This window comes from Crocodylus siamensis, chromosome 1 (assembly GCF_052110815.1).
Source record: "Crocodylus siamensis isolate JL-2025a chromosome 1, ASM5211081v1, whole genome shotgun sequence".
NCBI classification, from domain to species: domain Eukaryota; kingdom Metazoa; phylum Chordata; order Crocodylia; family Crocodylidae; genus Crocodylus; species Crocodylus siamensis.
This window is the reverse complement of record NC_143395.1, coordinates 224,897,095-224,968,598: the sequence shown is the minus strand read 5'-3', so window position 1 is coordinate 224,968,598 and position 71,504 is coordinate 224,897,095. Positions and strand designations below refer to the sequence as shown.

The window sequence follows — 71,504 nt, the reverse complement described above, 5'->3', positions numbered from 1 at the left end:
GAGGCCTCCTGAAGATGTGTGCACTGGCCCCCTAATCTCAGTACTGCCCTGGCCCCTGTTGCTTACCTGGGTATTTGTTCTGCTCGTTGTCAGTCTAGGCTGGGCTGTACTTGTGGGTGCTGTTTGGTTTAGTGGTCCAAGGCTTCCTCTGCCCTCATCTTCCTCTTCCCCTGACAAGCCTAGTTTAAAGCCCGCTGGAGGAGATCTGCCAACCTAGAAAAGAACACACTCTTACCTTTGGGGAAAAGGTGAAGCCCATCCCACCCAAGCATGTCTCTTGTCTTGTGTAGGTTGTTGTCTAGGAAGCTGAAGCCTGCCTCAAGACACCATTCCCGAAGCCGCCAGTTGGTCTCTCTGATGCAGGTCTCGTGTCGTCTTCCACGTCCACTCACTGGTAGGACAGAAGAGAATACCACCTGTGCCCCTATCTCCTTCAGCACGCCCCCCAGAGTGTGGTAGTTCATCATCAGGTGATCAGGGCTTCTCCTGGCCGCATCACTAGTACCCACATGAATTAGGACCATGGGGTAGTAATCAGTGGGCTGGATCATGGTTTGGATCATCCCTGCCACGTCCTGAATCTTTGCTCAGGGCAGGCAGTAGACCTCAAGTGTTGAGCCGGACTGGAGGAACTGGTACTCTTTGCTGCAAGCAGCCCTGGTTGTGGAGGTGACCATCTGCCACTCTGCAGTGAAGGGCATCTCCTGGGGTTCTTCTTCCTAGGGTGCATGGCCCTGCAGGGAAAGGAAATAACCATCAATTTCATCCTCCGCCTCCCTGATTCCCCTCAGCCTGCTAACCTCCTCCTAGAGCTCCCTTACCTGCTCCTCCAGGGCCTTAAGACAGGTGCCTGCAGGACAGGTGTGGGGGCCCCCAATCCCTGCCCACCCCGGCCTTGCTGGGCATCCCCCGCAGGCCGGGGGCCAGAGGGATACTAGCTCCTCCATGGGCTCTGTCTGGGTGGAGGCCTCAGACAAGCCCCAGGTAGGCAGTGCCCCCTGGGCAGGGGCCCTAGCAGCACTCCGCATCGACACCATCATATGAGTTGCTGTTTATTTATAGTTTTGTGATGTGCCTTTGTCCTACCCTTGCAGGAGTCTGCCTCCTGGCCCTTCCTGCCCGCTCACCGGCACAGACGCTGGCACAAACGCTGGTGCGCTCTGTTCGCGTGGCGCAGCTGGGGAGCATAGCTCCCTACTGCCTCAGCTAAAAGGGATCTGGGGGGCTTTTCTTTTCTTAAAACTGTATGTATTGTTTGAGAAGCAAGCTGGGCATACAGCCCAGCCGTCTTCTCTTTACCAACAAGAGAAAATGCAATTTGTGTCTCAGGAGAGAAAAAAGAAAAGAGGCCCTGCCCTGGAAGGAGCTGCTTTAAGAAAAATTGTTGCCCTTTCACCCTTTAGGGTAAATGGAAGCCAAACAATGACAATGTTATACCAGCTTGTAGACATTACACACAGAGTCTTGCTTGTATTTTTGCAGCAGCTTAAGCTACTCTTCACTGGTTCTTTGTGGCTGCAGCAGATATGTAATATCTCTGTACATAACAACTGGAACAGCTCCAGCTATTCAAAGAACAGAAGTGAAAGAACGATGAACAAATGAAGACTATGTGAAAACCAGCATTATGACAGTATCTTTTTAGCTCTCTGTCCCCAGCTTTCTTCCCGTTCACCCCCCTTGCCTCCTTGTAGTACACTCTTCATGGGTGTGTCTAACCATGTTTCCAAACATCCGTCCTTATGTAACCTTCTGCTTCACCTCACTTCTGTCTCATTTCCTTACCTTCTTTGATCCCTCTTTGTCTCTTCTAGAGGCCAAAGTCCTTTCTCAAATACAGAGATTATGGGAATAGCATCTATTTATGTTAGCTCTAAATTTAGCCCTTGCTCATCACAAGTCACTCTACTTTCTTTCCCATCTTTCTTGAAACGAGCTGTTTTCCTGCTCTCATGGAGAGCACGTGACCTCATTCTCCTCATGGTCTCTGATCTACTACTACTCTTCCTCAAAGCAGGCCTTCCAGTCCCAGGGGTGGGGCTTCAGCCTTTTTTCTGATTCATCCTCCACTGGTTTTCATCCTCTCCATGCCATTGGAACAGCCTCACCAGAGACACCAGTGACTTTTCTTTGGTGGAGGTAAGGGTGTCATCTTAATACTGAGTCTCCCTTATATCTCTGTCCACTTTTGCACAGTGTGTTGCCACTTCTTTTCTTTTTTGGGCTCCTTCCAATGATCTTTTCCAGACTTTAATGTCCCAAGTGATCCTCTAAGCAACATTGGTGGATGCAATTTTAACTGCATTCACACATTCTGCCTGTGGTCCCTACCACCCTGTCCTTTCTTCACCCTGCACAGTCAGATAACTCCAGCTGATCCTGTGGTCTCTGTTATCATATCTGGGCCCTCTTACATTGTCTCAAGATGAGCTAAGCAAGCAAAAATAAGTCTCTTCTTCCCCCCTGCCCAAACTTATCCCTCTTGGCCATTTTAGTGCATGACCACTTTATTATAAAATGACTAGATACGGGAACTTGCCTTTCATATTGTGATTGTAATGCTGGAATTATTCCAGAGCTGAACCCAAAGAATTGAGCTGAGCACTGGCACTATACCTCTGGGAAGTCAGGCTTGAATGAAAGGGGACCCTGAGTTCTGGCAGCTGTATTCTAACACAGGGTGAAAAGCACCAGTGAGTGACCTCCAGTACTAACCTGACCAGCTACTGAAAACAGAAGCCTATTTGTTTTGCTTTTGTTTTCAGATGGCCAATAAGAACAGACAAGCAATGGCACCATTGTCTGTAATAAATGTGTTTTCACCCAGAGGAAAACTCAGGCGTGCACTAAACAATCAAACTACAGATTAAATAATAATCAATCACAGAAAGACCACAGAGATGCTCAAAAGGGTCTGATGTACAGAGGAAGGTTAAAAGATCAAAATATGAGCTCAGCGAATAAGACAGCTAGAAGGGGGGTAGGGTTATTTTTTAGGCTGAAATGTAAAAATGCATCTGGACATTTGTTTGGTAGGTCTAATAAAAGATATTGGATTTGCCCAAAGAACCTTGTCTGCCCATAGGCCAGCATGGCTACAACCAATACCTCTGGTCGTTTGTGGCCAGTAAAGATCTTCTGATGCTTGTTTGCAGTCTCAGTGTTGCAGCAAGGCTCTCTGGCTTAGATAATTATATTGAATGCGACCCAGCATCAAGGCCACAGGAACAACCCCTACAGCCAACACCGGGTGCAATGCTCCAAAGCAGCCAGGGAGTGCCTACACGAGGCAAGGAGGGTACAGTCCTGTATTTAGAAAAACCTTAACTTGGGGTCTGTTTAGGTCAAAGGGAATAATCATACTAGAGTGGCAGCAGGCTTCCTCTTAGTAGCAGTATGGATTACCTCTCCTAAAAGCAAGGCAGATTGCTTCAGCCCAGCAGCTGGGGTATCTGCTTGGGTAAGTGAACTTGAACTGCTGCACTCGTCACTTCCTGCCTCTGTTGGAAGTGGTGTGGGCAGTCACACCAGCAGTGTGTTTTTGGAATTAGCTCCACTTTACAATGCCTGGGGTAATTCAGAGCTTGGAGCTACTGTTTCAGGTTGGCTACAGATTCAAGAAGACTTATACTGAGGTCACATTGCCAAGATTTTTCATGTGAGCTAGGACTTTTCTATTCTTACAAGGATCTGTTGGTATAGCTATACTTACCTTGGCAGTCACTCCTTGGGGAATCGCAACTTATATCAGGTCTAAGCTGTTTTTGCCTGCATAACTCTGTCAAGTGTGTGAGATTTTTTTTCTTTTTTATAGTTTCATAGTTTCTAGGGTCAGAAGGGACCTGAGCAGATCATTTAGTCCGACCCCCTGCCATGGCAGGAAAGAGTACTGGGGTCAAACAACCCCAGCAAGGTGTGCATCTAACCTCCTCTTAAACACCCCCAGGGTAGGAGCCTGCACCACTTCTCTTGGAAGTTGGTTCCAGACCCTAGCCGCCCTGACCGTGAAGTAGCACCTCCTGATATCTAACCTAAACCTACCCTCTGCCAGCTTGTGACCATTATTCCCGGTCACTCCTGGCGGTGCTAGAGGGAACAGGGACTCCCCCAATGCCTGCTGGTCCCCCCTGACTAGTTTATAACAGGCCACAAGATCCCCCCTCAGCCTTCTCTTTTGGAGGCTGAACAGGTTTATAGTCATCATAACAAACATACTTAAATTGACAACACTTTTTAAGTATGTGTAAACTAAGCCAGAAATGTAAATGATTTAATGAAAACTGAGAGTCTCAGGTAAACACATAATTACAGGAACTGCAGCCCAAGGCATGGCTTTTCATACACATTCAACTATATTTTATTAGTAGATCAGCTTTTTGCATTGAAGTCAATAAGTGAGTTCTGTCTGAATGTGGAACACAGGATTTCCCACTGACTGCACTATTGGTGCTAGTGTTTGTCAAGTGCTTTTGCTTTAAAGGTTCTTTATAGAAATGCAAGACCATTTTTATTAACTGCCTATAATAATAGGGTCTCTATGATATGCTCAAAGTGCTTTTTACAAGCATTTACTGTCTGAAGGGGGGAGAGGGGTCAATACCAGAAAGGATAAAGAATTCTATTTGTATGATAAATGAAGTATAAATGAAAGACTACCTAAAAGTAATGACTGGGATATAATTATCTCAAGGAAAAATTCTAATAGTCAAGTCTACTAGCTTATGAAATTGGTTTTCAATAGAAGTTCCTTAGATACCATCACTTGAGCCTGTAATCAAAAGCTTAGTCTTGCACACAGGTGAGGGAAGACCAAGATGACCTACAGTTGTAGATATCCTCCAACACCATCAACTATAGTTCTATGATTTAATAGAGATTTGAAAATGCTCACACTTACAGAAGTACATTCTTGTTAAGTAGAAATGTCAGAGGATTAAAGTGCTTGTAAACAACAAAACTGTCTACCAATCTGTCTCAACTAGACCTTGGTGCCCCAGGAATAAAGAATTTACAATGCAGTAGCTGTATTCCTCATTGTCTGGAGCATGGTACTTGAAGAATAACAGGAAAACTGGCATGTTTTATCTGAGTGCAGGTAATGACACAGCTATTCGGCTGAAAAATGCAATGAAATTTTTATCAGACAGATAAGTGTGAACTAGTGAACAATGCTTGCAAGCTTACAGGCTTTTCATCACTTGCTACTGTACTTCACTCAGCAAGCTGCCATTTGGCATCACCTTGATGATAAAATAGCCCATCCCACTCCCATGCTTCTGCTGAAAACAGTTGTTTGATTGGTGTAGGCAAGAGAACTTATGTTCAAGAGCAGGTGTAAGAAAACTTGGCTGACCTTTCCATGGATGGATCCAGGATTTTATAAAGTGGGGTGTGGAAGAGCAATGGATGCTGGAGGGGTTACTGCACCACCATGCTCAGCCTCCCCCGACCCTGGGGTGGGGAGACCTGGGATCTCTGGGGATAGTGACAGTGGAGGGGGAAATGGGAGGGGAGGGTAGATGCTGCTGGGCATGGAAAGGGAAAGGGAAGAAGTGCAGAGAGTGGTGTAGGGAAGAAGTGGGAGGCCTCTTACCTGATTATGGGACTTTTAGTTCCCAATTGCTGCTCCCATGATGTGATCTAAAAGGGGGGGTGCCACTGTGCCCCTCTTTGGATCCACCCCTGGACCCTTCTACAGCATTTGCACAACGGGCTTGGAGGAGAGCAGTCCGCTTCCCACTAGATTTCCACTCAGTCTGTCTAAATGGGCTTGATAGCTTGTCTAAGTGCTTCTTTTTTTTTAAGCTGGAAGTGCTCATGGGCCAACAATAGTCTGAGAAATTGAATGCACCTACAACTCCAAAGACAGAAACAAAAAAAACCCAATGAACATACACACCCCCACCCTGCAGCAACACAACACACACCTTTGGAATGTGATTGCAGGGCTCCAGTTTTACTGAAAAGGATATATGGTTAGAATAACACTATTTTACATATCTTTGATCAGGTGACATTAATAGAACCCCATTGTGTCAATCCTCCAAAATGGATTGTTAACAAAACTATGGTTAGCACCATCAGATTTCAGGCCCCTATCGGATGGGATGTAGAGACTGTGCACAATCCACACAATGGAATAAGGGAGGAAATAAGAAAAAGAAAAGAATGCTGTATCCAAAGAAGGAATCATAATTAGGTAAGAGAAGAAAGGAGACAGATGAGGTAAGAGAATGGCTGTAACTGACCTAGCTGTCATTTTAGGACTCAGGGTCCACAGTCCTGCTAATGCAAAAGCTGCCTTGGGCTAGTTGTCAATCTCAGGTGGGCAAGGGTGCTATTTTGCATCTGAAAGCTAACACCGCCAGCAACGGAGGCATTAAATTAGAACTAATTAATAACAAAGAAGCGAAAGTGGGTGGGGTGTAGTAGAGAGAAAGCATGTTTCCAGGAAGGCAGAGGACTGGAAAACAGCATTCTGATTTTTCTGACTCTATTTGGGAATTCCCCGCCCTTCAGTGGGAGTTGGATCATTTAAGAGCTTCAGTCTCCCGCCCTCTATTTGCTTTGAAACACACCAGCTCTGTTGTCACCTGTGAACTTTCCCAAAATCAATTCAACACAAACAGGTTCAACCTTAATCCTTTTTTGGGAAATGCACGGTTGATACTAACTGTAATATTATTGCCAACACAGAAACGACAGGCACCCAGTCTGCCAGAGCAGAGACACGGGGCATTGCTCGCACTACCAGGGCATTGCTCACACTACCAGTGTCTGCTGCTAGGCTTTCAGCAGAAGGGAAAGGGGAGAAAGAGAGAGAGAGAGAGTGTGTGTGTGTGTTCGCACACATGCAGCTGCACTGTAGACACACTGTAGCATTGACAATCTGGAAGTGGGCTACAAGCCAGAACTAAAAGAAACAGCCCCACACTTATTTAGTCTTTTTAATTAACATTTGTCAAATCTGGAGAGGAGCCCAGGCTGTGAAATATGGATGCTTATTCCAAAGGGTCTGAGGCTAGGGATGTTTGCAGGCAGAAGTTTGGTTCAGGGCTGTCTCTATTTACATGATTGATATACTGTAGAGAGCTCCTAATTACTCTCTCTTCCCCTCTTCCATTGTCATGGGCAGGTGCCTTTCTCAGAGGTGATACAGTAACCTAGTGTTAGAGCTGGGAAGACTCAGAAAAAGTGACAATTTTAAAATGAATTTTTTGCAAGTTCCCTTGTTTCCAGGGGGAGAAAAAAGCAAACAACCTGTGCAGCCAGCAGGAAAGCGTAGGAGAGCTTTGACCAAACATGGGAGCTGTTTGCAACTCTTCTTTAGGGATTTTGTGAAATTGTCTGAACTTGCGGCTTCTTGCATAATCCCCTATATTTAGGCTGAGGTAATTCAAGCTCTTAATCAGTAAAACCTGAGCAACCTTAGCAATAAGGCCTTACGTACAAAACTAGAATAGCTCCTCTGGGGTAACACAGACCAGACGCTGGCCTTGTAGCATGGGAACTTTTACATGCAAACACTGCATGTATTCCCCAGAAATAGGTGACATCCAGCCTTTGGGTCTAGAAGGTGGTTTCAGCAAGAATGGTGGACACAACTTTAACATTCCTTTCTTTCCTGTTTGGAAAAACATCATCATACCTGTGTGGCTCCCAGAGACATGCTGAAGGGACTACTGATGCTTAATGCTCAGTCAGGCCAGCAATGGGAGCAAGTCCAAGTCTTAATGTAGCATTTACATTCACATTTTAGCCTGGAAGGGAGAGTGCATCCAACTGTACCAGAGAAACTATACCAATTGACTTCAGATACTGAGTTAGTTATTTGATAGGGCCCAGAGTAGCTTCTGAGCAACAGAAAGAACCTCAGGAGAAATACTGGCTTGGGCACCATCAGCTGCTCCACAGTTGTTTTATTCATGGTCATCGGGCACTACCAGTTGGGCCTTTGCTATTTCTAGGAGAGGGCAACAGAAGGAACTAGCTTGCAGCAGTGCTTATTACCACAAGGGCAAGGATTTTGGCTCTCCTACCTCAGCATACAGGATGGGGTCTCCTTGCATCTCCTCCCTGCTGTCATGCATTGCTGTGGGGCTGGCCGGAGCCTGCACCTCTTTGTGGCATCTAGGATACTGCTCATTCTAATTAAACCTTGCCTATGCTCTGTGCTATTTTAGAAAGACAGAGTTGATAAAGGACTTAGAAGGAGGCAGCTGCATCAAGTGCAAAATATTAGTATTATGAATGGTATTTCTGCTTCCCTCCTCTGCAGTTATAAAGCAGGCTTTGGAACAGGGGAAGCTGGGGACAACCTCTGCAATCTCAGGGAACATTTCAGTATTTGAGGGTAGGCAAAAAAAACCCCAAAACACTGTATCATTCATAAAATTAAGAAAGATACTGCACTTCTGGTGTTGGATATAGCACTGCTTATGGACAGGTAAATTAACACTGCCTCTGTTTCCTGCACTGAACTAGCAGTAGAATAAAGGGCATGGGTAAGTGCCTTTTTGCAGAGCAGGCTTTCAGGCTACTGGAGGCAGGTCCCATTGCTACCCTCCTGCTTTCAGAGGTGTGGTGGCTGTTTGTTCGCTCAAGGAGAATGCTTAAATTGATCTTGCTCCTCTTCAGTGAACTCCATGCATCATTGAGGAATAATTGGGAATTTTCCATGCAGATAGAGAACATAACACAATCTTTAGGATTCATTATGACATCTAATTTCTGTTTTTGAAAGAAAATCTGTATTTGCTAGTTTGTTACTTTAAGGATACTACCTTGGCCCAAACTAAGAGATACTACCTGCTAACCGCGTTGTTGAGCTTTGCTTGTGGTGTTCACCCAGCACATCCACCTGCATAGGAGAAATTATTCAAGCACAGGAACCTTGTTTCATGTGAGGGAAGGTTTTTGACATAAATATTTGTTTGCAAATACAAGTTGGTTACTGTTGGCACAAGAGAGAATCAAAAGGGAGGGAGGTCTTTCCACAAACAGCATTTTATGCAATATAGCATTCTGATCCAAAGGATGCTGAAATAGTCTGTAGAAGGGGACTAGTTTATTCACCACTGAAATAAAATCACTTTTGAGATACATATGCAGTAGCAGCACTGCATAACAGTGGATTCAGAAGGGAACATGAATAATAACTTTTCTAAATTAAGCTGCAAGTGGGAGGATTTAGGTAGGCAACAATAGAGGTTGGAGATTGATTTCCAATGTGATTCATTGGATTTTTGTGCAGCTGTTTGCACAGGTAAATTATAATACTTAGCATTTATACAGGGCTCTTCACTCATAAAAATACTCTGCAAAAGCGCTTATTATCCAAATCTTTCCACAAGGGAAAACTAAGGTACAGCAGATTCAAGCAGCCTGACTAAAGTCAGTGGCGTTAGAATGTATTTATGATGATCTAGGAAACAACAATATGTTTTAAGGAAAAGTGTTCGTGAATTTGGGTGATTGCATCTCAGAAGAATATGATCAGACCTGCTGAAGTGACTAATTCAGATACAGCTGCTCAGCACAGGTCTAGGTTTACTGAAATCTTGCGGAAACCTCGTGCAGATTTCCTTTTGCACTTGCAAAATGTGCAATGAGAAGATTAAGTGTGCTTAAGACCTATGTGCATGAGGACTCAGTCAAAAGGGGGTTGTACATGCCTGCACACATTCACACACACCCTCACACACATACAAAAATGTGCAGCCAAGCTACCTCAAGGGCACTCCAGGACTGTCCCAGGCTTGTCCTTGGTGCTTCTTTCACTTCAAACACTATTAGCTACATATTATTGCACAGACATGTTAGCCACAGTTGTGATCATGCACTGATGGAAATATGCTTGTAGATGTATCTATTAAGAATACCATTCTTACCAAGACATTTAAGTCACAGATTGAATTTATAGCTTCACAATGGCATTGGTAGAACATTCAACTCCCAACCATCTAAGAATTCACGTTCAAACTAATCAATTCAGAGCCCCAAGAGTGTGACTCATTAAGCACACATTCAAAATCTCACAGAAATATCACATCATTCTTGACTTAAGAAGAACTCAGGTAGAGAAGGTTCTTTGGGTAAATGTGGCATCTTTTATTAGACCAACTAAATAGTTGGAAAAATGTTTTTTGCAAGCTTTTGGGCGCAAAAACCCTTCTTTAGCCATAGGGAGATTATGCTGTTGTTTTGTGTTCTCCTGCATGGAAGCCAACACACAAAATTCAGGTTTGTGAAAAGGCAAATGCATGGCAGTGAGGATCAGTGGCCATAGAAGACAATGTGTGAGACAGGTAGGTGGGGGTGGGGGAGAAGGGGGAATGTTGACCTGGTACTAGAATGTAGTTGGTAAAATGTAGAGAGGTTACCTGCAGTTATGGGATGGCAGGCAGGTTATAGTGTACTATAAAATCGATGTCTATATTTAGTCCATGCTTTTTTGTACCCAGTAGATTGATGAAATGAAGTTCATAGGCTTGCCTGTGAAAGGTGTTTTGTAAATTCCCTTTGAGGATTAGAACTGAGAGATCAGAGAGAGAGTGGTTGTCTTGTGAGAAATGTGCACCCTCACGTAATTGGGTATTTTTGTCTTTGACAGATTTTTAGCGTGAGCTCATTCTGGTATGTAGTTGTTTTTTGGTTTCTCCTACATATTTTCCATCAGGGTATGCCCTGGATGAGATACATGACATTTCTAGAAGTGAAAGTGTAACATCCAGGAATGCTGACAGTTCTGTTGTGGGGTGTAGTAACTGTGGGAGTGCTGGAGATAGCTGGCAGGTTTTACATTTCTTGTCCCAGCATGATCTGGATCCATTCGGTATGGTCTGGGCCATAAGAAGTTTGCTTCTGGTGATGAGATTGGCGTGGTTCGGTACTTGTTTAAAGGCTAGGATGAGTGGCTCTGGGAAGATCTCTTTAAGAACTGGGTCTTTTTCTAATATGGGTTGTAACTGTTTGATGATTTTCCATTTAGATTCCAGGGCAGGATGGTATGTCATAACTAGGGATCCTGGTTTTCCCTGGTAAAAAAAATAGCAAATTCTGATAAAAACCCATAAATCTGTCATTAAAATGAAAGGTCCCTCACTCCCCCCACAGTCCCCTGGCCCTACTCATGCCCCTCCCTCCCCCCTCCAGCTTCCCCAGCTCTGTTGGTGCCCCTTGCCCCCTACCCACAGCCCCCTGCTGGAGGGGGTCCCTAGCTGCCACGGCTACAGGGCCAGAGACCCAGGTCCATTGCCCCCAACAGGAGACAGTGGCTGCTGTAGCGGAGCAAAGCCTGGCTCTCCACCCTGCTGCATGCCTGCTGTGGGCTGGGACAGAGTCAGGTGGTCAGCTTCCCACCGCTGCACACTCTGGGGGCGGGGGGAGGGCAGGAAGGACCTGTGACCCCTAGATCAGTGCACAGGGTGGGGCGGGCTGCCTGCTACTTGGGCTCCTGCCCTGCTGACCTCCCCTGGAATCTCCACGGCCCAGCAGGTACGACCCAGCATTTCAGGGCACAGAGGGGCTGCGCAGAAAAGCTGTTAACTGTTGTGATCTTTGCACTGCCCTGCTGTCGCATCCCCTCCACACATTGTGCCCCACTGCTGCCACATGCACAGAGGACACATTGCCAAGGCAGCATGGATCTTGCAGCAGCAAGCAGCTTTCCTGCGTGACCCTGCTTTGCCCTGCAGCACTGAGTTGCATAAGCCAGGCTGCAGAGGCCCCAGGGAAGGAGCCTGAGCCTGCAGCGGGAAGCCTGCCCCACCCCATGCACAAATCTGGGGGGCATAGGTCCCCTCTGGGCTGAGAATGCACACCGAGCAGCAGGGAGCTGGCCCCACCACCCCATCCTGTTCCCCACTAGGGCCCCAAGCCCCAGCTATGCCTTGGCTGCGTGGCAGCCTCAGCCCTGGCCCTGCCCAACTCCCTCCCTATGGGGGCCTCAATCCCCTTCCCCCCCCCCACTTACCTGCAGGAGCTGCTCTCCAGGCTGCCTGGCGCCCATGTGCATACACGTGCACACTTCAGCTCCCTCCCAGCTCCCTGCAGGCTGGAACTATGCCAGCCTGCAAGGCACTTGCTGTAAAATTGCAAAATCTGCGGGTCTCCCCGCTAAAATGAAAAATCTCCATTTTCCTCTGGCAAAGTGGGGAATCCATGTTTTTTGCCATTGTTCCGTGGGAAACGGAAATCCCTGGCCATAACCAATAGTGTGCGATTCATGGGGATTTTTTTGTACTGCAGCGATTCTTCACATGGTATTTAGGTGGTTCTTTCAAAAGTGTGATCTATCTCTCTAGTTAAATCTGACCAGCAGAGACTCCCTATGCCTGAAGAAAAGTGACTGGGCCCAAAAGCTTGTCAAAAACTTTTTTCCCACTACTCAGTTGGTCTAATAAAAGATATCACATCTTCTCAAAGAACCTTGCCTGCCTATGTTCTTAGACCAACATAACTAGAACCAAAAACCCAGCACCTGTCTCTCTGGAGGAGTGTCCTTATTAAGTGAAAGCCCTTTTGAGATTTGTGAGGTGACAATTGCAGGTGTTCTCCTCAGTGAAAATTCAATTGTATTGGAGGAGTTGGCTGTATGTTACAGCTTTCTTGGTGTGTTTAGGGTGATTGCCGGTTCTGTACAGATATGTATTTTGGTCTGTGGGTTTCTTGTATATGACGGTTTGTATTTTACGATTCTTTGTATTTGTCCCAGGGGTACGAACACAGGCAAACAAGGAGCCCTGCCTGCGGGGGAATCTGGGACAGTGGTAACCCAACCCTGGAGAGAAAACCCTGAAAGGAAGACCTGCTTACCTGTTTCAGGATGCCGAACACAAAACGAGCCATGCCAGGAACAAAGACCCACGCAGTTCATCAGCTGCACTTATCTGCAGCTGGAGCCAGCATGGGCGTGTGACGTCAGTGGGGAATGCTGCCCAGTGGGACAGATAAAAGCTGCACCAAGAGTGAGCCGGGGGAATGCTAGAGGCAGCAAAAATTTCCCATGCCGGTTGCAGCTGCACTGGCAGGCGAATGAAGGTCTGGTGAAGGGGCAGATGCTGGAGGCAGCGGAGGCTGCGAAGACTCCCCACACGGGCTGTGGACGGCACCAGGGCATAAAAGTGGAGCCGGCTTGAGGAAGAGCTGAAGAGGACCTCGGCAGGGGTGAAAGCCCAGAGCCATGCAGCAGGGCATACTGAGGCACAGGCTAGGGCTGAAGCGTAGAGGAGCTGGTTAGCCCAACGATCCCTCCCTTTTCTTTTTTTTTTTAATCCTAGTTGAACAGTGCCTTTTCCTTTCTTTTCTTCTCCTCCTTATTGCTTACTTCTTCATTTCCTTTTGGTGAAGGTTGTTATATAGAGTTCCTCCTTTTGTTTGTTTGTTTGTTGTTGGTTGTCCATGAGCCTGCAGCAGCGAGAGACAGGCAGTATTCCTAAGATGACAGCGGCGCACCAAGCCGCCAAGCAACCATCAAGCCTCTGGAGATAGGTACACTGGTGAGTTGGGTATCCAGTCACCCAAAGTCCAACCCAGAAGAGTAAGACAGATGACTCAAAAAAAAAAAAAAAAGGTGCAAAGATCAGGAATTGAGGTAACTGGAAGGCAAGCTGCATAACATCAAGAGGCTTGTCTCAAGGGCTGGTGCATGGACGGGGTTTAGGGGAAGTGGAGCCCTGTATATATGTGCCAGGAGGCGTGACCACTCCCGAGGGACCCTCAACAGGGGACCCCACCACTGAAGATCCATCCGAAGTCGTGGCAGGTGAGTTTTGGGATCCTCCCCAAGGTAATCGAAGGCTCCTTCAGAAGGCGCACCAAGCCTCAATGCGTCCAACATCTGGCGCACACACCAGAGCAGCATGGGAGTGGATATTCAAATCAAGACGGGCACAGTATTGATCATAGTGTCTAAAAAGGAAATGTTGGTGCTGGAGCATTCAAGAGAATCTGATGGAGGAGAGATATTTACTGAATTTGTGATGGAGATCAATCAGAGATTGCAGGGTTTTGGTCCAAATGATGATGTCATCTATATATCTTAAATATAGCAAGGATTTGATGGTGCAGTTCTTGAGGAATTCTTCTTTCAGGTGGCACATAAAAAGGTTAGCATATTGTGGGGGCATTTTGGTGCCCATAGCCATGCCCATAGTCTGGAGGAAGTGTTGGTTATTGAAAATGAAGTTGTTATGTGAAGTGGATGAAATGTATAAGTTCAGTAGTATCTTTAGACCTGTACTCTGAGTTGTAGTCTTGCTCTTGTAGATACGTAAGGAAGGCTTGGATGCCATCCTGGTGTGGGATGTTGCTATATAAGCTAGTAACATCCACAGTGGCTAGCAGGGTGTTGCTGGGAAGGTGGTCTACGTTGTTAAGTTTTCATAAAAAGTCTGTGGTCTTGGACAAAACTCGCTCTTTCAGTGACAAGAGGTTTTAGGATGGATTTGATGAAACCTGGTATTTCCTCAGTGAGGCTTGGATATTGTAGGTCTGCCTGGGTTCCCTTGTTTGTAGATTTTAGTGAGCATGTAAAAAGTCCCTGAGTTGGGTAGTGGGGACATCAAATTCTGTAGTTTTTCTTGTAGTTCAGATGAAAACTATTTGATGGTGGTTTTGAATTTTAAGGTGAAAAGGGGAGTTCAACCTTAAGTAGAACTCAGCACTTTTCATCTGTACATCCCAAAGCACTTTACAGAGGTGCCTAAGTTTTGTTGTCACAGATGGAAAACTGATGTGCAAAGAAGTTACAGAGTAATATAAGGTCATGTGGCAGGTCCATAAGACTGGCAATCCACTACACCAGTGATTCTCAACCGGGGGCTATAGCACCCTGGAGTGCCGTGAGATCCTTTTAAGGATGCGGGTTGCCACACAATATTAGCACTGGTAGGTATGCAAACACCTACACATGCTCTGCAAGATAAAACTAAGGATTTCAAATAAGAATCCATAATGTAAACAATTATGACCTTTTGTGGTGTTTCTGAGCTATCTGCAACAGAAGAATTGCTCCGTTAATTTTCCACAGTAAAAAAACAAGTGAAAGCTAAAAGATGGCATTTTTGAGGGGGCTTTAAGTCTAAAAATTTTGAGGATCACCACACTAGACCATATCGCTGTGCTTATGAAAATAAGGGAAGAACATGTCTTGCTAGAGTCATAATCCTAACTAATCGATGCCTTGCAAAGGACCTGTATTTTGACTTGCAACAGCCCGGCTAACCTTCTCAAAGGAGACTATCAATCATGCTCAGTGATGTCAAAGAGGGAGGTTATTTTGCTCAGTACATAAACGCCAACTGGAAAATAGAAAGGGGTGGGGGAGAGGGCAAACAACTTACTTTAACTTGTAACCAGACCCAGATTTGACCCAGGCCTTTAGAAAGGGTAATGCATTATTCCAATGTCAGCAATTAAATACTTATGTTAAAAATATGTAAATGGAAAAGCAGACATATTTAATTCCTTTCAAGCCCTTTACAAGTAATTTTCTTTCAATACTAGAGAATATCTAATCAGGGTTTGAAGATTATAGGTTGTGTCAATAAAATTCTATGGAGGACTTTTCCATTACTTAACATATTAAAACAGAGTGGAAGAGACAAGTTTGTTAATGAGACTTCATTAGCGTATTTATAAAAGATCTTTAATAAGTTTGAAAGTCTTTGAGTCACAGAATCCAATACAGCTCCATTTATAGAACCTAAAGTGCTATGTATGCATCTGTAATATCCTGCAGTGTAGCAATATTGCAGAAAAATTACAGAAACTTTTATTTGCCTAAAATACAAGTCAGTTCCTTGCAACTTTAATAGGCACCTATTGTGGTTTCTGGAATCATAGTGGCATGCATATCTCTAGTCATATTTGATTTCTCCTTCAGCTTTGATTGGAGCAATGTATGTTCCACCACACCAATCCGTATGTCCATCTGAACTGTTTCTTGCTTCAGTTTTGTTAAGGCTTGTTTAATTTTTACTAAAGGAGCTGTTAAAAAAATAAGACAGATAAACAGTTCATTTCTGTATCAATCTAATAGGTTAAGCATTTATTTTCCTGATATTTCACTCTCTGTGGTAATGGGAGAGCTGAATGAACAAAAGAATGTTATACTTTAGAGACACGACTTTACTGATAACATTTTTAACAGGCAAGCCTTTTCAAAAATAGAAATAGGTGGTGACAATTTTGCTGCCTTCCTGACATCTTGGATCTGATGATATGTATAAAAATAAAAAACATTTTCCAATCTCTTACATTTTGCACAGCAATAATTCTCAGCCCTCTTGCTGAGAACGGCTCTGATGAAGAGCCCCTTAAGCAGGTGGATGGATATAAGGGGTCTGGGACTTAGGCAATGTTTATGTACCTTCTTCCCTTCCACCTCTGGCTAGGTGGGCTCACCCTTCACCCCTCCCCTCCTTGTGTTGCATGATATATGGGCTAGCAGGGAGTAGATTTCATGTTCCAAGTAGTTCTGCACTCTGGAACTTGTCCTATGCACTGCCAGTGCTGCAGGGTGACAGGGGTGGTGTGAGGTTAGGAGGCTGCCTCTGCCTGATAAAACAAGCCTCTACAGGATTTGATTCTCATAAGCAATAGATATCACAAGTGGTTTACTCTAGTTATGCATTAGTCAGTTAATAAAGTGGCAGTCTCTACATTTATAATCCTATTATGGAATTTGTTTCTATATCTGCACCATTATTCCTTTTTCCTTTGAACAGAACATGTTTATCAGGCAAAAAGCACAATACACTCCAAGGCAGTGAGAGGCTGATACCTACAGGATATTTAGATTTAATTTAAAACAAAGGTGATATAAACACAAGTTTTAAAATGAACATTTCCACCAGCTAGGGACCCCATCTCAAGCATTCTGCTTACTCCCAAGGACAGTCCAGTTATAATAAGTGTTTTCAGGCTCTAGCTTCAAATCATTTTTAATTAGTTAATTATTCAAACTAGAATGCATACAGATCATTTCTGATTCTATGCCTACCTTTCCAAGAAGTGCAGAAGTTTAAAATCAATAGGATTTGGGGCTCCTAAATGCAACAGTCACTTTTGAAATTAGAGTGCACACTCCTAAATCACTTTGACTCCTATCCTTCATTCCACTAATCCTTCATCCTTCACTATCCCACATTGCACTAATCCTTCATTCCTATATTTTTCCTTGATCTGGGTTCAACTGTGCACACTTGATTTCTTAGTGAAAGGGAGCCCCACTGAGGAAGGCACGTACTTACCTCCATCAGTCATGCTGCTTCCCTTCTCCTCCATCTCCTGCTTCACTTTCTCTAGCACTTCAGTAATCTTTGAGTAGACAAAATGATTTTAAATTAAATGCTTTCTGAACTTCAATTTTTAAATTTCCACCCTGAATAATTTGCATTAGTTTTACAAAAATGACTAATTGTACTAAGTTCTGTAAATACAGAAATGCAATTTTTCAATATCCAACTACTCTTACAAACTGGATTTTTAATATGTTTTAAAAAAACAGAAGCACATATTGTGTTGCATAAGAAATATGTTGACACTGTAATGCTGTTATTGTTTTGAAGAGTTGTACAACTTACGAAATCATAAATAACAAAGTGATGCTGGCCAATAATGGATGGAGGACAAGAGCAGCCATCTTCCAAAGATGAATTTATGGAGTGACATAGGCAATTCCATTACAAAAGACTAAATGTCTTGTGAGCTACAAAATGGTTCACTAGGTGACAGTGGTTCCTACAAACACCAGGTGAGTACCAGAATGAAAATGTGAACAAGAGCTGCCAGTCAATTTTCCTGGGATATGTGTCTGTAGAAGAGGAAAACCACTAAACCACATGAACTATCTTTTATGTCTAAGGAGAAAATATAGCTTTATTTTCAGCATTCATACAGAAAGTCAAGGTTTGATCACAGCCATTTGAAAGCAAATCTATACTAACATTAAATGCATGTAGATTCCCTTTAGATATTGATGACTCTGAAACTCATGCTAAGCTTGGGCATACTCACAAAAGTTAAAATAGAGAATACTGATGCTAACAGCATATTGCAGGAGGATGCAAGTTCATGGCTAAGCCATCTGAGAAAAAATAATAATAATAATAATGAGGTATCTCTTCATCTTATCTTGCTACATTAAGAATGATTTCAGGCAGACTCCTAGTTGTCTGGTGTGTAACCATATGAAATGTCTATCCTTGATTAATTAGTATGGTAAATATTTCTTTTGAGATTAACTCGTGTTTATGTGCAGGAAGAGACATTCCCCATATGTGATAGATGTCTCCTCCTGATTTAGTATGCTTTCCTGGCTGTTAATCAGTTTCTTGATAGGTTCCAAACTGGATAACCTCTTGTTACTGAAGAAGGTAACTCATTCAAATTAGACATTTATGATAACCAGTGATAAGCAGGTTAATTAACAGGATTTTCCCGTCAATTACTGCTTGGGACTCTCTTGATTTACACAACCAAAAAAAAGCTTTGAAGATGCTAAGCTAAGGGTATAAAAGGGCAGTAAAGCAGCAAACAGCGCACGCACTTCAGAAATAAGAAATCTCTCTCATACCAGTTGCTGATGTGCCTGACTTACTCGAGAAGTTGAAGAGAAACAGACTGCCTCTTCGTCACCTGTTTGGTGAGAAACCATCACCTTATAGCTAATTACTGGACTTCAATCTGGTTTGGGCTCACTTGACTTGATTTTGAATACTTGTCGTAAATAAAGTCTTTCTGTCGCTCATCGAATGAAGTGTTGTGCCAATCCATAGGCTAGTCCAGAATCCTAGGTTTTTATTTGCTAACAGATATGTACCAGTATAGCTAAGATCAGAATCTGGCTCAATATCCACCCACTCTGTCATATATGTTTCTTTACTAATCATCCACTAATTATAAAAGCACAAAAACATTACAATGACTTCAGATTTGTAAAGTGTTCCAATTTTCAGAAATTAGTTCTGCTTTTAGGAGAAGTAAAAAGAAACTCATTTTCTGGATTTCAAGCACAATGTTAAATATAATTGTACAATTAAATTTTTTCTAAAACAGGAACAGCTCTATGGAAGCTGCTCACTTGAAAAGACAAATTTGTATCAGACTATTCCAATTACATTTCTGTGATAAAAAGGGAATGTGTGTATAACCCATTTAAAGGCAGAAATCTTAAATGTTGTGCTTGTGCTATCTAACACATTGCTGTTGTGTACTTAGTCTAGCCAGTACAGCTGGGCTGAAAATGGCTTTTCTACCTTTCCATTCTGTTAAGAACCTTGTTCTGTCCTTGACCAAGATGAAAGTCATAATACTGAAAATTTTAATGGAGTGTAAATTCTGGTGTGAAAAATGTTGAAACAAAAAAGTCAAAAAGTTGAAGTCAAACATCTTATTTCAAAGCAGTGCTTCTGATGAATTAAAATGTTCAGGGACAACACCATGTGATCTTTTTGTAGGAAAATGTTTGGATTATCTCTGATAAATAACAACTTTTAAGCAAAAATAAATAGTGAAGGACGTTGTGAGATTTCCAGCTTTAAAGCACTTCTAAAATTTTCCTAGGTTAATCCTCAAATAAGGCTTTGAGACAGGCAATAATGTTGTGGTACTGTTTTTATATATAGATGGGGGAAATTAAGACAGGGGTAAGTAGCTTGCTCAAGCTGATAGATGAAACCTACAGCGGAACTTGGGTTGTTTTATGCCTACCTTCAAGAATCATCAGTCCTGGGGTCACACCATGGGTTCTAAAAATATTAGCTTGAACTTGTGCTATGTAAAAATGGGCTGGGTTTATAAAATGGTACATGTGACAGCTTGGGGTATCTGCCTTCCCCTTTTCTGTCAGTGCTTCCTGGCCTCCTCTGCCTCCTGCCTCTCATCTGCCATGACCTGATGTTAACATATATAGGTTTAAGAGGAGACTGGCTCCAGAGACTGGGTCAGCCTCTACTTTGATGCTGTAGAGCCTATAACTGTGGCCTCCTGCTGCCCCCATAGCAATGCCTATGTCTCGCAGATGACCCTCAATTGCCCCTTATAGGGGATCTCTCAGTCCCAAATAGACACTGGGTCCCTCAAGCCTCAAACCCTTGTCTGGGCTTCAGCCTTCTTTAACTGGCTCAGCCCCCTCAGTCCAGGTCCACTGTCCCAGACTTTGGGTTCCTGGGCCCCAGTCCTACACCCCTCTGACCCAAGCTGGTCTCACAAGCACAGAGTACCCCTGATACCCTGCTCTGTGGCCTCCAGACCTCCCTTACAGCAGTAGGCCAGTCTTCTGGTCTTAAACACATAAAAGAAAACCAGAAAACAAAGGGTTGTATCTCACCAACAAGCCCCTTGGGGCCATAACAAATGGTACCATCATAAGGAGTTGCCTTGATTCCCACCAGCCCCCGAGCACCTCCTTTTCACTATCAGTCAACTCTGTCTTCCACTCCTTCGCTTGTTGCCTGCAGGGACGAACTGCCAGCCCCAACTCAGAGACTGGGCTTACACATAGGCAAACCTGGCCCCTTGCTGCCCCTGAAGACAGGCTCAGGTGTTCCTGCTCAGCCTAACAAACTGCTTGGCTTTTCTTGACCTGCAGTCCTCCCCAGCTTGCAGTCTCAGGCCTTGAGTCTCTGGTGGGGCTGGTACTGCAGCATCTGCCCCTGAAAGCTACGAAAGTCTGGCTCTCCTGGAGACCCTGCTCTTTTCTCCTACTCCTTCTGTGGATGTAGTTACCAGGGTTGGGGTTCCCTGTTACAGTAAACAAAGAGGGTGACTGTCTGAGCATAGTGGACTATTTTCAAATAATGTATGGAAGATCTACATGACTCTGAGAATTAAGACCAGAAACAAAATACATGAAAATATACTGTACCTCAGAAAGAATTCTAGTCCTTTCGGTTACCCCTCCACTTCCCTGCTGGTATTTCTCCTTGGCCTAGAAAAGCAGAAAAGAAGCCAACATACAGCTTAGAGAATGTGCTTGTTTAGGTTCTAATACCAGGAAGTCCAACCCAAGAAAAAAGTCCCAATTCAGGCTACCACTGCTTCATAGATCAGAAATCACACAAAAATCTTGAAGCATCTTAATTAACCACAGCTATATGAAGGAAGCTAGTATCATTAGTCACTTGCAGGTGAAAGCAGGAAAATACCCAATTGCTTACCACGGCACCTGGGGTATAGAGGGAGGGGGGAGTTGTCAGAACTAGAATGGAACACAAGAGTCCCGGCCCCAAGGCCTGTGGCTTTTATATACTTTATTATACAATTAGAAAATGAAAACTGCTGTTTTCTAAAGGTGAATATAAGGCAAAGTGCTGGTATTTTGTCACTCCATTCACAGAACAGTTTTCAAATTAGTTTGAAAAGCTATTTTACTTAAAAATATTCTATTTGAAACAGTAATCACAGTCTTTAATTGCCTGAAAAACAGGGAAAAATCAAAAGAGATCCTCATTGTGTTAGCAATAAGCATCGTCATCAAGTCCATCAAACAGAGTTTACCTGTGAAATGAGGTGCATAGAAATGGTCCAGGTTACATACCAAATAGGAATATTTCTTTCTGGGTTTAAAAATAAGCAAGCAAGTAGAAAATTTTCATGCACACAGGCCAGATGAATGTCGTGGGACTGATTCACTCCCCTCCTCTCCCTAATTCAGTGGCTGCTCCAGCTGTCTGGGATCCACTCTGTGTGTGGCTCAGATCCCAAAGCAGAGTGAATAGGCACCACTTGAGACACAGTCCAGGCAAGCTGCACACAGCAGCTGCCTTGGCCAGACTGGACTGCATACAGTCCACCATGGCAGCTCTGGGACTGTGCCACATGTGTTGCCTGCTCCAGCCAATCTGGGACCAGCTGGAGTGGGTCCCGCATACAGTGCAGTCCAGCCAGGGTGGCCCCTGCACGCAGCGCTGATGCTGCTCCAGCCAGACTACACCATATCATAGAATCATAGAAAATTAGGGTTGGAAAGGACCTTGGGAGGTCATCTAATGCAACCTCCTACTCAAAGCCTCAACTAGATCATCACCACCAAAGCTTTGTCTAGCCAGGTCTTGAAAACTTCCAAGGATGGAGATTCCACCACCTCTTTGGGTAATCTGTTCCAGTGTTTTACTGCCCTCCAGTGAGAAAATTCTTCCTAATATCTAACCTAAATGTCCCTTGCTGCAACTTGAGACCATTGCTCCTTGTTCTGTCATCTGCCCCCACTGAGAACAGTCTAGCACCATCCTTTCTTGAACGCCCCCCTTCAGGTAATTAAAGGTGCTATTAAATCCCCTCTGTCTTCTCTTCTCCGGACTAAATAAGCTCAGTTCCTTCAGCCTCTTAACCCTTTGGAATCTGTACCACATGCAGCACAGATCCCAAACTAGTTAGCACAGGCGCTGGATCAGGTATAATGGGGGGTGGGAGGGAAGGGGGTCCTGGGCCAGGTTCGGACTGGCCCCAGACTACAAGTGCACACAAACCTGGTGTCTCTTGAGTCAGGTGGGTCATGTCCCATGGCCGATCTCACACACCAAAATCAGCCATGCCATGGGGCATGTCCAGAAGTCCCACGGCCACTTCCGGAAGCGGTGTGGCTGCTTTTGCTGGCGGCTCCATTCTCCAGCCGGCACCCACAGGGGGCACCGGTGTTCTCACCTGCCCCCCGCCTGTTACCTAAACAGGGAGCACGGCTTGACAGAGATTGCACCAGTGCTCTCAGGGAGTGCCCATGCACCCCCATGCATTGCCACTGCATACAATACCCCATGTGGGTCTGATCAGACCTGGGGCAGCACCGGGGGCTAGATGGCAGGGCTGCATGTTTGAAACCCCTGTTCTAAGAGGACTGATCAAATAAGTAGGTAAAGCAAAAATGCTCACTAGCTAAGGACACAGGCAGTCACCTTGCCATAGTAACTAAGAGGCTCATAAGAATTAAGACAGTTTATCAGCACTGTGAGATAAGGAACACTTCAAACAGGGAATGGAGGCACAAAGTTCAGTGGAACTTTATTTAATCCACACAGGATGTCATTAACTGAGTTAAAAAATGAATCCAGGTTCCAGATCTACCACTGTATCATGATAACCTGGACTTTCAAGGGTAGAACTTACCAGCATCCCAAGTCTTGCAACCAATTCACGTATTTAGGGAAAGTTTTCAACTAGCAATAATCACGCCTCAGATTAACCTCATTTACTAAATATAAGTAATTGCCAAAATATTTTGCTGTTTTTATCTTCCCTTCACCGTGACAGCAGAAAGTTTCTTGAACGCTGTTTATTGCACTTAACTTCTGTGGGTGAACCAGCACTACAGAAAGCAACAGCAATGGGTCAGTGCATTACCTCACTCAGCTGGGCTTGTGCCACACGATACTCTTGAACCAAATGCTCCAGCTGATTGTTGATGTATTTTTCCCGACTGCTGACCTTCTCCAGGGTTCTACTAATTTCATTGTGAAGTTTGTCAAGGTAACCCTAGAAAAGGTTATTCTGTGATCAGCTGTTATACATAAAGTACCTCAATGTTTTTAGAATTTGCTGTAATTCTACAGGCTGTAATTCTGATAAAAATCAGAAAAGTTAGAAACAGAAAAGAATGATTAGGAGATTTGCCTGACAGCCAATGCAAGACTGCTCTCTAAGCTGTCTAACAGTTAAGTCTAATCCAGATCCACATTTTCAAGGAATGGTACTTCCATCATGTCTGCTGACAGACTATTCTGATACATCTCAGTCAGAAAGCTAGTCTCATTACTGTATTAAGCCCAAGTTCTGGTCCATTATGCTTAGACATATCTGGTGAACCATCTTAAATAATTCCTCTACGTTTTCTCTCATAACTGTAGGTACAGTAAAAGTTCTGTTAACTGGCATCTTACAAACAAGCATGATCTAGTAATTGGCATGTTGGCTTGTAAGATAAAATGAAACTGGAAGTGCCCACCATGGCACTTCCGGTTTCTCCAAGCCCCCATGGCCTGGGGCAAAGCAGCCTGTGCTGCCAAGCCCCCACAGCCCGGGGACATAACAGGATGTATGGGGCCTGCCTCCCTGTCTTGTGGGGCCCACAGGGCCCGTGGGAGGGGCGGCGATGCTGCAGGAGGGGAGGAGGGATGGCTCAGATGCGGTAGGAGAAGCAGTGGCTGGAGCTGCTCAATTAATCGGCATATTTTGTTATCCGGGATCCCCCATTCCTGGGGGATGTCAGATAACAAAGCTTTTACTGTAGGCCTCTGTGAGGCAATACTTGGACAAATGGTATCGTTTCACTTCCTCTAATGTTTCATTCATTTCATTCACTGCTACATTTCTCTACAATGTTGTAAAACAACACTAATAAAATACAAGTTTCCCTTGCTTTATGAGGGTTCTGTATGCACAAATTCACTCTTATGTGATGACCCTTTCTATACCCAAAATTCATTATATGTGAGGTAAATTCACTGTTATGTGATTGGCATAGGTGCGCCTCAGCCCCCGCAAGCAGGTAACTCTGTGGGGGAAGGGGTGGGGGGATGGGAAAGGGCCAAGGGCAGGGGCACAGATTGAGGCCCCAGCAGTGAGGGAAGGAGCTGGGCACAGGCAGGAGCAGAGGCTTGGGTGAGTGGGGACCCGGTCAGGCCTGGTGGTGGGACAAGCAGAGGCCTGGGGGGCATGTGGCCCCCCTGATCTGTGAATGGGGCAGAGGTGGCTGCCGCTGTGCTTTGAGCTCCACTGCCCCGAGAGCCGCTCCCAGGGCAGCTGCAGCAGGGAGCAAAGTAGTGTGCAGTGGCAGCTGCCTCCACCCTGCACACAGATTGGTGGGGAGCATCCTGGGCCTCCACTTTTCCCACTGCCCACCCTGCCCAGGGCCCCACTCAGCCCAGCCTCTGTTCCTGACTGTGCCATGCTCCCTCCCTCACCGCTGGGGCCTTGGCCACTCAGACTGGTCCAGCCCCATGCCGGGAAGAGCCTGGTGCCACCCCCTCCCCAGCCCGCAGTGGCAGTCCGCCCTCATCCTACATGCAGATCTGGGGGAACATGCCCCCCATGCATGCATGGAGCAGCAGGAGTTGGGCACCTCATCCAATGCCTCGCCCTGGCTGTGCAGCGCCTGCCCCTCACCCTTCCTCATGACCGTGGGTACAGTTGAGGTCTTTGAATGTATCCCTATTTGTTACATTGTAACGCGGGTTCCCTTTATGCAGATTCAAGTTATGTGCAGTTTTCCAGGAACGTATGTACTGCATAAAGCAAGGGAAACCTGTAATGAAGAGTTTAGCAGTCAATATATAATTAAAGAGGAGCTGAAATGCTAAGCGATCAATAGAGTATCCTGCAGGTACAAGACATACCCTAGTTTCTTTTAAAGCAGATTCAATTCCATCTTTGTGTTGATGCATTTGATCTATGTGGATTCGCCAGTCCTAAAATATACAAAAAAGTCAAATTAAATGACTAAATTATACATTTAAATAATACTGTAAATGAAAAAGGATATACAGAGAGATGCCTACACGCAATCCTGTTCATACCTGGTGCTGTAAACTGTTGCTGTGTGCAGTTTTGCAGCTATATTCCTACCCTGAGGGCACTGCTTTATGGTGACATGATTTATCAAACTCATGAATGTCACACTGTGACATCTGAATTCAAAACCAAACACTGAACATCCTCACTGATGGAATTGAGGCCAGGATCTTTATAAAAGCACTTCTGATACAGAACACTTTGTTGGGGCTTCCAGGCACAAATATCGATTACTGCTTCATTAGTTGTGGTAGGTCTCAGGCAGAAAAAAAGCACAGATAACACATCCAAAGATGCAGTAGCATTTGAATCATTAGCTCTCCCCATTCCTAGCCATATAAAGAGAGAGAAAGGAAATGAGCAAGCAAAGCTACCCAGCTCCCTTATCTTGGAATGCAGGGAATAAATCTATATTACATTTGCTGGATTATATGCACATTATATTAGGATATAGGAAAAATACAATGTATAATATTACTCTTCTCTAAAATTTCCCACACCATACCATGGCTGATTCTTGAAGGGTGCTTAAACACATGCTTACCATTAAGCACAAGTATCACTTCCATGAGAACATTTACCTGCTTAAAATTAAGCAAGTGCTTAAATGCCTTGCTGGACTGGAGCCTACATGTGCCAGGGAGAAAGAAGCACAGATCACAGGCCCAGCAGCTGTGAAGCATGTGCAGCCTGCTACCTGTAATCTGTTCAGGAATTAGGCAAAGGCTGAGTACAGAAAGTGTATTTTGTGTCAGGGCAGGTAGTAAAGAATTTAAACTTGGTAGGAGACCTAAGGTTACAGGTTTGTCTTTTGTTGATTGGTGAAGGTTTGTGATGATTTGCTGGACCCTTACGCTTAAAAACATACTTTGGATATGCACACACAATTCATTTTATAATGAGCTGTGCTAATAATCAGTTAACCTTCCCTGTATGGGCACACAGCTTGGGAAATCATGCACAAGGTGATGTGTGGTGCTTTCTCTATGCTATGTGAAAAAGGCCAGAACAGGAGGCAGACCTACTTCCAGTGCATTAAAGCAGTGTTGTACAACTTCCCTGAAGCTAGAGGCTGCAGGTGGTGTTGTTGTGTGGTCCCTGGGCTATATGCTGTAAGGGACATACTAAGGGCTGTGTCTATGGCACGCAACCTCCTGCAGTCCTGTAGGTGGCATGTGGTCCCTTATAACCCCGGCAGGTGGCATCTGGCCCTCCCACCCCAACATGGTCTGCACCAGAAGCATGTGGCCTCCTGGGGCCTCCTCCATCATGTGGCAGCAGGAGAGGCAGCCACTATGTCATACCCTTTCATTTACAACGTAGTATATGGAGCATGGAATTGAGATCAAGCATTCTAGTCTAGTTTCTCCCACTAACTGCCTTTAATAAAACTTCAACACAAAGCGTTAGCAAGGATTAATTTCCCTATACTAGGGAGCCAACAACACACTGTCCTTGCTATTTAACCAAGAGACTAATTAACATGGTCCAAACTTAGTGTATGTCTACACAGAAATCAGCGTACTGCACATACCCAAACTACCTAGTCTGGGTTCTGGGAACCATTTAGCCATGGCAGCACAATGTGAATTAGCCCATGCTTAATTCCAGGTTTCCGTAGCTAAATGGTTTCTGGTACTTGAGCCACCCTATTTACAGCTAGATGATGTATCCTGAACATTGCACTAGAGACTGCAATACAAATATGCTCTTGGAATAGAAGTGCCCCACAAGATGATATGCTGTGGGCTGTGCCAACAGCGCACAGCACCCGCTGCAGCCCTGCAGATCCGAATGAGGTCTTTCATGTGGTTGACCATAAAAAACACCCAAAAGAAGAGCCATGTGCTAGGCTATTATGTTTCTTTATGCTGTCCCAAGTAGATCTTTTTTTAGAAGCTAAATTAATAGTTTGATTTGAAAAGCACTTTCCATATTTTAAAAAGCTTCCATTGCAATTCAAGTACATATCAGCAGTTCATTAAAGCGTTGTGCAAGTAGTGCAGTGCTAATTATTATATAGATTAGAAGAAACATTAAAATAAGTAATTCTGCTACTGAGTTTTATTGCAGGGGCAAGCGAGTGAGAAAAGTTCAAATTCAGTAAAAAAATGCCTCACTGGAACCCATGTCATGTAAAAGATTGGGAAAAATAAAAACGGAAGATGATAAACTATAAACTGCTGATCTGACTCATTTAAGTCAAAGCATACCAACGCACAAATCCACCCCCTGGTTCACCTTATTGTCAGTTCTAATTGTAACTTTCAGCTGTGGAAGAACACGTTCCACTTCCAGGTTCCACTCTGCTGCATCTGTCGTGGACTCTAAAATCTCTTCTTGCTTTGTGGAGTTGTTCATGTCCTAAATGCACACATTTTTAGAGGGGGGAAAAAGTACAATTTCTAGGTGATCTAAGTTACAATGGATTAGCCTTAGATCCGTGCTGCTCAACCTCCAGTCCTCAGACCCTTGGAATCTTGCATGCGGGCTCCCCATGGGTCAGAAATTTTGGCAGTGGGGGAGCAGTGGCAGTCAATACTGCCACTCCTGCCCACTGCCAAAATCCCAAGCCCCATGCAAGGATCCCCACACATGGCCCGATCTGGGTGAAACCACATCCCCTTCCCTCCACTCGGTTGGGTTGGGGCTGGGCTGCACTCCTTTCTCCCCACAGGGCTGAGCCATGCCCCCTCCTAGTGTACAGCTGGGGTTTGGGGTTGAGCCATGCCCCCTTCTCCCCCTGCAGAGCCGGGACACACCTCCGTCCCTCCACCTGGTCAAGCTGGGGTGGGCCATCCCCCCTCCCCTTCTTGTAGGGCTAGACTGGGGCTGGGTCATGCCACCTTCCCCTGCCACCAGGCTGGGTCAGGACAGAGCCAAGCCACCTTTCCCCATGCAGCTGAAGTGGGGCTGGGCTGCCCCTGGCACCAATTCATACAGCTGGATTGGGCCCTGCTGTGCAAAACCGAGGCCCCTGATTGGGTCGACTGCCTAGACGAAGCCTGCAGAAGGACCAAGCACTGCCCATCAAGACCTGAAGACAAAAAGTTGGAGCACTGCTGCCTTAGAGTATAGAAAAAATGGAAAAAATATTAGATTTTAGTCTTCTGAAGCATTATTTAATCTATATTACTTTCTGATTCATTCTTTCTTTTTCTGACTCTATGGTTGCTTGCAGATATGAAAACAAACAAACTGCCCCCCCAACCCCCACAGTCCCCTCACACCCACAAACTCAGTGTGCTCCCATGCCAATACCAGCACATGCCCAGAAGAGGCATAGTGTTATTTCGACCCTGCCCTGCAGCATCTGTATAGATTGGGCGCTTTAGTGGGGTTTTTTGGGCGTTTTTATCTAATAGCTGATTGAATCAGCTATTAGATAAAAACACCAAAGAGCCCTGCTGAAGCACCTGATCTATACAGATGTTGCAGAACTGGATTGAACTAACAGGCTGCTTCTTCGGGTAAAGTGTGTGGTTTTTTTTCACATCTGCAATTAGCTTATGAGTAAGAGGAATCAGAACATCTTTTCAGATTGAATTAACTATAGAAAATGAGTTAATAATACATATTCCAGAAAAAATAAGAGCCAGAACACTATCTCAACCACAATCTAAAAAAACTCAAACAAATAAATAATGTGTATTTTCCATGTTCAATTTTGCAAGCTGATTCTTCAGTTTTCCAGCAGCAATGGTTTAGAAACCAGGCGCATTTGCTTTTTTTAAGTTTCTCTCTCAACTTTTCAAGTTTAGATTGTATTACTGCCTTTATCCAAATACAAAACAAACCCCCAATAATTAGATTCTATAGCTCAAAAATTATAAGTCTGTTATAATTTTTGAGTTATAAAACCTAATTATGGGGGGGTTATCTTAAATTTGCCCTCCCCCCACTCCCCATCTCTGACTCCCATAGCTGAGAAAGCAGGGGCTGGGGCATAAGTGACAAGAAAAGCAGCAGCAGGGGAGGCAAGTGGCCTGACCTCCCCTTATCCCACCCTGATGCCTGTACCCCTTAACACCTATCCCCCTTCTCCCTGTCCCCTCTGTCATTTGCCTCCTTCCCCCAACCACTTGACCCCCCCACTCCTGTCGCTTACCCTATGCAGCTGCTCTGATTTCAGGCATAACCCCAACCAGATAGGGGTAGTTCTAGCCCTGGCCACAGCCCCAGCTCTGGGTCAGGGCCAGGGGTGGAGCTACAGTTGCTCCCCTGCCACTGTGCAGTCTTCCCAATGCCACACACTCTTGTCTCCCCAGCCCCTAAACTGCATGGGCTCTCCTGTGCTCTGCGCACCCCATCCCACACTGTGCTCTCTCTCCTGTGCTCCACCTCCCTGCATCACATGATCTCTCCTGTTGTCCCACCCCCATGATGTTCTCTCCCTCACTCTTTTGAGCTCTCCCCACTGCACACACCCACTATCACACTAGCCACCTCAAGCTGCCCTGGCCCTGGCCCTGGCCCAGCTGGGGGCCCAGCAGCCATCTGCCCCATGCCAGTACTCAAATCCAAGATGAGGCTTTTCGTCCTGTGTCAAATACGAGCAAAAACCCCCATCTTGGATTTGAGTAAATATGATATGCTTATCAGGCTAAAGGGATAGCCTTTGCTCATGACAACTGTTTTATTAAAACACTGTAAACAGGTTCCTTTTTAAGCCGTAGAGATTTCCAACCGTTATTAAAATGCTGGCAGGCAAACAAAAACAACACAAAACAAAACTTACTGATTTATAAGTTTGCGCCTTTAGAGCATTCAGATCAATGAAGTTCTCTTCACCATCTGACTCTTCTTCCTTAAAAGGGAATGGCATGAGTATGTACTTAGTAAATATTGAATTCCTTTTCTTTAAAAAACCATGATGGTTTCCACCTCCTTAAACTACAGCACAACATGCAATATTTCCCATGTTTTGCAAAACCACAATTTGGCATTTACTGAAATTCAGCTCTTGTGTAGCACGCTTCTTATGAAGAATGAAACTTTGGCTAGGATTTTCATTACAGCTATCGGAAGGCAGACACTGAGAACTAGGTTTTCCATTTGAAAACAATCACAACTCTCAGTTTTTCCCAATTGCGTTCTGGATGATAAATGATGTGGCACATTCTATTAACAGCTGCAAGGCAGAGAGGCCAACAATTAAATTACTACAGCTTGACTGGGTTCACACCAGTGGCAAATGTGACTCTTATCCACAATCCAGCTACCACTGGCTCTGTTGCAAACTACTCCACTCAGGGACTGTCTTTTTTGCTATCTGCTTATACAGTGCCTAGCACAACGGGGCCCTCCTCTACCACAATGCAAGCAACGGAAGTTCTGGGAACCACAGACTCATTGCAGGAAAGTGGTCAGGTTTTATATTCACTGAATTATGTCCAGCCAGGTCCTCAGGGGTTTTAGACCCTTTTTGCCTATTGAAAGAAATAAAACAAGCAAACAAAAATGAAAGGAAGGCAGCATATGTCTAAAACTGAATTACTATTTATTAAAAAATAGATCAATAAGTAGCCTTAAATCCCTGAATTAGTCAAATCAACAAATAATCAATCCTTATAAATCCAAAAAGGCACTGAAGGAAGTGTCTCTCTGCTTAGTTATAAATGCCAGGTAATGTTGTACTAACACAAGTTAGAGCACATAGTTTATTTTAGTGTGGAACCTTGCAGCCAATGGCTGTGAAGATTGCCACAGACTATAGATTGTGCATTCTGAATAGCTTTAATAGGGCTGTATTTAAGGTTGCTTAAACTAGAAGAAAGTTTGTTTGCTGGCATTTTTCCTGTGTGAACTTTAAGTTCAGAGTCACTCATAGCTACAACCAGCACAATCTGTAAATCAGTGTTTTCTCTTTCTCGCTCTAAAACCTGGTCATAGTTCTCAGGAACATGAACCTTCTCACAATGTGAGCAAATGACACATACACCAATGTAATCTGACGTTACCCTAGTGTAAGTGTGGCATGAATGCACAATGTACAGCTCCACGCCGTACACCTTATCTTCTCCAAAATACAAAATTACCCCTTACAGTCAGAAGTAATTATACCCCAGTATAAGTCACCCATTTATTCACCGTATAGCAAGTACAGGTAGGCTCAATTTCATCTTGGGGTAGCTGCTTGCTCAATGCTACAAGTCAGGGGTTCTCAAAGTTTTTAGCTGTGACCTGGCAAACCGCACCCCGGAGTGGCCACGGCCTTGCAAACTGCGGCCCAGCAGTCACAGCTGACTGAAGCCAGAATTTCTGGCTGGAAGACATGTAAGAATACTCCCATCCCCAGGCAGGAAGGTGGGCCAAACCCTGTGCTGCTGCGGGCCCTGTGGAAAGAACTATGACCTCTCTTCCCGGCTCTGGGTGATAAATGATGTGGTCCATGGTGACTTCCAGACCAGCAGCCAACTGTGCTGCGGACTGGCAGCCGACCCACCATGGCCCGGCATGGGGCCGCAGCCCAGGGATTGAGAACCCCTGCTATAGGTTATTACTGGCTCTCATTGCCTGTAGATGGCTATATACTTTGAGGAAATGGTCATCTTCAAACTATGGACAATGATGTAACTTACAGCAGCATACATACCAATGTAAGTCACACCAGTCTGAGCATATGACATGTCTGCCACCTTCAGGCACATTGTTGACCCAAAAGGAGCGGCTTCTCAGCTTTACCTTTGATTCCTAGGATTTACCATTTTCACTTTTTCTGTCTGAGAGTACTTCCCTCCAAAGGTCTTAGGACAGATCAGGAGGAAAGTGAACTTATGACTCACTTAGGTCAGGGTATCAAACTCACCTGGCTCCCTGGACTAGATGAATGGCATGGGGCCCTCCACAGGCTGGATCAGGCCCACAGAACCTCAGCGCTCACATGCCTGATGCAGCACAGGCAACACCTATCTAGACCAGTGTAGGACACCACCCAAGAGAGTACCACGGACAGCATAGCCTGGAACTCAACCCAAGCGAACATCTCAGTGCGCAGGCAGTGCCACTGGTGGCACAGCCCAGGATCCAGCCCAAGTGAGTACTATGGGTGGCACACATTCTGGGTACTGCATGCTTGGGTAGTTTGGCACAGCAAAAGGATAGCACTGGATTATGAGGCTCTGTGGGCTGGATCTAACCTGCAGGCTGGATCTTTGACACCCCTGACTTAGCACATCTTTGACATTCCTCCCACTGGGGACAAGTCCTGCTTAAACACAGCAATTAAAAAAAACTATCAATGTTTGTATGCCACAGAAGCTATCTTTCTGCCACTCACAAACACTCAGCATAGAGACCACATTTTAGGTAGCCAGCACAGCCCTGCTTAAGCAATAAACAAAATCTCAAGGGGAGTGTCTACATATGCTTTTACACATGCCTAAACTTAATGTGCATTTGCCTAATGCACATTTAGGCAATTTAGGTGCTCGCCTACACGTGTACGCATTAAGGCACATCAGTGTGGTGTGCAGACTGACCTGGGACTAAAGTTAGTCCTAAATCAGTTAACATACACAGTGTTAATGCACCTTAGCACATTACGTGCACGTCTACACGTGTGTTAAGGCATGTTAGCTTTTCGCTATTGGTTAGCTATTTGCTTTTGCAGGTATCAAATTTAGGTGTGAATAGCCTAAAATCGCCATTTTGAAGGCACATTAACAGCATGCACGTGTAGACCTGCACCCTTAATGTGCCTTCAAGCCTTAACACATGATAGCCTTTGCTCATGACAACCATAAGTCATGCTTTGCAAACCTCTTTTAATTTTTGTCACTCACAGCTGGATTGCTTTTAATTTGTTCACATCTTTTTTTTAAAGTGAAGTGAGAGGCCCAAAACTGGTCACTCGTTAAGTCCAGAGCCTGGAGTACAGTGACCAGTTTTGGGCAACTCACTTCACTTTAAAAAAAGATGTGAACAAATTAAAAGCAATCCAGCTGTGAGTGACAAAAATTAAAAGAGGCTTGCAAAGCATGACTTATGAGAACAGTCTGAAAGGACTAGAACTGTTTAGTCTGGAAAAGAAAAGACTGGGGGGTGGCGGTTAAACCAGGCTTTTAATATCTGAAGGGCAATTATAAATAAAATGGTGACTGATCTTTCTCTGCAGCTGTAAATTCTAGGCTTTAGTTTGGAGAAGGGAAGACTGAAGGAGAATTTGATAACAGCCTTCAAATACCCAAGAGGATGGAGATAGACTATTCTCTATGGCCACAGGGGATAGGACACAGAACAATGGTCTTAAATTGCAGAAAGGAAAATGACCTTTCTCCTTATGAGGATGGTTAACTATCACACCAGGTTATTCAGCGAGGTTGTGGAATTACCATTCCTGGACATTTTTAAGATTAGGTTGGACAAACACTTGACTAGGATGTTTTAGGCAGGGGTGATCCTGCTTTAAGCAGCAGGGGTTGAACCAAATGACTTCCTGAGGTCCCTTCCAAATCTACTATTCTGTGTTTCTATGGGGCATGTAGGATTGGGTTCTTTAGTAGGTAAGTCCTGTGAAGGTTTTTTTTGTTTGTTTATTTGGTTGTTTTTTTACAGTTACAGGCCACCTCCTGATGGCTCTTCTCAAAGCATAAAAAGCATACAATCATTTATACTCTCTAAAATACATATAATAACAGAAGCCCTTCCCCAAAGACTTTACAATCTGAACTAAAACAAGAAAGTGACAGTAAAGAGAAGCTAACACAGTGAAAAGCAGGAGAAAATGGGGAGGAGACCAGCAGAAAAAAAACATATTAGAAAAAAACAAATTACTTGGGTCACAAAGAAAAAGCTCAGAATTGATAAATATTGGTATAATCAGAAACAATCACTAACACCTACTGCAATATCCTCCTCCAGCTTATTAAGTGTCAATTCTGCATCATCTTCTGCTATTGCTTCTTCTTCCAGCTCTTCCATTGGGTATGCTGGTCTGAAACAAGGTATACAGTATATGTTCACAGAGCATTACAGATTTCATGAACAGCAAATGACTACCATGTGATAAATGTCCTCCAGAGGAGCTATCAGCAAACAAACATTTGTACAAGACGCAGAGATGATGCTGACTAGAGCCAATGACAGAGCAAGCGCAGGAAATTAATATTTTGAACACACAAAATGCTAGTCCTGACATGAAAGAAATTAGCCATTTTAGATTATTCCTGAAAGCAAGGATTAAATACTATGCCAAATGGTGTGGTGTGTCTTTGCTGTGAAAGTACCCAGGGATTAACGTCGACAGGGTTTCTCATTGCTGACTAACCTTACAAATGATTGAGTCCCTACAGATTAATTTTGTCTGACGGACACAATTTTAGTAGTAAACAAACAATATGGTACAATTCATTTCCTTTGTACTATTTCAGAGCCCAACTAAACAAACACAAACATTTTTCCTGAAAGTTCTTCTTCATCTACTTTTCTCCTCCAGTTTTCCCTCACAAGACTGTTTTCCATTACAAGGTTTAAATTTCCTATTTGCACCAAGATACCAAAGGGAGAATACTTCCACTGGAATGTGTTAGTACTGAGAGGGTCTGATAGGACATTGATTTATGTATTAGTATCCAGTGGTTTGACTTGTAAATGATTGTGCTATAGCAGAAAATAAACAAAAGGAAACGAGCAAATCCAGTTAATCAAGAAGGAAAAATAATGCCCCAAACTGATTCCTGGTATCATTCCACTGAACTGTGTGGTAATGCATTAGGAATTAACTTGTCTTGCTGTTCCTAACCATAGTGAAGTCATCATTTAAGCATAATGAAGCAGTAAACAAAATATTTCACATTTTATTTACAGCTATGTCTGTATACAATAGGGTGGGCATCCTGTATGACTAGCATTTGAAAACAAGGTCTACAAAAAGATTTGTACAAGTATACTGCACCTTTTCCAGCTAAAGCCAGTATATTTCAAGGCTTCTTCAGCTAAACAGTCAAGGACATAACAAGCTTGTTCTCCAGAACCTGCCTTTAATTTTGAAGGAGGAAAATCCACCGACCTCCCCTAAAACAAAGAGATATAATATTAACTGCTGCCCATCGATCACACTTTCTTTCAGAGAGGTAACGACATTTTCTTCACTAACACCAGAGTGTTCACAGCACATGAAAATCCTGGAAACTGTTATCCATATTTTAGTTCTAACATTTCCAGTCATGTAAAGAGGATGGAAAAAAACAAAAATAGCAGATGAGAGATGAAGGTCCAGGAAGGGCCACTGAAAGGGCAGCAATAGTAGGAAGAGAGAGAGAATAAAGAGGACTGAGGGAAGAGAATGGCCAAGAAAAGACAAAGAGAAAATGATAAGGTACAAACAGTTGAAGCAGAAAATCAGCCATGGCATGAGAAACAGTGTCTGTTCACTGCTGATTCATTTGTTCCTGGTAATATTTGTGTATTACACAGAGAAAACAGATGTGCATCTTGTCACTTTATGGAAAGTTACTGCTTTATGGAAAGGCCTCCTTAGCACTCCAAAGAGATGCTCCTTTCTTAGTCTTCCACAGGACGGCACCTTACACGTTACAATGAAGTAACAGCTTGTGCCTTTTATTTCTTAATAAAAAGATTAATTCAAAATATAGAGCCAATGCCAAGTCATTCACAATACTAGAAATGTTCTTGTTGTCTTCAATGGCAGTGGAAATATTAGCATTTGTACAGGATTAAAAAAAAAATCTTTAATTTGTATATAGCAGAGTATTTCAAAATGTCACTTGCATTTCAGTTAGTATTGATTTAATCCATTTCACAGAAAGTATACTAAGCTTTAGAATGGGTAATGATAATAGAGGTGAAGAGGTAACATACTATACAATGAAACCATTTTTTGCAGTTCCCTAAAGAGAATTAGTAAAAACAATCTTTATAAGATTCTCGTTATCTTTCATGGTAGGAAACTTAAGAGATAAAAGGGGGAAAAAAGTCAAACCCTTGGAAATGTGCGGAGATAAAAAAGGAAATATGATTATGGAGATAAAAGCAGCAATTACTGTCATCTCAGAAGTTTATATGCATGCCCAAAGCACCTTTAGGAAGACAAAAATATGTTCAGCACTTACAAACGATCGCAACGCTGACAGTATGCTTGATATTGTTGCATTGGGGTCATCATATTCTTGTGGCTGCTCGAAGGGATGTCCTGCTTTAGTAATCAGCCATGCAGCAAGCACACAAAACATATAGAACTGCTCACCAGGGTTTGTAGGCAATGCGAAGTAATGCCTGGTCAAAATAGGGGAAACATCATTTTCTGACCTCTCCACTAGAGGGCAACACAGTATAGGCAGGCTCCTCTTAACAAGTCCCTTAAAATACTCATTCTCTCAAAGTAGCTTCACAATATTCAGCCATGAGCTAATACAAAAGCTTTGAACCAAAGCTCATAGCACCTGTGTAACTTGTGGTGGGCCACTGGGGCATAAGCCCCAGGCACTAAGTTAAAGGGAGTGCCAGGGAAGCAGGTGGGGATCAGGGTCAGCTCAGTGCCACCAAATTCCATGTTGCCACACTCTGTTGGCACAGTGACTTGCACAGTGCTACTGGCATTTGCAACCTGGGAGCAAATCTTATCAGCTACACCTCTGGCTCACGCTATCTATAGAATACATGAATATAGGGCGAGTCCATACAGACCTAAAATTACTACATATAATTAATGTCTCCTGCAGAGTGAATGATAAAGACCAGATCATATGAGGAGAGGCTGAAAGACTTGGGACTGCTCAGTCTGGAGAACGGAAGACTCAGAGAGGACTTGGTGGGAGCCTATAAGTATATCGGGGTATATACCAGGGCTTGGGCAAGAGCATCTATTCATGAAAGCCCCCCAAGGGAGGACAAAAAATAATGGGTACAAATTGATTGAAGATCGCTTCAGGCTAGACATAAGGAAAAACTTTAAATTCAAGTGCCCAGGGTTTGGAACAGGCTCTCCCTAAAGGTGGTAGTTATTTCCCCTGGCAATCTTCAAAAAGTGTCTTGATGCCCATCTTGCTGGGGTCATCTCATCCCAGCAGTCTTTCCTCCCCAAGTGCAGGGGGGCTGGACCTGATCATCTGTAAAGTCCCTTCCAGCCCCTTACAACGATGAAACTATGAAATGATGAGCCAACAAGTGCAGTATGGTAATATAAAACAGTGCTGTATAACTGGTGGCCTATAGGCCACATGTGGCCTGAGAACCCCTGCAGTCTCCTCTCCCACAGCCACACCAGGTGGAGGGGCCATGTCGGGGGGGGGGGGAATCACAGAGGCCCGCTCTTGCAGCATATGACTGATACAGTGTACCGCCCGGGGCTGCTGGGAAGTTAGACAGCCCTGACATAAAATGTGGTGCTGGAGCTTCTAGGAACTAATCAGACTTGGACTTTCAGCCCCTCGCTGATGCAGTTTAGTTATCAGCAGCTGGGTTAGCTTATGCAAACTGAACCTAGTGACTCTTCTAAGTCACCCTAAGGCTCCTAAAAGATATGAGGGTCATTCTGTTTCCAGTGACTTCCATTTTGAATGTAGCACCAGGCCCTACAATGCCAAAACATCATTGAGTAGTGAGAGAGCTGTGCAATAATTGAAACTAATTAAAATGTCATCTAAACTGCGAAACACCTGTAACATTTTTAAAGCAGTAAAAAATAATGAGTTAGGCATTCCATCTACAATACTGCATTACTTCCAAGTATCCAGGACTTCTTTCATTTAATGTATATATTTCTGATATAGAAGTTATTTGTCATTACAAAATTTACATTGAAAACCTACACTTACACAGTGTATCAAAACTTATACACAACACATTGAAACTTATACAAAACACACTGAAACAGTAAATACGCTGGACATAGAACAATATTAAAGGGAACTATAAGGGGAAAAAAACTATAAGGGGAAAACCCCCCTCTGTGGTAGCAGTCAAATGGAAAATAAAAATAACTATAAGTTCTAATAAATGGCTGCAAATAAAAGCTAATAATAATAATAATGTTATAGGAAAAATAAGCAAAGAAAGTATCACTATCAATGCATTTTCACACATAATAAAAAAAAATCTGGCAGGGAACCTATTTCAGATTGTATACAGAAACTCATTAAGGTGACATACCAAACGATAAGTAATTTTTAAATCCTACATTCCTCTCAAAGACTACCTTTCATGTGTAAAAAAAAACTTATTAAAAGATAAAATGCATGACATTCAAAAAGATATACAGTCCCTGGTATCAATCTTGCAAACATGTACCCCCACAATTAACCCCCTGAATTCTTACTGAATTCAAACAGGTTGCTTTTGGTGAAGTTACCCACGTGCAGAAGCCTTAGCACATTCAGGGCCTTAGTATGTTATAACCATATCAAACCCAACATCATCCTTGTACCAAAAAAAGGGCCCTGAATATTTCTGCAACTTCCCTTGTTAGAGGCTTTAAAATATTTTGAAAGGCTCTTTATCATGAAAATGTGCTTATACAGATGAGAAACAAGGGTTTTTGGGTGGTCTTTTTTCTTGGACCAACTGTATAGTTGGGAGAGATGTTAGACAAGATTTGGGGGAAAAAAACCCACTGAGGGTTCCAAAGAGGGTATTTTATACCCTAGAACTTATCTAACATCTCTCTCAACCACAAAGTTGATCCAATAAAATAGTATTAAAAAACCCTTGCTTCTCAAATATTTCCTGGACTATCAGGGCAGCACTAACGCTCTAAGCCTATACAGGCAACAGTCCTCCTGGCCTCTCTACAGAGATTTATTTCTGGATGCATATTAGACAGGTCATTTTTCAAGGGTGGCCAAAATGTGACCAATGGGCCAATGGTAGCCTAAGGAGTTTATAAATATTCAGCTCCACTCATGTAAAACTAAAACTCTTCAACAATGTGCCTATTTAAAAGATCCTGGGGTAGAATTTAAGCTGGCAGAAAGGCATTTGACCAGGACTATCCAAGCCTGTCTTAATGGGGATTTTTACTCCAACTTCATCACTACTGTATTTGCGTCACACAGCAGTGGGAACCTGTCATGTGATGCAGCCAACATTAGTCTTTGGCTTTTCAGCAGCTGACAGCTGATCGTTTGACAGCCTGTCTACCTTCCCAGCAAGGGAAAGGGCAGGCTGTCAATGGCTGGGATACCCCTGGAGTGTGGGAAACCAAGGAGCAGCCCTCTATCACCTCCTGACTAGAGAGCTTGTGACTCTAGCTCTCCAGTTAGGGAGTCTGAATTGTTTTCCTGGCCCTGGAAATTTTGGGACCTCAAACTGAACATCTGCCCATACTCTTTTGCTTTCTTCCCTTATCCTAAAAGTAAAAAAGAAAGACTTTCCAAGCGTATGGTGTTGCTAGCTTCTGTAAGTCAACAGCACACCAGGGGCTGATTGGCTAGCATTGTGTCTGGCTGCCTTTAGCTCCCCAGATCATATAACAAAGTCCTACTTTATGTCCGGGATGACCGAGGCTTGCCTTTTGGTACAAGTCTGGAATGACTTAAATTCAGGCCTTGGGAGCTGTAGTGAGACATCCCAACCAGTTTATCCCCAAGCCTATTATTATTATCATCATTGTCAATATCAATAAGATGATGATAAAAATAAACATATTTTATACTCTAGGGGAAAGTTGCAATGTGACAAACCTCAGACTTTTGCAAGAAGCATGATGGTAAGTGACACCAAGAGCCGGGATTTGGTTTTTAAAAGTAATCTGTGAAATATTTTCCAAAACAGACTGCACTGAAATTTTTTTAATTCTTTGGGGATTAAAGAAAAGGCCTGGAAGGTTGTTCAATCTATGCCTTTCTCTCCCTACCCCCCATCCCACTCTCTTCTTTCTTCCTTGAATATCACATCCACTGTATAGTTTGACTGAATCAGAGAAGCATAAGCTTTCATGAACAAGAGCTCACTTCATCAGACACTATATAACTCATTCATCATAACAACTAATGAAAGTGTATGCATCTCCGATTCAATTAAAGTGCATCTTCACCCTGCCTTCTACCTGACTTCAGACTAATACCACTAACTTCCTCTCATTATCTATTTTAACTTCCTTGATTTCTGAAGGTCTCTGTGTACATTAATCACTTCCATCTTAACTGATGAGGTCAGGGGTTTGAATCTTAAAACCAAAACATCCACTGTAACAGGAATGGCCAGTTCCACTACTGGGAAAGGGCTGAAGGACAAGGAAGACCTGCAAGCCATTTAAGAATAGGACTTTTGTAGCCTGGAGAGGCAAGGACTCAAAAATGGGAACCCAACTCCAAGGAGGAACTAGGAGCTTAGATCCCCAAGACTAGCAGGGGAGAAGCGTTCAGTCTAGAGGCTGCAAGGGTGAGAAAGACTGGTACCCACAACAATAAGCTGTACTGAGAAGGCAGCCACTAGAACAGAACTGCCAGTCCCTTGGGGATCCAGCTGCCTAGAAATAGGCTTCACAGAAGCTGCACTAGGCCAGGAGTAAGCTAAAGGCTGCAAACAGGTAGGGACACTGCTGAATGACATGCAGCTGCCCCAGACTGCAGACTCACCTCTCACAGAGGCCCTAGGACAGGGGTGGTCAAAATGCAGCCTGTGGGCCGGATTCGGCTCACCGGGCCATTCTATCCAACCCGCAGGGCCCCTAAAATTTTTTGAAAATTAATATTTATCTGCTCCTGGCTGCCTGTCATGTGGCCCTCAATGGCTTGCCAAAACTCAGTAAGCGGCCCTCAGCCCAAAATAATTGGCCATCCCTGCCCTAGGAAATAAAGAGAAACCCCTGTGCCCAAGCTGAGCAGCAGAGACAAGCTGGCCAGTATATGGGCTTGCCTCCTGGGCAGAGTGGGGCACCCTGGCCCTGACTGTTGAGGATCAAGGAACTCTGCTGCTTGATATGGGGAACCCAGAGTCACAAGGAGAGAAGCCACTAGAAGAGGCAGGGGAGCCGCTATATCAGGAGTGTGCCTGTGCCAGGTAACATTTTTGTTAAGGACTGTTACCCAGTGGGCCTTTTGTGTTTCTGTTAGGAATCTGATAATGACCAGAGGACTGGGAGTGATTGCGAGGATGTGTTTGAAGGCCACAAAGCAGAGTGCCCAGCATGCTGTGATCTTGACTTCGGCGAGGGACAAGAGCCTGAAGCAGCATAGGCTGAGGCCATGGGGCCAAGAGCCAGAGCCAAGGGGCAGAGGCCAGGGAGGTTCAGGCCTATCTGAGGAATGTGGGCCTTACGCCCATGGGACAAGGGTTATCCTGCACTGCTAACGGAGGGGGCTACTGGGCATGCACCAGCTGAACCCGTGGGACAACTACAACGCAGAATGGGGACAGGAGTGAAAGCTGCCGTGCCAGACAAGCGGGCTGAGGGGGTCATGCCAGCGAAGGGTACCAACTCTGTTTGAATCTATTCCAGGTTTCATAACACGATGTAATGACATGAATGGCTTCATGTCAGGAAGGCAAATGCAATGTTCCTACTACATTTTAAAAACCCACTGGACAACTGTATAAATCAGATTCAACATTTAATAAATATTTATTTTAATGAATGTCATTGACCTTCCAGGTGACTCTCAGTGGTCTCCTGGAGATTTAGATCTAATTTCTGGAGGCTCAAGGGAAGTCCTGGAGGGCTGGCAAACCTAGCACCAGCCAGTGCCTGCTGGACTGCGAACGAGTTCAAGGAGCAAGTGCCTGCTGCCCAGTAAAATCCTGCCCAGAGAGGTGACCAGACTAGGGCCAGGGAGAGCGCTCAGGTGTGGCTGCCCGGCAGCTACTGTGGCCCCTGGGGCCCCCCTGGAAGGATCTAAGACTACCCCCTCAGGGGCGGGGCACTGGACTTTAGCAAGCCACACCTCCAACCGTAAGTCACGCCCCACCCCGGCAGTAAGCCACGCCCCCTACAGGTAGACGACCCCCCCCCCCCCCAGGGTGACGTTACAGGAGAGGAGGCAGGTAGCCCCTGGTTAGCGCCCCCTCTGTCCCGCGCCGGCAGCGGCTTCCGGGCCAAGGGTCACCTGGAGAGGGGCCGCATGTTGTGGCGCCGCAGCGCCTCCTCCTCGTAGTCGAGCAGCTTCAGCTTCTCCAGCAGATCCTCCATCGTCACGAACATGTGATAGACCGCGCCCGGGCCCCGCTCCACCGCCGCTTCCGCCCCCTCCCCGCCGCGCCGTTCGCCGCCGCCGCCCTCCTCCGCCATCTCCAGCCTCCCCCAACCCAGGGCCTCCAAGGCGCTGCCCCCCCCCCCGGCCACAGCGCCGTCACCCCGGCAACGAGCTCCGCCAATCGCATCTTTGCACGGGTTGTTTAGCTCCGCCCCCAAGGGGAAGCAACCAATCACGCACTCCGTACACCATACCCTTGCACCAATCACCTCGCAGCTCGTGGGCCCCGCTGGCTTGCGAGGCGCTGTTCTCGCCCGCCCCCCGCGGAATTGGCATGCGGGCGCAGGACTGGGGCGCTGGGGCGCCAGAATGTCGAGTTCTGTTGTGACGTGCCGCGACGTCACCGCCACCCCGGGGCGCGCGCACGTTCAAGCATGTGGACCCGTTCACACACCCGTACCCGTTCACACGGATACGCACCCATAGTCACCCACACACACGTGGACCCCCCATTCATACTCCCCACACAGATGCACCCCACTGTCACCCCCAAACACGCGCACTCCCCCAAACACGCGCACTCCCCAAACATTGACGCCCCCGCACACACGCATCGCCTATTCACACCCCCTCACTGGTGCACCCCCATTCACACATGCCCCCCATTTACACACACCCTCGTTCCCACACGCAGAAGTGCATACCCATTCCCACACACACGCAAACACGCACACCTATTCTCACATATACACCATTTATACACACGTTCCCCTATTCACAGAGCCCCACTCAAACGCCTGTATACACGCCCGTTCACACGCACCTTTCACACACTCGCACCCCCACTGAGCCTCATTCTCATTCATACACAAACACGTACACCTCCACACAAATACACACACCTATTCACACCCCTCATTCACACACGTCACCAGTCACACGCACTTCTCTCACGTACGGGCATCCAGCCACACAAAGCATGCACACACAAAACCACTCAAATACACGCACACCCATCACACACACGCACACCCATGTACACACAGAACCATTCACATGGATACCAACAAACGTGCACGTACACCCACTCACACCCGCATGCACACACATCCCCATTCCATACATGCACACACAAACATGCACTCACATGCATATGCATGCACACACATCCGCACACACTCCCCATTCAAAAACAGGGAGGCCCATTCAGACACACACAAACAGCCATACATACACACACAAACATGCAGACCCATACATGTATTCACATCTCCCCATTCACACACGCACACTCCAATTCACACCCATAAAACATTCACCCACACTCAGACACACGCACCATTCACATGCGCACGTACTGCCATTCACACACACATACACAGGCACTCCCATTCACACACTTTTCAGGCATGCACCTCCATGCCCACAAACCATTCCCACAAACATGCACACACACGCCCACCCTCGCATGCACCCCACAGACGCACACGCAAACGTGCCATCATGCCCCTGTTTTCACACGCGCACCCCTCCATTCACATCTCTTCACCCCATCACACGCCCGTGCGCCCCTTCACATACACAAACCACTCGCGCAGGCGCACACAAAACCACAAACACGTTACGTTCATTCACGCATCCATTCACGCGCGCGCGTACCCATTCACGCCCCCAGTCACACAACACACGCGCACGTGCACACCCGTTACACCAGACCGAGACACGCCCGTTGATGCCTTTTCACACCCCCCATTCACACGCATACGCGCGCTCGCAGGCACCATTCGCACCCAAACACAACGGCACACACCCATTCACACACACACAGGTATATATAAAAGAAGGAGTTACGTTTGTCTCATTCCCGAGGGCAGACGTTAAGAACAACGCCGTAAAACCATGAGAGTTGACAACACGTCAAAGCACGTCCGTTCCCACGCACCCAGCATGAGCCGGTGCCTTCCAGGGTCACGAAGTGCGATCGCCCTCTGCTGTTAGTCGTCGTGGTTGGAGGCGCATGGGTGGGACGGCGCGAGCTGCCACCTCCAGCCCGCGCAGCAACTTGAGTTGGGAGCCCGCTGCTCCAGCGCCAGGCTTGGCCGGGCCGCAGGTAAGTGCGTACCACGGCAGGGCTGGAGGTGGGCGCAGCAGGTGCTCTCGGGCCGGGGGCCCGCACCTTTCATTTCTCTTCCGAGGGGACAGAGAGCGGAGCTTCTGTGGCAGAGATCCCGGCCCGCAGCGCAGAAATCTCTGCGTTTCCCTCCTGAATCGGGTTTGCTGCCTCAGTGTTTGGCACCCTGCCGCACCCTTGAAAGCATCTCAAGGCACCTCAGGGTGCTGCGGTGCCCTGGCTGGGCTCCTCCTGGCAATCATCTCCAACGTTTGTTTTAATGAGTGCTTCCCAACTTCGGCAGCAACTACCGCATAGTTCGGAAGCAGGTTTTTTTCTTTCAAAGACAAAACAAAGCAGTTTTTTTGGCTGGTTTATTCCTTGCCTATACGTAGACAAGGAATAAACCAGCAAAAAAAACAAAACAAAACTATGGTTTTGTTAGCCTTTGATATATATAACTGAAACCTGTACACTACTGTAGGTGAGGAATAAACCAGGAAAAACAAACAAACCATGGTTTGTTTAGCCTTTGATTTATATAAATCCAGCCTGCATGCTAGTGTAGGAAAGAAATAATCCAGCCAAACAACTATGCTTTTTTTTCACCTTTGAAAGAAAGAAACCTGCTTCCAAACTATGTAGTAGTAGTTAGCTGCCGCTGAAGTTGTGAAGCACAGAGAGAGAGCAAGAGCTAGCTAGCTAGCTCTCTCTCTATATAGATAAATATATCTATATTTCTCTCTCTCTATTTATTTATTTATAATCAATACATTCATAGCCTCAGAATTATTTTTCTCTTTCTCCTTTATATATAAAAGAAGTTAACTCTGAACTTTCCTCTCATTTTACTTACTGGCAACTTTGCATAAATGATGACTCAAATCCCAAGGAACAGTAAGGGCATATCTAGGTGCTTCCAGATAGGAGCTAAAGTGCACCCAGTGTGCGTTCCTTCCCAGCTAGGCTGCAAGGTCAGGTGCAGCACATGGGATAGGCTTGACCTGTGGGAGGAGTTGGCACCGGCACATGCAGACAGGTTACGTATATGGATTTTAAGGTAGCACTCAAGGTAAAACACTTGACAGGCGGACTGACTGGAAACCAAGCCGTAGAGGTATGTGTTTCCTAGAAACTGATTGTAAGAAGGGGGGAGGCCGGGGAGGGAAAGGCATGATTTATTGTTTGAGATTCTTTGTGGGGTGTGTATAAAGTGAGATTGCTAGGGCGAACCTAGCCCTGGAAGGAAACCACGAGAGAGCTATTTTTGCAGGACAGCCAGGCTTGGAGGGACAAGCTGTCTAGCTGGCTTTATACAAACAAAACCCTGATTGTTTGGACCAGCTGTGGTAACAGAAAGAACAAGCCAGGGCAGTGTGGGTGGAGTGACTACATTTTTCAAAACAGAAAGGCGAGACATGCCTGCAGCCCCCTACTGCCCATCCCCACCAGCAGCATGGCCAGAGCAAAGCTGAGTGTAGCAGGGATGGATGCTGGCTGGTTCCTGCAAGCTTGGGGCTCCCACCCTGCTGCCTCTCCCCTGGGAGCTCTCTGCCAGCCATGTGCCCCCTGTTCACCCAGCGGTGACTCTGTCCCACTCCATGCCCTGGCCCCAGGCCCCAGGCGCTGCCCTGGCTAGACAGTGCCCCCAGCCCTGGCCCCTGCCCCACTCCCTCCGTCACTGTGGGGGCCTTGATCTGCGCCCCCCTTCCCCTCCTATGCCCCACCCCCATAGATTTACCTGCAGGGAGCTTTCCATGCTGCTTGGCTGTATTCCCGGTCAGGTGCATGTGTGGGGGCATGCGCATGCATGGGGTGCCCCCTGCATCCCACTCCCAGCAGTCCCTTGCAGGCTGGAATGCTGCCAGCCTGCAAGGGGAAACCTGCCATTTTCTGCGGTGAATGAAAAACCTGCATTCCTGCACATGATACTGTGAATCTGGGACAAATGCTGTCCTGGAGTCATGCAGCCTGGGACCGGGACTTGATGTTCCCATTCCGGGACTGTCTTGTCCAATTACTGACGGGTGTTCACCCTAGGTTGGGGCCAACGTTTTTGGCAGGAGTGGAACAAATTAGCTCTGTACCCAATCTCCTTGCCCTGCCTGATCTGCCGCTGCTTTCTCCCCTGTCTTCCCTGTGCTGCCTGTCCCCTTAACTGCCGTGTGCCACACATAGATGCTGCTGATGCCTGGCCAGCCCTGAGCTAGGGTATAAACTTTTATAAATGCTCTGTGGTGCTATGCACACCACTGTTGCCACTTTCCAACTCATTGCTGCCCTTTTGGGTTATCAGGTTTCTAAGACTTCTGAAGGTCATGCTGATCAATATAAGTCTCTTACCTCATCTGCTTTCTCAAGCCTTCTGCATAGCTCACAAACAGTTTAGGAATGATGTTCTCTGGTTGCCCAAGAACAGAATCTGGGCATCATCCTACTGACAGCTCTTTTCTACTCTGGAAAAAAACGCTTTCATACTGTTTCTGTGGCACTAAAATTTTGACCCCACCTTTGTGCATATCATTTGGTGAGCACTGCTGAAGAAAACTCTACCAAGGGTGTACAGGAGGCAAGTCACAGTAATAGAAGTCCTTGTCCCCTGAGTAGGGTGGCCATCATAGAGGACAGTTTGGTTGTCCTCTGTCCTCTATTGATATGAAACTGGATGCCTTTATGTCATCTATTTTTCTCTTGAAGAGACAAATAGAAGCTGGTCTCTCACCCATTGACTCCTCAGTCTACATCTTCACTGACTGCCTGTCTTGTATACAGCCCAGCCCAGCCTCTGGCTTCTTTTATTTTGTTCCATCTAGAAAGAGCACACACCAACTGCTGAAACTTCCTCAGCCTGACAGAGGGTTTTTGAACCCAAAAGCTTGCTTAAAAATTGTTTTCCAACTATTTAAGTTGGTCTAATAAAAGATACCAGATTCATCCAAAGAACCTTGTCTGTCTATTATCAGCAATCGGCTTTTTTTGACCCATGTAGCCAATGTCACCAAGAAATGCCATGTGCGTGTGTGCAGCCGCAACATTCACACAGCCAGGAATACAGCCTGGCAGCATGGAGAGCAGTGTCCCGATAAGTCTGTGGGAAGGAAGGGGCGCAGGGGGTGCACATTGAAGCCCCCACGGTGAGAGAGGGAATGGGTGTGGGGCAGGAGCATGGGATGCCCAGCTCAAAAATATTGAGGGGCTGGGGGACATGATTTAGGAGGAGAGGCTGAGGGAACTGGGCTTATTCAGTCTGGAGAAGAGGAGACTGAGAAGGGATTTAATAGCAGCCTTCAACCACTTGAAGGGGGTTCCAGACAGGATGGAGCTAAACTGTTCTCAGAGGTGGCAGATGACAGAACAAGGAGCAATGGTCTCAAGTTGCAGCAAGGGAAGTTTAGGTTAGATATTAGGAAGAATGTTCTCACCAGGAGGGTAGTAAAACACTGGAACAGGTTACCCAGGAGGTTGTGGAAGCTCCAACCTTGGAGGTTTTCAAGATCTGGCTAAACAAAGCTTTGGCTGGGATGATATAGTTGGGGTTGGTCCTGCTTTGAGCAGGGAGTTGAAATAGATGACCTCCTGAGGTCCCTTCCAACCCTAGCTTTCTGTGATTCTATGATCAGGGCTGCTCAGGACCACAAAGCAGTGGGGGGACAGCTGTGACTAGACCCATGTCCTGGTGAGAGAATGGGGCAGGGGGCATAGGAGGAAGGAGAAAATATTATGGGGGGGAGGGGTGCTGAGCACTCCCTCACCATGGGGGCCTTGATCTGCACCCCCATGTCTCTTCCCCATGACAGACTTACCTGCTGTGGTAAGAAGTGCTCTACATGCCACCAGGCTGCTGCAGGCTGCGGCTGTGTATCTGTGCATGCCCCTCCCCCACTAGCTGCAGCTGCCTGTGCCCAGGCTGCCCTGTAGCCCTACCTGTGTTTGGGCTAAACCCTGTTACCCCAGCCTTCCACCAATGGCACGGGAAACTCTGATTTTCCATAATTAAAAAAAACCCCCAAATCAAACACCAAAATATATAGGTATTTAGAATTTATTTTATTATAAAGCTTGAAGCAGTGGTAAGCTCCTAATTGCTTTAAAATTGTAAATATATCAATAAAACATTGTGTTCAACTGATACCTATATATAAATATATATATACACAGAGAGAAAGGTGTTTCATTTTAATTGAGGAAAAATGCAAACTTTGGATTTTTAATCAGAGTTTTGGATTTTTTATAAAAGAATTTGGGATTTTTAAACAGAAAACCAGGAACCCTGCTAAACATGTGACAGACTGAGAGAGGGGCTGACAAAGGGATTCTGGGTGAATTGTTTGAGGCCCTGTCTGGTGATGTTTTCCAGGTATTTAAAGCTGGTGAAAAAACTGGAATAATTGGAAATGGGAAAGAAAGATACAGCTCAGCTGTTGGAGTGACAAGAAAGTTGAAATGTATGCAGCATAGTGGCTTGGCTTGAAAAAGAGCGGGTGTTGCGGGAGACTGTGTCCAGTGGGCACTATCATCTATCATGCATCTTATTTAGATGGGCTGCACTAAGCTATCCTTGTATCAATTTTGTGGCAATGGGGGGCTGCTTTTGCGCCCTTATTCCTCCTCAGTCTTTTGGCTAGTAGCAAGCAAGATACATTTTTTGCTTTTTTGCACCAGGTGAGGGTGTTGGAGCTTGCTCTGGCTTCTTCAAGTGCCAGTCTAGGACTACCTCCAGGCCCAGTGCTCAAGAGGCCAGCCTATTATTGCAGTACCTCCAGACCCAGTGCTCATTCCTTCTTGGGGGAGCAAATGCCTATTTTTAAGGGATGAATAGACAGATGGACAAACACATGCATGCATGTGTATGCACACACATGCACACACAGAGCATTGGCTGCATTAAATCAATACAGAGTTGGTTTCCATGACTGAGCACATGCTAAGATAGACAATGTATTTAATACAGTTTCCTTGTGCTGGAATGTAAGACTTGAAAGAAAAAAACCTTGTTTTGTATTCAAATAACTGCCTCATTGACTACCTACAAGCATTTTGAGGTTACTTTATTTGTAAAGCTCTTCAAAACCTTAACAGCCCTAATTCTTGTAAAATTTTACAAGCTCTTTAATAATCTGTTGCTAGGTTACTATCAGAATAAGACAACAAGCTGAAATGCTCTCTGCTAAATAAAACAAACTAAACCAGCCCATCTTCTTTTTTCTAAGCACATAAAAATAGCAAGTTATTTCCCTAAATTCAATTAATTCCAAATCTACAGTAGTTATGCTGAAAGAAGAGTTTGGAAAGGTAGTAAAATACTACCCATTTCTCTTTGATTTCTCTATGAAATTCATGCTTTCATAACATGAAATTTGCTCACTTTGGTGAATTTTATTTAAATAGTAACCTGTAACAAATGTCTCACATTTTGCTGTATCCCAGTACATCAAATAGAAACCAGAGAATGTTGTTTATGTGTATGTTTTGTTAGCCAAAACAAAATTTAAAGCAAATAAGCAATTACAGAAAGCAAAATAATGATGGCTATATGATTGCATTTCCCAAATTTAAAAGAAAGAATGCAACATGGAATGCTACAGTATATCAAGAAATAACACGTCTCTATTAGTTTAAGATCTGGTTATAGTTTTATTACGTAGGCATTTTTTGTTCTAATTGTACACTGTTCAATGGCAGAAGATTTTCTGGGTAATGCTGGTTTGAGTTTCTATAAAATTTAATTTACACGTTTTCCAAGCCTAAAACTGCACTCCTTTTTGAACTTCCAGAGGAGAAATACACGTATGCAGTGTTTAGAAGTTTGAAATGAATTCCAAAGTCCAGTGACCTTCACAGATAATACCCAGCTAACTGCTCCCTTCTACATAAGCTCTTGGCATGAAATTCGCAGCAAATGGGCTGCTTCATTCTGGGCTGACTACTGCTTCTTTTCTGTTCTTAAGATTTTAAGAGCAGAATTTATTGTGGTATGTTACACTGTAGTAACAACTGAATGGACAACTGTTGCAGCATGGTTTTGGATAAAGCAATAGCATGCTTTTTGCTAAGCCAAATGGGGAAAAAACTGCCTCCCACTATTACTTGAACCAGTATGTATCAGTTTGTTGGGCTTCTCAGAGGGAAGGAAGGAAATCCCTATTTGTGAATCTCTTACCATCTTAGTACCTCCCTGTTGTGCACTGTCCACGCCCTTTGGCTTGGGATGAGAGGAAAATGCCAAGGTTTCAAATCTGTTTATCATCTAACTCTGTTAACATTAGATTTCCTGGCTCTTCCTCTCCTGAGAGGTAGGATTGCATGAAAATCCCACTCAGCTGCCTAAATATGAAACAAGCTTTGTTAAGAAATGGAGAGAAATACGAAATAAAAGACTGTCACCTTACATACCTAGATTTAAAATGCATTAAAATGTAAGAATACAAGTACCACATTTCCAGATCCTCAAAATAACTAAATTCTTACAGGTTTCTAGAGAACAGTCTTTGAACTGGAACCTGTTGTAAACAATGTAAGATACTACAGAAATCATCTCAGGGATTTTGATATGTTATTCTGGACTGATATTTTATCAGGAAGGGCGCGTCATAGCCTGACCAACCCTTGTTTTCTAGCAAAAATATCTCTGTATTTGCAGATGCATGTTCTGTAGATTCATTAACTCGGACTTCATGTCAACTCTTTCACAGAAAACTTCATTACAAGCACTGTGATTTTGGCAACAGCTGTACCACTAGATTTTAGCAGCGTTATTTAGAATCCTAACTCCTCCTGCCTAGGACTTTGAAGGGACTTGCTCCTTCTTGGAAACCATTTGGGTGAAACCTCCTACCTAAAGCTAAAATTGTTTTAAAATGGCTTCAGGGATGTAGCTGTGTTGTTCTAAGGACATAGGCAGACAAGGTTCTTTGAGTAAATCCGATATCTTTTATTAGACCAACTCAGATAGTCAGAAAAAAATTTCTTAATGAGCTTTTAGGCACCAATGCCCTTCGTCAGGCTGAGGAAGTGTCTGCAGATGGTCTATGCTCTTCCTGGATAGAGTGGTAAAGCAGGCAGAGGCCATTATGGGTGCAAGAAAGCCAGTCAGTTAAAATGTAAGTTGAGGTGGTCTGCAGGTGAGAGACAGGTGGGGAGTGGGGTAAGGGGGAATGAATGTAGCTCTAGCCAAAGGATAAGAGACAGAGGTGAGGAGGGGAATGAGAATAGCTGGCAAAAAGTGGAGGGTTTACCTGGGAGTCAGGTGTTAGGCAGGTTATAATGTGGCATAAATCCAATGTCTATATTTAGTGAATGATTTTGTGTATCCAGGAGACTGATGTAGTGAAGTGCATGAGCTTGTCTGTGAAAGGTGTTTTGTAAATTCTCTTTGAGGATTAGAACCGAGAGATTGGAGAGAGAGTGGGGAAATGTGGTCCCACAGGTAGTTGGGTATTCTTGTCTTTGATAGATTTTCAGTGTGCGTTCATTCTGGTACAAATTTGTTGTTCTGTTTCTCCTACATATTTTCCATCAGGGCATTTGGTGCACTGGATGTATCTCATTTTGGAGGTGCAGAAATTTGCTTGGAATTTTCTCTATAATTATATATTATAACTGATGGATTGAGTACAGAGGTTAGCCTTGTTAGAAGATAGGCAGAAGGTACAGCATCTGGGAGACTAACTGATTTAGAGAGGCATGGTTTTGTAGGCAAAACCTACTTTGTCAGATACTAGGAATGGACTGTCAGAAAGTCTATGGAGTTAAAGGCTCATTTTCTTCTATCTAAGAATGAGTGGGAAAGCAGATCACTTTTGAGGTCAAGTTTTAAAAATATGGCAGTATTTCATATATTAGGAGATTGACTTTGCAAGAGATACAGGGTCTATACTACTAGATATAAAAGATCAGCAGAGTCATCACAGGTTTTGCAGCCTGGCCTCTGACTCCAGCAGAAACCATCATATATGCTCCTTGACCAGGATTATCCACTGAGCCCACCTGGATGGTATCAAACTTTTGTTTGATTCTTTCTATCTGAGCTCTGATTAGCATAGCTTTCAAATTTTGAATATTTATGATTTTGTAACAATAATGAAGGCTTATTCTCCAGCTCATGGAAAAACAAGCATCTTCTCAACAAGCTGCCAACCCCTTGCCTGGTTCTGGGTACTTCAGTTAAGTAGCCTTTCTTGATCCCTTTCCATATGTACAGAGATGTAAACAAGGGTGAAGACAGAATTGACAATTTTTGTCTTATCTGGCCACAGGAAGCAGTTTATAGCCATGATCAAACACAAGCACACAGTTGCAAACAGCATAAAAATGGCTGAGTGGGTGAAAATCTGACCCCCTCACTGCATGGAGTTTCAGATAAAGATGTTTCAAAATGTACCATCTTCTGTAATTTCTGTCTGCTCTGCCTCCCAGCCCGTCACTGTTTTCAGAATGGGAGGGGGGAAAGGGAGTGGAGGGAGTTCAGTAGGGGGGGTTTCAGCCCCTTGGAGGGTGGGGCATATGTATTGGAGCCTCCCTAGGTAGGCTCCGCCCACCCCACCCTTCAGCACCAGCTGGGGAGCCCCACGAACAAGCTCCATCTGCTGCCTTTTCCGCCTCCCATTTGGAAAACAGGGAGCACCGGCAGAGAGCTGTGGCCAGTGCTATGGGAACATGTCTGCAGGCTCCCAGCCACCAGCTAGATTCCCCTCTTCCCTGGAACCACCAGTGAACTTCTGTTTGATTCAGTGTTACCACCTCTTGTCACGTATTGCAACTCATATGATTTCTGGCAGTTTGTAAAAAGCCCAAGCTCCCACAGACGTGTCATAGTCTCAGTTCTGATTTATTTTTACATTACATTACCGATCTTCAAGGTTACAGGGAACATCTTGAAAACATGAAACCCAAAGACCAGAAGGCAGTAAAAAAAAGTGTGTGTGTGTGTGCGCGTGCATGTGCATGTATGTATGTATGTATGTATGTATTAATTAGGGAACCATGTATGTATGTATCATTAGGGACCTATTTAATATGTAGTTTCTCTGATTTCATGGAAACCACGAAATCTGGGATTGTTTGCAAAATCCACAAAATCAACAACAAAAAAACCCATAATAAAAATAAAATGCTAGCACATTCCCCTCACTGCTTGGAGGGGAAGACTCTAGCTGAAGTGGTGGCACAAAGGTCAGACAAGATGGCTTCTACTTCATTATCCCTCCTCCCCCACCTGGGCCTTTCTGGCAATCAGAGCTGAGGAGCAGGGCCTCTCGCTCAATCAGGGCTAAGGGGCAGGACTCTCTGCCAATCAATGCTGAGAGGTGGGGATGCTGAGAAATGACCTCAGAATGGGAACTTTACTCACAGTCCACTGGAGAAAATTAGTAAATTCCCCCATGATTTAGAATATCCCTATATAGAATAACTCATGGTTTTAAAGCCATTCATGAAATTCTGGCCCCAATCATGATTTTGAATATTTAAGACTAGCATCCTCTTATATGTATGCTTAGTGAGGCCCCAGATCACATAACATTATGGGAAAGAATGGCTTGGGACTCAAGAAACTATATGAGGAATTGGGAAATCTGGGCTTCAGTCTGCTCCACCACAGATTTCCTGCATGATTTTGGGTACAGCAGTTGACTGCTCTCTGATTCTGTTTTTAATTGGTAAATGTAGGGGCAATAAGATTTCCTTGCCTTACTGGAATATTTTGAGAATCAGTGCATTTAAAAATATATACATTTTGGAGCCAGTGGAGCTCCATGTTGGTACAAGTTTCTACTTACCTGCAAAGCTGCAGAATAAGGGATTTAGGGCGGTTGTACGTTTGATAGGGTTTAGTCCTCAGGGTTTTATTCTCTGCTCCCTAAATTGAAATGGTTGTTTTTTAACTGAAACCCATTTCAATTTTTCCATCACTTTGTTGTGAGGAGCCTGATCCTTTTTTTTTTTTGTCAGAGCTGGAGCCTGCCTCCGGCTGAGGGGCAAGCTGCTAGTGGGCTGAGTGGCCCCTAAGCTGCAGGGGCCCCATGTCATTCCCTCCACAGCAGTGGCACCTGCAGGGCTGCTAGCGGGCTGGGTGCTGCCCCAACTCGGAGGCGGCACCTGGCCTGATCCAACTCTTCCCTGACCCTGAGCTGGGGCAGCACCCAACCAGCTATCAGCCTGCCTGGGCAGCCCTAGGGAGTGCTGCTGCTGGAGAGGGAAGGACTCAGGGGTTGCTCAGCCTGCTGGTAGCTTGTCCTCTGGCTGTGAGAGAGGTGACTAGGCTCTGCTGGAAAAAAAAAAGAAAAAGGATTGGGCCCCTCACTACTTCTGGTTTCAGCAGGTGCCTACAGCTGGCAGGATGCCTGCAGCTGCCTGAATACAGGCTGGCTTGCCCCTAGGTCAGCACGGGAAGGCAGCAGGAGGGTGTCTGGGTTTGCTGGCAGCCAGAGAAGGCAGCGGGGATTGTGCACAGGGTGCTGGAAGTACGGGCAGGCTGCTAGCTGGCCAGGTGTTGCGCCCGCTTGGAGATGCCTGATCCAACACTTCCCTAAGCCCACCCAGACTTCCAGTACCTCACGCACCATTCCTGCCACTTTCTCCAGCCACCTGCACACCCTGCTGCCCTCCTGCCACCTTTCCATGCTGCCCCAGGGGGCAAGCTGGATGTACTGGTGGCCAGAGAAGGCACTGGGGACAGTGCATGGGGTGCTGGAAGCCCAAGCGGACTTGGGGAAGCATTGGATTGGGTGCCTCCAAACTGGGGCAGCATCCAGCTAGCTAGCAGCCTATCTGGGCATGCCTGCACCCTATGCACTGTTCCACCAACTTCTCCAGCCACCAGAAACCCAGCTACTCACCTGTCACCTCCCCATGCTGCCCCAAGAACAAACCAGCCTGTTCCCACACAGCTCTAGCCATCCTGCTGGCTGCAGGAGCCTGCTAAAAGCAAAATTGGCAAGGGGCCTGATATTTTTTTTCTGCAGAGCCTACCCACCTCTTCCATGGCTGGCAGGGGCTTGCTAACAGCTGCATCATTATCATTGCAATTTGCAATGATGCAAACTCAGTTAAAACCCTCAAAACTGGCATACGTGTAATGTGTGACACCATTAAGCCACACAAATGTGTGACAAAAATGCACTAGTTTCCCATCAAGTAGCCCCCTTAGTGGGCAGAGTCTACAGGAACATAGACCTGTATTTGGTCTCTAAAGGGCCCTAGCACATACGATAGAAATAACGTTGTATATTTTACATGCTCATAATTAAGGGTAGGAAAGGAAAAGCATTGCAGAGGAATTTACACCATATGTATTCCTTTTTATTATTAGCTGGAAGCAAAACTACTATGAAGATAGGAGGACATGAAGATGCACTTCCATCTCATTTTCCTGTTGCATGCATGTACTGTAGTTTTAGGTAAGTTTTGGTGTGAAAACCGTGCTGGGTTGTGGTATAGTGAGACTATGACTGCAGACCCCTGTCCTGCCCCAGGGATCTGTGATGCAATAAGAAGAACAGATGATTAAACATGCAGTGAAACCTGCTAGAAGTAAAGAATCAGCTTGGCTGGATTTAAATTTGAGAAGGAAGAAAGCATAGAGACTCACTTAGTTTACTCTCTTTATTTTGTTCATAAATATTTCCGCACTTACAGGACTTGAAGTAACTGGGCAGGTTTCCAAAGACTGCATTCTGCCGTGCTCCTTTCCACATGGTGAAGAAGTAGTAATTCACTGGAAGAAAGAACTCCAAAACGTGCACAGCTACTACAGTGGGCAGGACCAACTAGCAAGCCAAGACTTTCAATACCGGGGTAGAACAGCCCTCTTTCACGAGGGGATTCCCAATGGAAATGCCTCCTTAAAACTGAGTAAACTACACCCGACTGATGAGGGCTTCTATTCTTGCTATGTGGGGACAAAACAAAGGAGAACAGAAATGGATGTCAAACTGTCCATACAAGGTCAGCAAAAGACTTAAAACACGTGAACATTCAAGCAGCAAATCCTTTTATTTTCTTTGCCACTTGACATTGAAATACCCTTGACCAGTGGTGCCCAAGCTTTTGCCCCATGGGCTGGCAGTGCCTGGTCCATTTGTAGGTTGGATCTGGTCTGTGGGCCTGATCTAGTGTGTGGGGCAGGTGTGGCAGGAGCCTGACTCAGCTGCAGGTGTGGGGCAGAGGTAGGGGGCATGACCCAGCTCTGATCCAGCCATGTGGGTACAGGGTAGGGGGTAGAATGTGGCTCAGCCCCAATTCAGCCATGCAGGGGGAGCGAGGGGGCATAGCTTGGTCCTGATCTTACTGCATAGGGTGTGGGAATTTGGCAGCAGGGAGCGGTGGCGGTATTAATTGCCACTGCTCCCATGCTGCCAAATTTCTTGACTTGTGGGGAGCCATGTGGGCCGGTTGCCCAACCCCTGCCCCAGACTCTGAGGTTCTGCACTCCTGGGCAGCTCTGTACTTTACCATTGCACTTCAGCTACAAAATATATTACAAGTAAGTTACAGCAGAGGTTGAGAACTTCTCCACATAATTGGAGGTGAGAGTTACTACAGGGCTATAGGTTGGCGGGAGGGAACTGGATACTGGATGGCCATCAGTACAGAGTGTGGATACCAAGGGGAGTTTGGAAGTCAGTGAAATGTGAGTGAGGTGAACGCTACAGTGTGGGTGCGTCTACACGAGATGCTAACTGCACAGTAGTATTAGGCTACTGCACAGTTAGCATCACTAAAAAGCTGTGCACCAGTGCTAGTACGCAGTAACACCAGTTACTGTGCATGAATTTAGTATTTAGTTATGCAAGTACTAAAGTAATGTGCAGTAGCTATGGCACATTAATGAACATGTAAACACACCTTGTAATCTGAAGTAAATGCATATAATTGTGTTTAGCTCTGCTCTGGAGATTGTCTTCTACATTTTTGTCTTTATAGCTCCCCCTCATTATGCAATGGAATATGAAAAACTAGACTCTGAGGGACAACTGAAATGTTCTGCCTTTCTTGGCTATCCTAAGCCTAATATTACATGGCAAGACTGCTGTATATCAAGGGAAGACACAAGAACCGAAAGAACACAGGATGGATTTTATTCAGTTAGAAGTGAGAAGAGTATTACAGACAAAGCTTATTCTTATGTGTGTCGCATTCAGTTTGGGGATCAGATCTGGACTGCTGACTGGAAGAGGGCAGGTGGGTTTGAACTATTTTCCTTTCCTTGAACCAAATAAAGTGCAGAAGAGCTTTCTGAAGACCTGGTCCATAAGGAAAGCAGTGCATCTACATGGTGATGGCTTGGCAATGAGACGAGAGTTAAAGTTGCATCATGTTCGGCTAAGGTTACATGGCTCAGATAATCAGAAAGCTGGGATGGCCAGCCAGCCTGTGAAATAGAAATGACTCACTGACAATCATTCCACAAGGAGGTCTCTGTGAACTACACCTGATTTGCTTTGTGTTGGATTCATATAAGCAGTTTTATATGCCCTACGTTGCATAATAAAGATTTTTGCATCATTTCAAAGACAGAACAGTTCGGCAAATAAATTTGTGGACCATGGTGAGCCTGACTTGAATTCTGAGTTTGTTACACAGTCATATAATAACTTGGAAGTCAGTGCAAACTCATTGTGACAGAACTCCACCAAATATTAAACCTTTGCTATGGCCAGCTGGAGGTGACCATGCATGCAGCTTGTCTTGCTTGGTTACACTGCAGTAATTCTATACTATAACAGCACTCAGAATAGAATTTGAGAAGAGTAGTGCCAGGAGGGAGCTCAGGAGTGTATCTAGTCCAGGTACCTGCTCAAGGCAGGATCATCTCTATCTAAAAGATGTGACAGCCCAGATTTGGGAAGCATTATGTAAGGTACAGTGGATCTCAAACTTTTTAGACTCAAGGAACTGAGAGGAAAATGCCAGTTCTTGGTTTTCACACTTTTTTTAACCACAGAAAAACAACAGAGCAATTCTTATTTTGCAAAGAACTCAGAAAGACCGTAACACGTCAGAATGTATTTAACACTGTGGAATCCTATGTGAAATCTCTGGGTGTTTTAATTAGACTGGCTACAAGAGATCTAAATAAAAAAGTGCCCGAAGCGTCATATGTATCAGTATCCCTATGCTCGATTAATCGAGTCTGCTCCGATTCACTGTAATTACAGCCTCTCTGCATGTGTATAAGCGCCCTCTGGGATTATCTTGTGAATCCTATTTGCAGACGTAGCTGTGCTAACATTGTGTGGCATCTGCAGCATCCTTGAAAGGATCTCAAGGAACCCCAGGCTGCTGTGGTTAAAAATTACTGGCATAGGCCAGCGTTTGATAATCTTTATCAGACATGGGCCTGAACAACCCAGCTCTGATCCAGCTTTGGCAGTGTATCAGTGGCAGGGGGGCTTTCTCCACACTTGTGCTGGTACGGGCACAGCTTCCAGCCTGCAGGGAGATGCACCAGGGCTGGACAACTGGAAACTGTGTCCACTCCAACACCACTTCTCCCTGTTGTCCTTCTCCCCCTGGCTGCAATGTGGGCACACGTCTTTCTCGGTCATGGCTCATGGTAAAACAGCCAGGCATGAAGCTCAGTTCTTGCTGACGTACAGCATCTTCCTGGTCTCCTCCCCCCAAAATGAAGATCAAGGGTAATACAATTAAAAATTGTCATTTTCTCAATGTTATCTATTTCCCTGGTAGTTATTACATGTCATGAGTTATTTCCACTGCTGTTGTTTGCTTTAGGAATTGTGAAATACTGCTAGTTGAGGCTTCCCCCCACCCAGTGTTTGTTTATTTTTATATAGTTGACTAAAGTAAAATATTGAGCACAGAAACAAAGATTAGTATCCAGATATTTTCAGAAATGATCCTTACCCATTTGAAAGTTGTATGATATTTAAATCAATTTAATATTATTTTAAATAAAATCAATCACCTTTGCTATAAAAATTTAAACCGTTAACTGAAAATATGTAAAAGTCCAAATTATGGCATCCTCTGTGGTCTTTATTGTTTGCACTTCACACAGTTGAGATCAGTGGTTCTCAACTTTTCCTGACACAGGGCACTCCTATGTAGACTCAAGACACCCCTCAGAAAATGCCAGTTGTTAGCTTTCACTCATTTTTTACTCTGTTAAACAAAGAACAGTTTTTCTGTTGCAAAAAACTCAGAAAGACTGCAATAGGTCAGAAAGTCTTTGTCGCTATTAATTTCTCTTTGAAATGTCTGGATTTATCTTGTGAATCATGTAGGTGTTTGCACACCTAACAATGCTAATATTATGTGGCACTCCTGCAGCACCACTGAATGGATCTCACAGCAGGCTAGGGTGCTGCTGCACCATGATTGAGAATGACTGACTGGTTTAGACTGTGAATAGAGATCAAATTGGCACAAGACACCTGCCTGCGAAGGTGCAAGAGCACGAACTCTTATTGCCAATCAGCTTCAGTGCTTGATTTTTAGAAGATGACATTATTATGCAGGGAGACAGAAGGGGGGAAAACACACAGCAAAAAAACCCCAACAGGAAATATTTGAAACCTTTAGTAAGAGATGGGTTTTTTAATTTCATTTTAACAAATATTAGGACTACAACTACAGTGCCTGAAATATCCTGTAAAGAAGTGGCTTTTGTATGCATACATTTGGGAAAGCTTTCAACACAATTATATCGATATGCTCAAATATTCTTTGATAATGAGGCACTAAATCATATGAAAATGCTCTGAAAACTGACTGCTCTTCACAATAGCTTCCTCTGACTATTGCATTCCCATTTAACAGGTAATGCTTTTAATTATATATTTCAGATCTACTTTGTAGAAGTGAAGGAGATACTGCCATAATCCCATGTGAAGTTTCTGAAGAAAGTTCCTCATACACTATTACTTTGAAAGCAATAAAAAGTGCATCTGCTTCTGTTCTGACATCCTTCAACAGCACATCAAGAAGCTCTGTACTTCTGCCACAGAGGTTCTCTTTGGACACAGACAAGCCACATAAATATAAGTTAAGGATAAGTGGCCTGACTCTAGATGACCAGGGAGAATATCTGTGTAATGTTTCAACACCTCAGTACACAAAACTGACTATAACGACTTTACAAGTTGGTAAGTTGCTGTGATTTCCCCATTGCTGGACCTCCCTTGGGAGAAAACGGTTAAATTTGTCTAACGTCAAGGAAAATTCTCTCTCAGGAGTCCTTCAAAAGATATGGGGAGGAAGAAATATTGTGATGTTATTAGAGAAATATTGAGCTGGATCAGAAAAACCACACAGGTTTACCTTGTTGACTGCTGAGATTTTTGCACTTTACTGACCTCAAAAGATTGTCTGTCCTTCAGCAACTCTTTCTGGACATGGTCCCATGTGGTGCAGAGAGTTCTCAATACCTACTGACTTCAGTTGGAAATGAAAGTGCCCAGCAACTTGCAGGCTCAGACTGTCAGTGCTGTGTTGAGGGAGAAGTTTTTTTGGCTGCCACAGCCTTTGCACACCTGATGAGGGCCTGGAAGACAAATGGTTACTTTTGGCAATCATGGGTTTTGGCTTTTTTAGATTTTATGCTATTATAGCAGTCTGTTTATCAAACATAAATGCATGGGTGTACATACCTATATTTTATGGGTATTTCACATTTGCAGCTGTGATAACTCTTTTATGTTATTTCCTTCCCTTCATTTTCCGAGGAAGTTACCACTATTGCTTCCATATCTTGCCTGGGTTTTCTGGCCAAAGGCCAAAAAAATATATAATGAAATTCAGGTTAATAGAAGTATAACATAAATAAATTATAAGGAGAATAGTCATTTGGAGTTTTATCTCCTTCCTTTGTAATGGCACCTACAGAACACAATCTCCTCATCCAGTAGCACCTGAGAAGCTGTAGCTGTTAAATGAAGGTGCTTAAAAGACTGAAGTAGGACCTGGTTTAGAGTTTCTGATACTGTCTTAAGATGAGAACTGTTGAGCACTTTGTCAGATTGATGGAAAATAATTTGGGAGAGAGGCATCTGGTGTAGAAATGTATATATGTGAAGTATTTGCATGGAGATGGTATTTGAATTGTGCTAGTTCAGGGATTTTTAACAATCTTTTTTAACAAGTGTACCCATTCTGCCTGAAAGTTTCAGCTCATGTACCTCTTCATATTTTTTTCTTGTTTTTAAGGGGTGGGGGGAGGGAGGCAGATCAAGGCCCACATGGTGATGGAGGGAGTGTTGTTGGAGCTGGGGTAGGGCCAGGGGCAGACACAGCAGAGTGTGGAAGGGAGCCACAAGAGCTGACTGTCCGGGGGGGTGCAGGGAGTGGGGGAGTGGCTCCTGCTGCTCTGTGCTCCCTGGTGGAGGCCTGGGGGGCATGTGCCCCCCAGACCTCTGCATGGGGCGGAGGCAGTTGCTGCTGCAGGCTGGACTCTGGACTCTGCTGCTGCTGCCCCAAGAGCCGCGCAGTGCCATGGGCCTGCTTCTGCCGGGTAGGCAGTAGACATGGAGACATATGCAGATACAGAAACATACACAGAAACCCTCCCCCCACAGCAGGTAAGTGTGTGTGGGGGGAAGGGGCAGGGCAGGGGAGAGGGAAGGGGCTGGGAGGACCAGGTGGAGAAGGGGGGTTGGTGTGTCTATGCCTGAGCTCAGGAGCAGGGGTGGAGGGCCGTGGACAGCGGTGCTCCCTGCGGGCTACATGTGTACTGCCTGGTTTACCAGATGGATAGAAGGAGTGGGGGGCTTATACGCTGCTGCTGCCACTTCCATGTGCTGCTGTAGCCGCTGCCGTGCCCCCCACCACTTTCCTGCAGCTGGTTGCACACGTGGCTCTGTGGGCTGCTGACAGGCCTCACACTTGGCCAGTTGTGTGCTGCTCATCAGCAGCTTGTGGAACTGCATGTGCAACCAGCTGTGGGAAAGTGGCATGGGGCGCAGCAACAGTGGCAGTGGCACACTGGCGGTGGTGGCTACCACATGTGAGTGCCCCACCCCATCCAACTGGCACATGTGCAGCCTGCAGAGGGGCACCGCTGCGCTCGCCTCCCCCAGCCCTGCTACTGGGAGGGGGCACAAAGAGCGGGCAGAGAGGATGGGCTAGAAAGGCTGTGGGGGGTGGGGAGGTACTGTGGTGTGCCGTGTGGGGCGTGGGGCGTCCCCCTCCTGGGTAAGAAGCAAAGTACGGGAACACACCAGAGGAGATGCCACTCTGCTTCCGATATGGCAAAACCCCCTGCTGAAAGGAGTACTTCTGGGGACAGTAGGAGGGACTTTGGGTGGCAAAGTTCAGGGGTTAGGGAGCGGGGGCAGGGAACCTGTCAAGGGGCAGGGCTGCCCATGTGGCCCTTGACAGCTTCCCAAAACTCAGTAAGCAGCCCTCTGCCCGAAATAATGGCCTGCCTCTGCTCTATCGGAAGAAGCAGCACATTACTTCAACTTGGCTCTGAATGTCTAAAAAGATCGAGTGTTTCAGGGGGGCTTTTTGGCATTTCTAGCTAAAGCTGATTCAATCAGCTATTAGATAAAAGCACCAAAAAAGCCCTACTAAAGAACCCCATCCTTACAGATGCTACAGAGCAGGGTTGAAATACTGTGCTGTCTCCTCTGGGCATTCGTGGGGCTCAGCACAGGAATGTGCCAAGTTAGAAGTAAAGCACTGTTGTTGTTTTTTTATGTCTGTAAGCAAAAAAAAAAGTCAGTGCCTATGTTCCTAATTCAGCTGTTTCTTCTTTTAGAATACAGTACAGTATTGATTCTCTGGAATAACCAGTGTCATGATCATTTTGGATGGTCAATTTTTCTGGATAAGCAAACACCACACTAGGAAGTACTGAAAACTATACTTTAATTTTTGTAATGTACAGCAAAGACATGGTGGTACTGTGTAATGCAGTAGGCGTGTACATTACCAGAGGCAGAACTTTTGTTACACTAATTGTCATTGTAGATCAGTGGTTCCCCAATATGTGGTACACATACCACCAGTTGTACGCAGACAACCTGTTAACAGATTTATTATAATTACTTTATATGACAAAAATTTGGTACTTAATGTTGTATTGTTTTTAAATTGGTGGTGTACAATCTGTTAGTTTGGGAACCACTGTTTTAGGTAATCAATGCTCTACTGCATTTAGAAATGCACACAGTATTCCAGATGAAGGCAAAATTCCATGTTCTCAGTGATTCTCCATCCCTTTCCTTATCAATCTTAATACTGTAATTTTTTTTTGACAGATACTCACTGTGCATATGGCTTAGCTGAACTATCCACAGTGATGTCTAGATTTTTTCCATGACTTGTTCCAGTAAAGTAGAACTGAATAAAAAGTGCTTATATGCATTTATCAACACAGTTTATTCTCCATTCATGGTGCCCTTTATTTGGGTCTTCTTTCAAGTAGTTGGCAGTTGAATTTTAGGTGACAGTTGTTATTCTTTAACGTAAAAATCTGTTTCAAGTTTGCTAGCAGTTACTAAGAGTTCCATAAAAAGGTGAGGAGAGGAACTATTGGTGGTACTGGTTACTACACCAGAGAGTGTTTACAGGACCAGGATATGTCATCTTTTAACCAGCCTGTTGGGTAAACCATCCACACACTCTGTAACAGAATACCCAGAACTGAGACTAAAGAAGCAAATAACAAGTGGCATGCTTTCAACTATTTGGATTTGTCATTTTAAATTGGTATTCTTTTAAGATGGCAGAATTTTAGAGCTTGTATTAAAAGTATTTGATTTTAAGACTGTGATATCAAATATTAATGGACAGACCAGGGTGGGTTCTATCTGCATTACAAATTTATGAATTCTAAATTGGAACTAAAAAAGGACAGGTTACTATACTTTGGGGGGTACTGTAAGCATTAATTTGCAATATTATGAATTATTATGAAGCTCTTTTATTTAATTATGTGAAATTAAACCAAAATATATTTTTTCAGAAGAAAGAACAAATTCTGCTGTATCTGGCACTGGCATTGCCATCGGCATTGCCATCGGCATTGTCATTACTACTGTTATTGGCGGCATTTTATATTTATTGAAGGTGCGTATGACTGTGGGCATTAGCAAACACCCTTCCACACACTTTAGTACAAGATTCATGTAAAAATACAACTTCAGGTGTTAAGGTTGAACCAGAACATGGACAAAAACTGCTTTGGGTTAAAAAACTGGCAAAAGATTGGAAATGTAAAATGAAAAAAAGAAAAAAGTTGTAGTTAACATTCCCCTCTTCCAGCCACTTCCTGTGGCTTGCAGGCAGCCTCCATGACTCTCTGTACCCAGTGTCTGGGTTGCACTACTTTGGGTGGTGCCTTGGTCAAGTTTTTCTCTTGAGCAACATACTGTACTTAGTTAAATTAAAAATTGCCATAATGAGGTTGAGTGCAAAATCAAAATTAAGAGAAGAAACTGCATTCATCATATCTAGGTTGCAAGATGGCAAAAAAAGGTATGCTGGATTTGCCTAGTTTGTGTATCATACCGAAGCAGCAGCAGATGCTTGCATTTCCAGAGCTCCCCAAACTATTTTGTCTGTTCCTGACTCCTGAGGCACCGCCTGTAGCCCAGTTGGGGAAGGGTGGATCCTATTGTCTTAATTCCTTTGTAACTTTGTCTAAACTTTTCACCATATTTGGCTTTGTCATATAACAGTTTGTTTTTTTCCCCTCCCACAGAACAAACTCTGTAAACCAAAATCTTTAGAGGTAAGGAGTATTTTCTCTTTCAACTTGCTTTGAAATCTGCTTGGTTTTATGTGGGACTCTTAGGCTTACAGGTGGTGACTGGGATCCTGTCTCTGTAGTTACAGATAGTTGGGGTTTATATATAAATGTTCTCAGTAGCCTCAGACATTAGTATTCTATCATCTTCCATATTTATGCCCTGTGCCTGTAAAACCAGAAATGGAAAGATGGGTATTGTTGATTTCTTGTGTAACATTTTCCAAAGTTGGTACAACTTCCCTTTCACAGAAGGCTCTTGATTCTGAAAAAACCCTCCCTGGGTGAGCATCAGGGTAGAACACACGTAAATGGTCACCACAGTATAAGGATGCACCTCATAAAAACAGATTTTCAACTGGTTTAGATACATTAGCCCCCAGAAAACATTTTCCCGTTATTCTTATGCGGTACCTGATAATTGATAGTCCTGCCCCAAGGGCCACCTTCTCGTTCCAGCCTACTCCCTTAGCTTGGAAGCTCTTCTGAGCATTAGGCCAAGTTCCCTCCACTCTGTATTCCTCCCTTCAGTATGTTTCAGTCTCACCCACAATTCCCTGTTCCTGATTTCTGATACATCCAACTTCCTGTGTCTGCTGCCTGAAATTAGAGCCGAGCATAGGAGAGACAAGTATTCATCATCCAGCGCAGGATGTCAAGGGCCTGCAGCAAGGCAGCAGCCCCTGACTTCAGGAGGGCCAACTTCAGTGAGTTGATGAGATTGGTAGGAGATGCATTGTGGTCCCAGAAAGTAGGAAAAATAGATGTCCAAGATGAGTGGTCGTTCCTTAAGGAGACGATCCTCTGAGCCCAGATGGTGACAGTCCCAACATGAGTCAAAGGGGGCAAGAGTGCTCAAAAGGTCCCTTGGCTCACCAAAGGCATTCAGGAACATCTGAAAGCCAAAAAGGGGGTGTACATCCAGTGGAAGTGGGGGGCTATCACCAAAGAGGATTATACCTCCATAGCAAGAGTCTGTAGGAAGGCTGTTAGGAAGGCTAAGGTGGAGATGGAACTAGGGACAGCAACAATGATCAAGGACAACAAAAAGTCCTTTTTTAAATACATAGGGAGTAAAAAGAAGGCACCGGGCAATGTGGGACCCCTGCAGGATATGCTTGGCAATCTGGTAGTTGCACCAGATAAAAAAGCAGACCTTTTTAACAAATTCTTTGCCTCCATTTTTCAAAGCAGGCAACAGGACATCTCCTCCAACAGAATCCAAGACAGATTCAGAAATGACTCCTCCAGGCCTAGGGTAAGGAAGGACTCTGTTAGGGAACTTCTGGAGGGGCTGGATGTGTTCAAATCAGCTGGTCCTGACGATCTCCACCCCAGAGTGCTGAGGGAATTGGCAGAGGTCACTGGGGGACCCCTGGCACGGCTTTACGAGCACTCGTGGTGCTCTGGTGTGGTGCCAGAGGACTGGAAGAGGGCCAATGTGGTTTCCATCTTCAAAAAAGGGAGGAAGGAGGACCCAGGAAACTACAGGCCCGTTAGTCTTACTTTGGTCCTGGGGAAGCTCTTTGAGAAGATTATCCAGGAGCACATCTGGGAGGGACCAGAAAGGGGGAGGATACTCAAGGGCAACCAGCATGGGTTCATTAGGGGCAGGTCCTGTCAGACCAACCTGATAGCCTTCTATGATCAGGTCACAAAATCGTTGGACGCAGGTGTTGCGGTGAATGTAGTCTTTCTGGACTTCAGGAAGGCCTTTGACACTGTCTCCCATCCCATTCTCATTAAAAAGCTAGGTGACTGTGGCATTGATGCCTACACAGTCAGATGGGTCACAAATTGGCTAGGGGGCTGCACCCAGAGAGTGGTGGTGGATGGGTCATATTCGACCAGGTGGGAGGTAGTCAGTGGGGTCCCCCAGGGCTCGGTCATCGGGCCTGTATTATTCAATCTCATTATCAGCAACTTGGACAAGGAGATGAAAAGCACCCTGTTCAAATTCTCTGATGACACCAAGATTTGGGGCGAGGTGGGCATGCTAGAAGGGAGGGACAGGATACAACTGGACCTGGACAGGTTACAGGGGTGGGCAAATGAGAATAGGATGGGATTCAATACTGACAAGTGCAGAGTACTGCACTTGGGCAGGAAGGACCAGCAGGATACATATAGGCTGTGGAACTTGAAAGCACAGTGGCAGAAAGAGATCTTGGAATCATTATTGATTCTAATATGAACATGGGGGGCCAATGTGAGGACACGGTCAGCAAGGTTAACTGCACCTTGTCATATATCCAGATGCATCATGAACAGGTCCAAGGAGGTGATCCTCCCCCTCTATGCGACACTGGTCAAGCCACAGTTGGAGTACTGTGTCCAGTTCTGGGCGTTACACTTCAGGATGGATGTGGACAGCATGGAGAGGGTCCAGAGGAGGGCCACTCGCATGATCAGGGGACAGCAGGGGAGGCCCTATGAGGAGAGGCTAAGGGACCTGGACCTTCACAAGAGAAAGCTGGGAGGGGATCTAGTGGCAGTCTGTAAACTTACCGGGAGGACCAGAGGAGAATGGGTGAGACCCCGCTCCCCTGAGTGCCTCCTGGACTAACAAGGAATAATGGTCACAAGTTGATTCAGAGTAGGTTCAGGCTAGACATTCATAGATGCTTCTCAAGCAAATCCTGGAATGTCAATCTCCCCTTGTACTCGGCCTTGGTGAGGCCGCAGCTGGAGTACTGCATCCAGTTTTGGGCTCCACAATTCAAAAAGGATGTGGAGAAGCTTGAGAGAGTCCAGAGAAGATCCACACGCACGATCAGAGGTCAGGAAAACAGACCTTGCGATGACAGGCTGAGAGCCATGGGGGTCTTTAGCCTGGAAAAGCTCAGGCTCAGGGGTGATCTGATGGCCACCTACAAGTTTACCAGGGGTGACCACCAGTATCTGGAGGAATGTTTGTTCACCAGAGCACCCCAAGGGATGACAAGGGCAAACAGTCATAAACTACTACAAGACCATTTCAGGCTGGACATAAGGAAGAATTTCTTTACTGTCTGAGCCCCCACGGTCTGGAACAGCCTGCCATCGGAGGTGGTTCAAGCACCTACATTAAACACCTTCAAGAGCAAATTGGATGCTTATCTTGCTGGGATCATATGACCCCAGCTGACTTCCTGCCTTTTGGGCGGGGGGCTGGACTCGATGATCCTCTGAGGTCCCTTCCAGCCCTAATGTCTATGAAATCTATGAAATCAGGAGGCACTACTTCACAGTCAGGGAGGCAAGGATCTGGAACCAGCTTCCAAAGGGAGTGATGCTGGCTCCTACCTTAGGGGTCTTTAAAAGGAGGCTTGATTGCTACCTAGCTGGGGTCATATGAACTTAACTTAGTGGGGGTCATATGAGCCCAGTATTCATTCCTGCCCATGGCAGGGGGTTGGACTTGATGATTTGCTCAGGTCCCCTCCAACCCTACATTTATGAATCTATGAAAATAGTGGACAGACTCATTTCTAGGAAGACTCCACTCTAGGAAGCTTCCTTTTCCTGTTCCTCAAGTGACTGATCAGTTGGTCTGCCAGATGCTTATCTGTACTATTTTCCATTTATGCAGCCAGCCAGCAGAGTGCTAGGTGAGCGCAACTTTCAGGATTGCCACCAAATAGAGATATAGACATGTGCAGAATATAGCTGCTGGATAGAGAACTAATTAAAAGACCTTAAGTAATAGGTCTTTTAATTACCACAGCCCTGTATTGTCTATCAATGAGTACCAGATATGACAATGGAAATTTTGGAGTGGGATTGGGATTATCATAGCCTGTTGTATGGAGGGAAAAGGAGAAGACTGGATGGGAATGGAGGGAGACAGATGGAGAAAGAGAGAGCGCGCAATGTGGAATAAGCAAGTCACATAATAAGTATACTAATATGTAAATTATTTGAAGAGCCTGTGCCCCCTGGCACGTATTCAGTTAAAGACATGATGGGATCTCATCCCAGATCCCAACAATCACACCCCCTACCATGCTATACATGCCTGGCAGGAGGTGTTATTGTGGGATCAGGGATCATTCTCAATCACATCATATTGCTAGTGCAGGGGCCACCTGGGATCACTGGCAACTAGCAATCTAGTCAGGTGATCAGCACCGCCAGCTTTGGCAGTGCATCAGAGTGGAGGACTCTAATGCACCCTCCCAAGGCTGGGAGCTCTGATCAGCTGAGTGCTGCTCCCAGCCTTGGAGGTGTACTAGAGCCAGGGGTACCCCAGAATCTGGGAGCAGCAGTCAGTTAATCAGCACTCCCAGCCTCAGGGGCATGCCGGAGTCAAAGGCTCTGATGTGCCTCCCAAGTCTGGGATCCCCAGTAAGCCTGATCACACATTCAATTTAAGGTATGATGGCACCCGCCACAAAGTTATTACACATTTTGTGCAATACCTTTGTGGTCTACTCCATTTTATTGTGCTATTAATTGCACGAACGTTTGGCTGGGTTACTGATAAGATGCGATTAAATGGTAAACAAGTCTTAAGTATGACATCTAATCTACCACAGGTCACAGAAGTGTTCCATATTCTACTAAAAAGAAGCTTTACACTAGGAAAATATTACACTGGAGAAATCACTTCAATCCCAGCTAAATTGTGTTTTTTGCTTGGACCGTTCCATGTGGCCAGTGGATCAGGTGACAAATTCCATCATTTCTGCTCTTTCTGAACAAAGAGGCATTTAACTGTTCCCTCATTTGACTTGAGGAAAAGATGGATAACCTGCCCATCAGCTCCAATGAGGTTTTCTCAGTGACTTTCACTCAGTAGGAAACAAAGATGGAAAGCAATACATAAAATTCGATACGTAGAAATTGGCAAAGTTGAAGGTACAGACAGTCCTCAGCTTACAACATTTTGACTTACAACGTTTCACACTTAACATTTATAAATTCACACCCTGTTTCAACTTTCTGAAGTCAGTTTCAAATTTACAACCCCTGATCCGACACGATGTCACACCAGTGAACAAGTTTGCTGCGTTGCCCAACTCCCTGGAGAAAATCTGTCCAAACTTCCTTGGACTCTTCCTTTAAGAAAGCAGACAAGACTCCAGAAAAACCTGCAGCCAAGACTCGTGAGAAGACTCCGGCCAAGAGCCCTTCAAAAGGTCCAGCAAAGTCACCTTAAAGAAGTCCTTCCAAATTAATATGATTGGTATTTACAATATAAATACATTAATAATGCTATGTTACTCATCTAGAATTTACTGAGTACAAAATTCTGGGTTATTTTTGGTGAAAATAGGGTAACAAGGCTTGGTTCAGGAACCAATCTCACATTTATAACATTGTCTCCTATGGGAAAATCGGTTCTGAGTTTCAACTTAAGGTGCCGTTTTCCAGGAGAGTACTCAACCTTTTTCCCCATGACCAAGAAAATAATCAGCAAAATAATTTTCTCAACACATAAAATACATATATACACACAGTGAGGGAGAGAAGGGGAGGGAGAGTGCTTCTTGTTAGTCTGCAAAGTTCCCTTGTACCCAGAACTTTGTGGTCAAACTTCCCAAATAAGCATGCAACTCTATGGCTAAGTACAGACAGTCAAAAAGCCCAAAGCTGAATTGTCCTTGTAGATTACTTTAAATTGCACAAATTAAATTGAAACAGAAGTGAACAGACATTTACCTTTGATTCAGGTAATGCAGCCACATGCCTGAAGTGGCTCAGGCCAGAAGTCAGGGGATGCTAGAACAGGTGTCTCTAGCATGTAGCCAGCATGGGCTGTGTGTTCACTTCCTCTTTCTGCTGCCCCCAAGGTCTCTGGGATTTGTGGTCCAAAATCATAGTAGCAGAACTCTGCAGGGTTGCTTAACACTTCTTCTTACTGTTTCCAGGTGCCTCTAGGATTTGTTTTCTACAGTTGCAGTCAGCAGTAAGTTTGAGCAGGGGAAGGGGTGTTTCACCGCCACGACCCTGGCCCCAGGCCCTAGCCAGGGTTTGCCTGGAGGGGGGAGGGGGTAGTCCCCTCCCTCTGTCCCTGCAGACTGGGCTGCATCCCCAGCCAGGCTTGCTCCCTCCCATCCCTTGTCAGCCAGCCCTCATTGCTCCAGCTAGGAAGAAGAGGGGT

The 71,504-nt window shown here is 45.0% G+C and overlaps 2 protein-coding genes across 9 annotated transcripts; one reads left to right on the top strand and one right to left on the bottom strand.

Moving 5' to 3' along the window:
- Window positions 1-15,627: 15,627 nt before the first annotated feature.
- On the bottom strand, window positions 15,628-44,555 carry IFT57 (intraflagellar transport 57). 2 transcript variants are annotated; one of them, XM_090058035.1, is made up of 11 exons: window positions 44,451-44,555; window positions 36,582-36,744; window positions 35,405-35,523; window positions 34,354-34,444; window positions 30,248-30,316; window positions 27,751-27,873; window positions 25,335-25,406; window positions 23,344-23,475; window positions 20,873-20,935; window positions 17,256-17,322; window positions 15,628-15,990 (listed from the first exon to the last, which is right to left on the bottom strand). In XM_090058035.1, exons 1-11 carry the CDS (start codon window positions 44,459-44,461, stop codon window positions 15,812-15,814), a joined length of 1,089 nt encoding a protein of 362 aa, XP_089914161.1. In that variant the 5' UTR covers window positions 44,462-44,555; the 3' UTR covers window positions 15,628-15,811. The 2 variants fall into 2 exon arrangements, with proteins under 2 accessions (XP_089914161.1, XP_089914154.1); XM_090058028.1 differs by lacking the exon at window positions 44,451-44,555 and adding an exon at window positions 42,513-42,717.
- A 15-nt stretch (window positions 44,556-44,570) lies between these two features.
- HHLA2 (HHLA2 member of B7 family) lies at window positions 44,571-70,618 on the top strand. 7 transcript variants are annotated; one of them, XM_090058099.1, is made up of 9 exons: window positions 44,571-44,709; window positions 56,018-56,105; window positions 56,344-56,652; window positions 57,631-57,888; window positions 60,516-60,815; window positions 64,637-64,740; window positions 65,375-65,404; window positions 66,614-66,677; window positions 69,937-70,618. In XM_090058099.1, exons 2-8 carry the CDS (start codon window positions 56,051-56,053, stop codon window positions 66,659-66,661), a joined length of 1,104 nt encoding a protein of 367 aa, XP_089914225.1. In that variant the 5' UTR covers window positions 44,571-44,709; window positions 56,018-56,050; the 3' UTR covers window positions 66,662-66,677; window positions 69,937-70,618. The 7 variants fall into 7 exon arrangements, with proteins under 7 accessions (XP_089914225.1, XP_089914216.1, XP_089914198.1 ...); XM_090058090.1 differs by having other exon boundaries at window positions 66,611-66,677; window positions 70,349-70,618; XM_090058072.1 differs by having other exon boundaries at window positions 66,611-66,677.
- Window positions 70,619-71,504: the final 886 nt, after the last annotated feature.

Excerpts from the sequence above, each read along its gene's own strand:
- IFT57 (XM_090058028.1), bottom strand. The coding sequence starts at position 42,694 with ATGGCGGAGGAGGGCGGCGGCGGCGAACGGCGCGGCGGGGAGGGGGCG. Across the intron at positions 35,524-36,581 it reads TGTCAGCGTTGCGATCGTTT|GGGAGGTCGGTGGATTTTCC; the intron begins GTAAGTGCTGAA and ends TCTTTGTTTTAG. Across the intron at positions 15,991-17,255 it reads AAGCAGCATGACTGATGGAG|CTCCTTTAGTAAAAATTAAA; the intron begins GTAAGTACGTGC and ends TTTTTTTAACAG.
- HHLA2 (XM_090058046.1), top strand. The coding sequence starts at position 56,051 with ATGAAGATGCACTTCCATCTCATTTTCCTGTTGCATGCATGTACTGTA. Across the intron at positions 56,653-57,630 it reads TGTCAAACTGTCCATACAAG|CTCCCCCTCATTATGCAATG; the intron begins GTCAGCAAAAGA and ends TTGTCTTTATAG. Across the intron at positions 60,816-64,636 it reads TATAACGACTTTACAAGTTG|AAGAAAGAACAAATTCTGCT; the intron begins GTAAGTTGCTGT and ends ATATTTTTTCAG.